At 39.4% G+C, this 60603-nt stretch overlaps 2 protein-coding genes across 2 annotated transcripts; both read right to left on the bottom strand.

Moving 5' to 3' along the window:
• Positions 1-1832: 1832 nt before the first annotated feature.
• On the bottom strand, positions 1833-26038 carry LOC149318535 (inactive pancreatic lipase-related protein 1-like). The gene is made up of 12 exons (XM_089507810.1): positions 25990-26038; positions 22967-23121; positions 22622-22747; positions 20619-20753; positions 18955-19063; positions 16024-16143; positions 15818-15937; positions 12755-12873; positions 10722-10854; positions 9435-9546; positions 4027-4194; positions 1833-1948 (listed from the first exon to the last, which is right to left on the bottom strand). Exons 1-12 carry the CDS (start codon positions 26036-26038, stop codon positions 1885-1887), a joined length of 1410 nt encoding a protein of 469 aa, XP_089363936.1. The 3' UTR covers positions 1833-1884.
• Positions 26039-30720: 4682 nt separating this feature from the next.
• On the bottom strand, positions 30721-57546 carry LOC149318534 (pancreatic lipase-related protein 2-like). The gene is made up of 11 exons (XM_089507809.1): positions 57481-57546; positions 53571-53696; positions 51081-51215; positions 49797-49926; positions 48183-48299; positions 47977-48099; positions 46005-46123; positions 44913-45039; positions 42723-42828; positions 33617-33784; positions 30721-31430 (listed from the first exon to the last, which is right to left on the bottom strand). The coding sequence occupies exons 1-11, from the start codon at positions 57529-57531 to the stop codon at positions 31367-31369; spliced, it is 1266 nt and encodes a 421-aa protein (XP_089363935.1). The 5' UTR covers positions 57532-57546; the 3' UTR covers positions 30721-31366.
• Positions 57547-60603: the final 3057 nt, after the last annotated feature.

Here is a 60603-nt window from a genome sequence, read left to right as displayed (position 1 = left end):
AAAGTTCTGCATGAAACTTTATTTGTGTGTGGCCCTTGCACTCCAGATTTCTTACACCTGTTGTATTTATTTCTATCAGTCATTCAGTCATATTTATCCCTCACCTTTCCTCCAATGAACTCAAGGCAGCATATGTGGCCTACCTTCTCCCTACTTTATCTTCACAACAATGTACTGATATAAACAATGCTGAGAGCAACTGCCCCAGAAAGTGACTGACTAAGGTATAATGCAGATGAAGGGGTGAATTCAAATGTGCATTCTATATGAAATTATTTAATGCTGGTAAATGTGCATATCAAGCTATATTTGAATAAAGACATTGTCCATCTGCTCAACATATTTCCCATGTCCATTTGAAAGCAATTAGTGATGCATAACTCCATATGCCTGATTTGAATTGTAGTAGGGTATAGTCACAATTATTTGTTCCCAGTGAGAAAAATGGGTTTTCTGGCAATTTAAAACCCCCATCAGGAAGGATAGACCAATAAGAATTTTACACTGTGTTTTCCTGGTATTCAAGTGTTGTGTAGGGATTATTATGCAGCAAAAAATATGGTTTTTGTGCAACACCCCCCTGCCCCCAGAAAAAAGCTAGGGTTTGCACAAGAAAACATGTTTTTCTCAGCAGAACAACTTGTGCACAACACTTCATGATGTTTGAATATGGGGAGAATACTACAGAGGAATATTTTTTTTGTCCTACATTAGGGAGAAAACTATCCCTCTCTGAAATAATTGAAGATTTACATCCCTGGATTGTTGTAACTGTACTGCTAGCACAGACTAGCAAGGCAGTGGCTGTTGTTTTGAGAGCTGGTGCTCCATACACAGCTCTCCTAGTTGATAATGATGCCCTCTTCATGTCCATGTAGAAAACTGATGAGATAAATGCCATGGCTGCAAACCTATATGGCTCAGCCTTGTGTAGTAGTTCCACATGCAGACTGATGCTGGGCTCAGCCATAGGCAACCTCCCACAACTTACTGTACAGCATCTGAAGCCCACTTGAAACCCATACATGAGAGAGAAGTATGGAGAAGTCCCCATAGATGTGAAATGTTGAGGTTAGCTGGGGTCTTCTAGAGGTCTCAGTTCTGCTGTAATCACTTCAGATCTGGCAACAATCTTGTCCCCCACCCCCCACAAGGCCTGAAACGGACATGCAACCAGCAGGCCTTCACAGGCTGTATAGTAGGTCCAGAAGGAGTTCTTGACACTGCAGATGGAGGAAGACAATACTAACCTCAACAGAGCCCTCAAAAATACTATGGCCTGTTACAGACAGGCCAAAATAAAGCTGCTTCGAGTCACTTTGGAGGTATGGTATTTCAATGATGCATGAGTCCTAAGAGTCCAAAAGCCACACCAAAGCTGCACTCCAGTCCTTAGGACCAGAGTGTGGCTTTGGTGCGGCTTTTGGACTCTTAGGACGCATGCATCATTGAAATACCATACCTCCAAAGTGACTCGAAGCAGCTTTATTTTGGCCTGTCTGTAACAGGCCAATATATCTGTTTTAAGGGGAACTTAGACATGTCTATGCCGCGAACAGGATACTAGCAATTTCATTTTGTGTACAAGAATTTGTGCTGCTCTAATGAATTTGTTACACACATGTTCCCATGAGATTGGAATGGATCTATACTTACTCATATCCTCCTATATTTTACTGCTACTGAACAATATAGCTAATATGTAAATATCTAAGCCCTTCGTGCTAAATGAATTGCTGCTGTTCTTTTTTCTTTTTTTTCTTTTTTCTTTTTTTTTTACAAATTGCTTGTTCCTTCATAATAACAGATTTGATACTGACCACAGGTGCCAGAAACTCACTTTTTAATTAAGATTTGAATAAAGATCCTTGCCTTTTATGCATATTAGCATGGTGTCAACGTTTGAAGAACATCTTCTCTCACAGTGTCACTGCCACAAAAATTGTACCTGAGAATTTCAAAAGATCACATATATTAGTTTACATGTATTAAAACTATTCCATTCCAATTTAAAGAGGTGTTTAATTTGTGTACTGTATATGGCCAGAAAATAATACATCTTGTAAGCTTAGTTTGACCAGAACCCTCTTGCCACACTATACTAGAAGTTGCATTATCTATTCCAGAGTTGGTTCCTTGCATTGGCAAGGGAAAACAAACAAAATCTGGTGGCTTCAGGCAGCCTATTTCTCCAGGGCCTTGGTACATTTCTCACTCACTGTCTTTTTCGTCGTGCTGCCACTGCCTATGCTGGTATAATTACACTGGTATAGTACACCAACAGGATTCTGGCCTTTTTTCATATTTAGTCTGTGATTTTAATCACTATTTTAAATAATTTGTTGATTAATTTCATTCATCAACTGCCTCCAACAGTATGAAAAAAAATCATTTAAGATGACCTCCCAAAGAAATCTCTTTGCCTGCTATCCTACATACGCCCACTTACTTGGCATGTCTCCTACCGAGCTCAGCAAGACTTGGTGACAAACTGGCATGCCTAGGAGTGCACTAGAATGGATCCAGACTGTCAGTCAAACAGTACACCCACAGAAATCATTGCTTAAATTAGCCATGAGTACATTGTCCCAGTGATCGCAATGGATCCACTGTAAAATGACTCAGTGAGCTTAACCCACAGTCACCCAAAATAAGACATTTCCACATTCTGGCCATTAAATGGAAAGCAACATTTTCCAGGCATTTTTGGCCTGTTCCTCATCCTTTCTAATCCCACACAAACTTCTCCAAAACTGGAAGTGACTGCCTCACTATTGCCAGAACTCCAGAACTGACAGTTGGGGATATTCTGTGAAGATGTCTGAAATTGATCCAGATAAGGCTTGAGTTTATATTAGGTATGGTTATCATGTAGTCCATGGGTCCTTCAGCTTTGAAGGCTGTTTTTGCAGTGCCCAGAATCCCTTAGTCACCTTAAAGTGTATGTGTTTAAAAAATGAAAGAGTCAGACATCTCCAAAAGCCTCCAAAGTCATGCTGCTCTTCTAAAACAAGGCATGCCCCTTCATATTTTGCTATAGCAACAAAGCAAAACAACAGTATATCATTGTGTGTGTGTGTGTGTGTGTGTGTGTGTATGTGTGTATAGTTTCACTTGGAGGAGCTGATGATGGTAGGTTTGAGTTAGTGAAAAATTGACCCAGAATCTCTGAAGCTGCTCAACCCAATTTACAGGACTACTCAAGGTATTTAAAACTTCATTCACAATATTCAACAAAAGACAATGTTCTCATAACCTGGGGTTACTTGGATATCTGTCACCAACAGGATTCCAGCCACTGGCTCCAGTCACTGCTCTTCCATTCTTTGACACGGACATGAAGGTGGGGAAAAATGTAACTAGCTCTGGAAATGGCAATATCTCTTATTTTTTTAAAAAATGGCATGGAGATTATTTGTAAAAGTAAAGAGAATGTTACAAAAAAGGAGAGGAAGAGGAAGAAAAGTGCTGTCCCTCTCTTCCTTGTTCTGATCCTCCCATTATGCTTTACAAGCCCAGCATGGCTTTGGAGAAAACAATTTCTTAACCTGCATATCTCCCCTTCGTTCACTGGGTGGATTGCTCTGCTAATATATTAATGAGGGTTTTAAAAAAGCATTTATATTGCACTGACAACACACTACTAATTAGTATCTTTCCATGAAAAAGCAAAAATGTCTCTCCCCCCCCCCCCCCAACGTAGCGAACCAAAATACCTGAATCTATTTAATAAATAAGTGGTTGGTACTCTCTGTCTCTCTCTTTTTAACAAAAACCAAAATTATACATACACATTCCCATCTTCTCCATCTTGTACTGTAATCTTTGCTGCTCCCAGTTTAGGCAAAGTTGGATTTATGATATTGTTGTTCCAAAGAAACTTAACCTTAGTAACCTTTCCAACATTATGTTCTACATCAATTAGCTTGGTATAACTCTCAGCAGGTTGGAGCTTCCCCCTTGGAAAGAAAGAATATGATATACGTGAAGAGGTTCCCTTTTCTTAATGAAATAAGTTATACATACACATGTCCATGTTCTCCATCTTGCACTAGAATTTTTGCAGCTCCCAGTCTGGGGAAGGTTGGGTTTATGACATCATTGTTCCAAAGGAATTTAACTTTAGTTACTGTTCCTGGATTGATTTCTAAATCAGTAAAAATGGTATGTGTACTGCCTGGCTGGAGCTTCCCCCTTGGAGAAAAATAGACATGTGATAGTCATCAATATTGCATACCCTTCAAATTTTCACAAATGAAAACTAGGACCTGTGCCCCAAGCAACATGAAAGTGTGGTCGAAAGGGTGTTGTCAGGCATCAAGAGGGACAAAGGTATTAATGAAGAACACACAAGCTAGAAGATGTTGTAACCATTTCTTTTTGCCCAGAGCTGAAAAGGGCAGTTTCATTTCGTTTCTTTTTTTAGGTCAGAAATAGAATGAAAAATTTAGTATTTTTGAGAAGATATATATACTGAGTGTTAACATTCTTAAGTTGGGAAAGTGGGAAGTCAATTTCAGTTTGTGTTAGCTGGGGATTTTGGGTTGTGTTGAAGGTTATTATTACTATTATTATTTTCTTTTCTTATGTCCCACCTTTCTCTCAACATAGAGACTCAAAGCAGCTAACAGCAAATTTAAAAACAATACTGTTTAAAACAGTACAACATTAAAATGTATAACTATAATTTTTTTTAAAAATAAACATTTTAAAAAGTTAAAACAGTTTTGAATTAAAATTTAACATGTTAAAAATACAAACCTTAAAATTTAAAATGCACAACATTTAAGTCCCAACCCTTATCAGCTTGAAAAGGCTTCACAGCATAAGAATGTCTTTATCGGGACTTCCAGCCGGCGAATGGAGGCGTGAGGAAGGTTTTTGCGCAGCTCCACTGAAACCTCTCATTTTGAGGCATTTACCCTGGGTTGGCAGTTTACAAATTCTACCACCAAACTCAGTGTCAAACCCCCTTGCCATAGGGGGGTTCGAGGGTTCCTCACAGAGGCTCAATTCCCGCCTCTAGAAGACTCCCCTCTGCAGGGAACCGGAATGCAAACTTCAGAGGGAGTCCGAAAGGAGAAGAGGGAGCCGTGAGAGCCAAGCCGCAAGCGAAAGCCCCTGACTACAAGCCCCTCTGCAAATAGTGCCCCAGGCCCAGATGGTTTCTCTTCATTGTACTACAAAACATTCCAACAAGAATTAATCCAACCCCTGAGAGAATTGAATAACTTACATCAAGATAATTTTCCCCCAACTTGGAAGGAAGCGGTAATCTCAGTGATTCCTAAAGAAGACAGGGATTTAACAGAAGTCAAGAATTTCAGACCTATTTCCCTGTTAAATAATGACTATAAATTATTCGCAAGTATTCTCTCTGAAAGAATGAAAAAAATAATAACGTCACTGATACATAAAGACCAAAGAGGATTTATCCCTAAAAGATACATTAAAGATAATATCAGACATTATTTAGATTTGGATGAATTCCACAAAGTTCATATAGATAAGAAAATGGCAGCTTTCTTTTTTGATATTGAGAAAGCTTTCGATAATGTATCTTGGAAACTGTTATTCTGTGTTATGGAAGAGCTGGGAGTGGGGAATAATTTTTGGAATGGGTGAAAGCTATATATCAGAAACAATATGCTAGAGTAAATATAAATGGCAAGAGAACTGACTTGATAAATATTTGTAAAGGTACAAGACAAGGATGCCCCTTGTCACCCTTACTCTTTGTACTAATCATGGAAGTTTTACTCCAGAATTTAAGGAATAATTCTAATATTAAGAGGATAAAAGTTAAAGGAACCGAACATAAAACAGGGGCCTTTGCCGATGATTTATTAGTAATGCTTAGTGATCCCATCCATGATGCTCGAGAATTAGTAAAAGAATTTAAGAATTTTGAATCTATCTCAGGACTGAAAATATATAAGGATAAAACAGCAATAATAACTAAAAATATATTTGAGAAAAAAGAATTGGAATCAATCACTGGATTTAGTCTAAGCAAAAAAATAAAATGTGTAGGTATTACGATTAGAGATAAGAAATCAGATCTTTTTGTTAACAACTACAACAAATTATGGAATAACATGAAAAAGGACCTAGAGAATTGGGGAAAAAAATGAATCTATCATTGTTGAGTAGGATCGCTGTGCTAAAAATGAATATCTTGCTAAAATCTCTTTTCCTATTTCAGACAATTCCAATTATTAAAAAGAATGGCAAAAAAGGATTTCAAAATTTGTTTGGAAGGTGAGGAAGCCGAGAATAAGAATGATGTACTTTTAAGATGCAAAGGAGAGAGGCGGGCTTGCCATGCAAAATCTCAGGTTGTATTATGAAGAAGCAAGCTTGATTTGGATAAAAGATTGGCTTACTCTAAAAGATGAAGATCTTCTGAATCTGGAAAGCATGAACCTGAGATTTGGCTGGCACGCTTATCTGTTTTATGATAAGATTAAAGCAAATCAAGACTGTAATAATCACTTTGTAAGGTACTCATTAATGAGAGTGAGGAAGAAATATAAAAAGTTGGTCTGTATTAGAATTCCCCTTTGGGTATTTTTAAATATAATCCAAAAAAGGGCACAAATTGGCTTACCTACAAGGATCCAACCCATCTAGAGGGCATGAGCTATAAGATAAGAACTTGTCAGGAACTGATTAAGCAGAACTATGAGATTACATGGTTTTTTTACAGGCAGCTAAGAGAGTGTTTTCTTATGAACAATAAGCAATACGGTATTGGGAATTCTGAATCAGACTTAGAGCAAGAGATAATGTCGAATAAGAAATCTCCATTAGCAAGATTGTATAGTTGTATTTTAAAGGTTGACACGGAGCAAGAGATTATTAAAGAAAATATGATTAGATGGTCCCAGAACTTTGGTTTTGCAATTGAATTAGATCAGTGGGAATATACCTGGAAAAAAAGATTGAATTATACTTGTAGTCAAAACATTAAAGAAAATTACTACAAGATTTTTTTCCGTTGTTATTTAACCCCAGAAAAAAAATAAGCAAAATGTATAATAATTCTAGCAATGTTTGCTAGAAATGTGAGAAAGAACGGGGCTCACTGTACCATATGTGGTGGACATGTGAGAAAGTGAAGCAGTTTTGGAAATTGATTTTTTTTAGATTAACAAAGTTATATCTATATCTCTTAAGCTCTCACCTGAAATCTTTTTATTGAATATAGTAGAACAATCTCTAGAAAAAAAGCATGGTAAAATATTATTTTATATGTTGTCAGCTGCAAGAATAGTATACGCCCAAAGGTGGAAATCAAAAGAAATACCTTCCAATGAAGATTGGATATTCAAATTAAAGGACATAATGGAACTAGATAAACTATCAAGAGGAATTAGGAACAAACCCTAAAATCTGTACAAAGAAGATTGGAATAACTTAATAGTATATCTCCAGAAATGTTGGGGAAATAAGGCAACACTGGGGACAGATATAGATTAATTGGAGTTATTGTGGTTTATCCAAAAAGCTATAACAGTTGTGAACCAGAAATAAGAGAAGTGATACAAACTCCAGCGATGTTTATTTTATTTTATTTAAGGCAATTTTGTATTATTTATCTGACTTAGATGAGGTCTGATGGACTAAATAACGAGCGCACTGAGATTAGTATAAGTTGAACAACAAATATGCATTAACTAACAGATGTTTGAAAGTATATGAGATAGATATAAGAGCTAGTTTGATAGTTTGGAAGTAACAAATGGAGAATGTGAGAAATCTGTTTTTGTTAATATATTTATTATTCGTGATATTGTCATGTATTTTATGTGATATGTGTTATTTGGAGTGATTGATAATTTTTTTTAATTCACATGTTTAAAAACTAATAAAAACAATTAAAAAAATAAGAATGTATTTATCTGCCACTAAAAGGATTGCAGGGATGGAGCCGGCTCATCAGTATAGGCGAACAAGGCAGCCACCTAGGGCGGCAAAATTTAGGAGCAGCTTGGCAGCTTTTTTTGTATACATTACAGTAGTCAAACACTGGTTTAGGACAGGAACAGTTTCCTTGGAGTTAGGTGGAAAGGAGTGATGGAGCTGAGTATCATCAGCACACAGGCGACACCTTACTCCAAAACTGTGGACAACCTCTCCTAGTGGTTTCATGTAGATGTTAAAAACCATAGGAGACAGGACTAAACGCTGAGAGACCCCATAGGCCAATGGCCAAGGAGTCAAACAAGAATCCCCCAGCACCACCTTCTGAGAATGCTCCTCCAAGAAAGAATGGAGCTACGGTAAGTACCTCCAAGCCCCATCCCAGAGAGGTGACTCAGAAAGATACCATGGTTTATGATATCAAAAGCCGCTGAGAGGTCCAGTAGAACCAACAGGGACACACTTTCCTGTTCAGTTTTCCTGCATAGGTCATCCACCAAGGCGACCCAAGCAGTTTCTGTTCCATAGCCAGGCCTGAAACTTGGGCAAGAACTACTCTTGGACATAATAAAGCATCAGATTGTTAGCGAGGTAAAGTTGCTAGTGGGATATTCTGTCTCAGGTGTCAAACTAAATTTGGTAATTCTATGTAATATCACATCTTTTTCTGCTCCAGCTCAGACAGCAAAATGTCTTGGGCTAGCTGTTTCAGCAGTTTTCTCTCCCTTGGTATAGAGCCAACATTTTAAATTCAGTTAGGAGGAAAATGTTTTAGTACAGAAATATTTAAAAAATAATTTAATATATACCTGCTACTAAATCTGCATTACATCTCTAAAACATGTTACAGGCTGGACGAAATGAATAGTTGACTGCAAGGGCAAAAAATAGTACTGCAGGGGGTTGCACAGGATGGCCCTTGAGGTCTCTTCCAACTCTATAATTCTATGAAATAAATGACCACCTTATGAGCCTGCCTGAGTTTTATGCTGTTGGAAGAGGTTTTCTTTTCATGCCACCACCGTTAACAGTTCATCTTATGGGGACAAAGGAGAGAGTCTTCTCAGTGGCTGCTCCTAGCTTTTGAATCTCCCTCCCTCCCTCCTAGCTGGCTCCTTCTCTACTCTGTTTTCATGCGCAAGCAAAGGTTTATTTAAACAGGCCTTCAGCCCTTTAATTGGTTGGAGTAGAAAGATGTATAATGGAGGAGTTTTTCTGAAATATGTAATGTGTTTTAAAATAATTTTTAATCGATTTGTTGTTTAATGCTTTTAATACTTTTATATCACATTGTTTTAGTTTATGCTTCAAGGTGCAAGATTCTTTAGGTCTCATATTAACAGAGGGATAAAAATTAAATAAATTAAAATAAATAATACACAGGAAAGAAAGAAAAAGCCCTGTCAAATCATCTTGAAAAGACTCAGAAATAGAAACTCGAAGAGGTAGAAATGTCAAGCAGTAACTTATATTTAACATTTATAATTTTCCAAAGACACTGAACTTACTGAAAAATCTGGTGCTGCTTTGTATTCCCACCTGTTCCATACAGAGCAATATTTATGTATCCACGGACACTGCTCTTTCCAGATAGTGTAACTGATAATTTGTATCTCCAACCTGTACAACACACATTGAAATGGTTTGGTTTTAGTGAAGCATTTTCCTATTACTGTTTCGAGGTTAATGCACTTTACTTTCACTTAATTGTGTGTTTTGATTTCAGATATTTTTGTTCTGTGAAGGATTTAGACCAGGTGAAGTTTAGCAATGGATTATAATATAACATATTATCAAATACCACCCCTTTGTTTAAAACATGTTGATATTCTTTTCAACGCAGACAGGAATGTGACTGCAGTGTAGATAAATTATCCACAACTTATTCCACACATACCAAAATGGGCTGCTTCTGATCTGTATGTACAGAAACCTGCTGTGTAAACGGACCTTTCATACTGTATATATCTTCACAAAAGTACACCGCACTGCATTGCATTGCATTCAGTGGGGCTTACTCCTAGCCAAATGGGTGCAGGATTGCCATCCATTCCCTTTTAGTCAGCTACACAGAGTGGCTGTAACAATCATTTTGATGTGATTGAGGTATGGGCTGAAGATTTTCTACTCAGTCGTAATGGTTGGAACATCTATAACCCTTTAGGTAACATAGGCCTGTTACAGACAGCCAAAATAAAGCTGCTTTGAGTCACAGTGGAGGTATGGTGTTTCAATGATGCATGAGTCCTAAGAGTCCAGAAGTCTCACCAAAGCCATGCTCCAGCCCTAAGGACTGGAGCGTGGCTTTGGTGTGGCTTCTGGACTCTTAGGATGCATGCATCATTGAAACACCATACCTCCACTGTGACTCGAAGCAGCTTTATTTTGGCTGTCTGTAACAGGCCATAATAAGATATTCAGTCATCTCAAGTGGATAGAATATCCTGTCATAACCCTATCCAAATATCATACCCTATTTTATCCAATAACCCACAATATTATCACATTTCCATCATGAGTATACGAATTCTACATTTCCACCAAATGAGATTTAGACTGCAACATATTCATACCGATTGATGATGCAAGCAATAATATTTTAAAATACTTTTCCTTTATATTGACAAATGCAATAATGCTGGAGTATTGCAGAAAACATGTCTCCTAATTTCATCATTAATATTTATCCCAAACAACTTGTTTCATATATTTCTCTGAGACAGAAGCAGCACAGGTTACATTCCTCTTTTCAGTATACTACAGCAGATAAGTTAAACACATAAAGGGGAACTTACGGGCAAAATCCTTAGCATCTGCAGTATTCAAATAAAGCTTCATAAATCCTGATGAGGAGGTGATTTGGTCTTTATATTGATCTGCATAGTGGCCCATTTTAGGGCATCCACTTGTAGGACATGGGAAGCAGCCCTGATAAAAGCAAACATAGAAAAATGGCTTTCATCATTGCAGGAATTTCTTTCATGATTCATGTAGTACAATAATGAAAGTTAAAGTACACAGTAATATGAAAGGACTTCTCTCTTGCACTTTCATTGTAGAGCCTTTGTTATTTAAACCCTGATTATGCAATGCTCCTCATCTCCAAGAACTAGTTTGGTTGCCCTAGACATCAATGTATCCCCTGCTTCAGTAGTCTATATTATATGACAATAATAATAATAATAATAATAATAATAACTTTATTCTTATACCCCACCTTTCTGCTGCAGCAATCAAGGCAGCTGACATGACTACAATATATTGGAATAATACATACTCTCAATAAATAAATTGACCCCCCCCCTTTAAAACAGGATTAAATACAATACAGTTTAAAAATTCAACCTATTAAAATGACAGCAATTTTCTAGTAGAGGCAGTGGTTACATAAAGTAGGGAGCGTACAGAAATTAAACTGAACTATTCTGGGAAGTCCTGCAGGAAGAGATCTGTCTTGACAGCTTTTTTGAAGCTGTCTAGGCTGGTTATTTGACGCATCTCCTCTGGCAAGGTGTTCCATAGTCTGGGAGCGGCAGCAGAGAACATCCTCTGGGAGGTTGCCATTAGTCTGGTTTTTATGGGTTCTAATAAATTCCTCCCAGAGGACCTGAGGGTGCAGGGCGGATTGTACAGAAGTAGACGATCCCTTATATAGGTTGGACCCAAGCCATGTAGAACTTTAAAGGTAATCATTAACACATATTGCACATGTTCAAAGCTCAAAGCTATGAAAAGTGACATTTTTGGACTGTAATTCCCAGATTCCCAAACAGCATCAGAATTTGGGATACAATGGCCTGTTACAGACTGCCAAAATAAAGCTGCTTCGGGTCTCTTTGGAGGTATGCTGTTTAAATGATGCATGCACCCTAAGAATCCGGAAGCTGCACCAAAGCTGCACTCCAGTGCCTAGGAATGGAGTGTGGCTTTGGAACAACTTCCGGACTCTTAGGACCCATGCATCATTTAAATAGCATACCTCCATAGAGACCCGAAGCAGCTTTATTTTGGCAGTCTGTAGCAGGCCAATGTTTCCAATTTCTTCACAAGTCATAAAGATGAAAATTACACTATACATGTCTTTCTGTTCTTATGGAAAATTATCATGGCATATTATCTCAGTAAGTTTACATCGGAAGAAGTAGACAGTCAGTTTTCAGGAAAAAAAATGCTAATATAATCTGTCTTCAATCCTCACTGGATCTGCCCAGCATTACGCTACCATTGCAGTAACCATAGCTACAAGTTTCCAATTTCAATTTGCACATTTGTATCTTCCCCTTTGTCCCTTAGAATGGGTCAGTTCTTGTGGCTTGCCATAACACAATGGAGCTTCATTGTGCTTATTCTTCCTTTCATATACTCCGTTTAATAATTAAAGTCTGATTTGTAGGAACAATCATTTGCAGTTATATCCTAAATGCCTAACTACAGTTTGCATCTACACCCAAAGTACAACTGGAAACTATTATTTTCCAAACAAGGTGTCCAGTTCTGGGTTGGTAGGCAAATACAAACTTTGCATGCAATGCTGTTTTGGAAAGCAAACAGAAACCATGGTTTGCCATTTCAGCTCTAACTGCAGTTTAAACTGCAATTGCTGCAAATGAGGAAACTATCAATTAAATGGTGCATACAATGGTAGAGGAAATGGGGAAAGAATTTATGTGAACATGAGGACTGATCTCATGAATGACTCACAGTATTTCTTCTTTACATGTGCATAGTGCCAAGGCTACTTAGCCAGCCAAAACACTACTTTCAACTGCTTATTTCTTTAAGAGGCAATATTATGATATGTTATTCTTGGCACAAACAAATAACATACTGTTTCAAATAAGTTGTATGCAGCACAGGGGTAACCTAAAAACCCATCTGGATACAGAATGCTGTCTGAATAATACTTGTAGCTCCTCAGGTGGTTGCAGGCCACAAAGTCCCGGGTTCCTATGGAGAAGAAATTACTTTTATGGATATAGATTGTCTCTTGAAGAACCAAAGGAAAGTTTAGAAAAGTTAATCAAACATAAATTAGACTTTGAGTATGTTTCAAAATTAAAAATTAACAAAAACAAAACAATGATGATTGTTAAGAATATGACCAAATTGTAAAAGGCAAAAGATTTATACAATCTGAAGAAAAACCAGAGTATATATTCAAAGTATATTTGGTCAGGAAGGAAACCAAAAATAAAAATGAAAATATTACAAGATATTAAAGAGAGGGGAGGTCTTGGTTTACCAAATTTAAAATTATATTATAGAGCTTCATGTCTAATGTGGCTAAAAGAGTGGGTTACCTTAAAAAATACAGTGCACCCTTCCTTTATGCGGGGATCTGTTCCGGACCCCCCCCCCCCCCCCCGCGTAAGGGAAAAACATGTAAAGTCAAGCCCCATTAGAAGTAATGGGGCTTATGCCCCTGGCACGCAATGGGGTGTGTGCCCCATCACCTCTTCCTGGCACGCCAAGGCTTCTTCTGGTGCAGGCTTCCAGCATATGCTGGAAGCTACGTAAGCTGCACCAGTGTATAACGTGGGTGCACAGTACCAGTTTATTAAATCTCAAGAGCGAGGAATTGAAATTTGGGTGGCATGCCTATTTATCGTTTAGTAAAGAGGAAGCCAATAAGGATACCAATAATAACTTCATAAGAAGGGCTCTGCTTAATGTACGGAAGATATATAAGAAAATATGTTCTCTACACATATCGACTTGGATATCGCCACATGAAGCTTTCTATAAAAGAGAAAACTTCATGAACGACAATTGGATTAAATTTGGGGATCTAACTAGTTGCCAAAAGGAACAATTTAGGATAATAATGGAAGAAGAACTCATAGAAAATGGGATTGGATGTCAGTGGCTATTATATAGAAAATTGAGGGAGAAGCTGAAAATTGAGATTAAAAATCATGGTTGGGAAGGGGAAATGATGGAATGAGAAAAAGTATTAGTCAATGAGAATCAAAAAGTACTGTCCAAAATGTACAAAGTACTATTAAAATGGGAGACAGACGATTAATTTATTAAAGATTCTATGGCACGTTCCAGACGCGCGCAAAGTACGTACCAGATATGTACTAGGGTTAGGAAAGAGTGTCCCTTCCGGACACCCTAACCCTAGTACGTACCTAGTACGTACAAAATGGCAGTGCCTATTTTACACGGGCACCGCCATTGGGACGTCACAACTGCGCCACCTCGAAATGGAGTGGTGCGGAAGTGACGTGCTGGTGCCGCACGAGGGTGCCTGGGGTTCCCTTTCTGCGGTGCTGGAAGGAGCTCCGAAACAGAGCTCCTTCCAGCTTTGCATCGCTGGGCGCAGGCTTTAGACGGCTGCGCCAGCGATGCAAAGCAGAAAGGGGCCAAGCGGCCCCTTTCTCTTTGTCCCTGCCGCTGTCGGGTGTCTTTGGGGCATGAAGCCCCAAGGACACCCCTTTCTGGGCCACGGGGAAGCGGCCTTTTGCCGCTTCCCTGCGGCCTGGAAAGCAGCAGATTGGGGCCTCAGAGGCTGCCGCTGTGGCAGCTGAGGCCCTGATCCAGCAGGGAAAGGGGCGGGTACAGGCCGCCCCAAAGGGGCTATCTGTAAACCGCCTATGATACAATGGGCTAAGAATATTGGTTATAATATTGAGGTTGAAATATGGGGAAAAGTCTGGGGAAAAAACAATAAAAATCTCCCTAGCACAAAATATAAAGGAAAATGTGTATAAAATGCATTATAGATGGTATCTGACCCCTGAAAAATTATCAGAGATGTATAACAACTAGATGCTAAATGCTGAAAGTGTAGGGAAGAAAAGGGAACACTATTCCATCAATGGTGGACATGTAAAAAGGCCAAAAAATATTGGTTCTCCATACATTAGAAAATTGAAGAAATGTTAGGTTTAAAATTTCAAATGAATCCAAAAAATCTATTTAATAAGTATGATATAGGAGGCATTAAGCCAACAAAAAGCAAGAGTATTATATGATATTAGCAGCCAGAATGGTATATGCATGAAATTGGAAAAAAGAATTTATGTCTACAAATCAAGATTAGCTGGCGAAATTAGTAGAGATGTGTTTTATGAAAGAAGGTAATCAGTGAAATTGGTACAAAGTTGGGAATAGGTTATGGCAGTGATGGCGAACCTATGGCACACGTGCCAGACGTGACACTCAGAGCCCTCTCTGTGGGCACACATGCTGTCACCCTAGCACAGAGTTTGCCAGAGTTTCTTACTAGAAAGCCAGAGGGACGTGGCACTTTGGAATAAATAAGTGTGGTCTGGGTTGCAGTTTGGGCACTTGGTCTGTGAAAGGTTCACCATCACTGGGTTATGGAATATATAAGTCAGAAGTGGGGAAAAATAATGATCTTATATCAAAATAGTTTGAATTTATTGTTTAAGCACTAAGTATCACTAACAGGGAAGTCTTTTTAAATTTTGTTTGAGGGTTTTTTTGGTGCTTTGTTTTTTGTTGTAGTTGTTGATGATGATATTTTGTTTGGTTGCTTTAATAACGGGGGAGGGTAAAGGAAGGATGCATGCACTGTATGACTTATGTAACCTTTGAGCTTGTTTTTTGTTGTGGTTGTTACGGTTTGAGTTTTGTTATATTCTAATAATAAAAATAAAAATATTTTAAAATAGATTCAAACTATTATACTTTTCATTTTTAGAACCCCTCTTCTGCAAATCAAGTACACAGGATCTGCGCATCATAGCTTCCATAGCTTCCAAAGCCTGTAGTAACAGCCATGGAAATAGGTCCTATTGCTTCCAGAGAAAATAAATGGTTTTTGTAGTGACTGGTTCTAACCATTTACATCTTTGGCACAACTGCAATAGCAATACCCATTGAAAATTTTCACTTTCGGCATAAGTTTTGCAACACATACCTTCCCAGATACCATCAATGTCTACTATTTGTGAAAGTGCATTCCTCTTACATCCTGGCATATATTCTCCTCCATTTGGATAAAAATCAAGGTGTCCCACAGCTTGTCTTATTCCAAAGCCTGAAACATTTGTACCAGATAAACATAGGATGAATTTGAAAGATCACATACTTATTATTAGATATTATGTACTATAGTCAACTTACCCATATATGGAATGGTTGGAGCTGAATCTGTATGAATAACATCAACAAATTCAGCATCAGTTCTATCCAGTTTGATCTCATTTGGTGTGCCTTCAAAATAAGGTTGAGCTGGATCTAATCCTGTAAAGACACACTTTTTTAAAATGTATAGCTATAAGGATAGACTGATGAAGACATGTAGACTAACAATACTGAACCACAGTTAACTGAAATAATAGCAAAACATGCATATACTGTCAGTGCTCTTACTGGAGTGCTAGTGGAGTGCACCAGTCTGCCACTGGAGTGTAAAATTTATGCCAGTATAAGAAATTTCTAGCTATGCCAGCACAAATATTTTCAAGGAAATTGAGTAAGGTTACATCAGTACCTCCTTGAATATTGCCCTTTTATTGGCTGCACAATCCAATAATGCACCCCAGCAACTAATCTGGATTGAGGACCAGACCATCAATGGCCTGGTGTTCAATTGCTTTACCCTCCTGGACATCCAAAATACTCGGTGGAGGTCTGTGAAGGCTGCTCCTTTCCCCCTGGCTACACAGCAACAGCTAGAGGGCATATAGCCCCACAGCCATTTGACTAACCATGAAAGTGTGCCCAGGCATCCTCCAGCTTGCACTATTTAGCCATAGGAAAGGGTGTTGCACAGCAAGGTACTGAATGGGTCCTTCACATCTCTCCCAAATATAATGGCTTCTGCATGCATCAGTTCAACCATCCACAGCTTGAAAAAAAATTTTTTTTCAAAAAAGAAAAATTCTAAAAAGCATACTTTAGTTTTACCATTTTAGGTAAGAGACATCATTTTACTTTTTCATATATAATGAGACTTGCACATCTATAGATTTTGATCTCCATGGAGTGAGGTGGGGGCTGGAACCAAATGCCAGTGGATACCAAGCACCTATTGTATTATGACAGATTAAATACCCAAGAGGATTTCTATCAAAGCAGTGTTGCACTTCTACTCAGCAAGGAATCCTGTCAGACACATTGAGGCCAGTGCAGAATCACATGAACACCCATAACTCTGGGGTGAAACAGACTGGCAAAATAAAGTGGCTTCTAGGTAGGGCATTTATATGACATACACCTCCAAAGCAGGTGGAAACTGGAACAAAGCCATGATCTGAGGCTAAAAAATGGAGCAAAAAGAACCCAGGACAGTCCAGCTTGGCCCAGAAAATGCACATCTTTGATCCTGTGTGTTTGTACAATGTTGCACATGCACTATGGGAAGGCAACAGAAAAATTACCCACAGCTTCACACTACACCATGAAGTCTTCCCATAGGTATTTGGCCCACCTTGGGAGCGGACCGTGAAAATAGCGGGGTTTCGACCCACTTTTGCAAAAAAGCAAGTTTGAGACACTTTTTCCTCCCCATCTGCTCTGGCACGCTACCATTTATGCAAGATTCCTCTACTTCTCCCAGACACTTGTCTGTGTTATTCACTGAACTTTGTTGCTTCCCTGAAGCTCACCTTCCCCTGGCTGCATCAACAGAAACTGACAAGAAAGATACATTTTTCAAGCAAGAATATATAGACTATTTATCAGGTTGCCTGTTTTTGTCTCAGTAGAAAGCAATGCTAGGCTGCAACCAGAAAGCAGGATCCTTTTGATTACAGGCATAGGAAGCATCAAAATCTCAATAACAAGATTTGACAGGATTGTATCACAAGATTTGACAGGATGGTATCACAACCACACTTCTTCCCACCTTCTTTATTTTTGTTTTTAAGGTCAGCACAGATCAGATCTGAACGGAAAATATTTCGAAAATACTGGAATGTATTGATTTGTCAGTGACCTTTGTTTTTCTGTTAATAGCAAATAAAAGATAGCAAATATAGAGAAAAGAGAAGCAACCAAGATCTCAGCCTCCCAGTAGTGTGTATATTTAATCCCTAACATATGGGGGTTTCCAATACAAGGACATTAGAAAGGGTACATAGAGATAAGAAATTTTCCACTGTTCCAATGTGAACTGTGCCATCTGTGCAAAGAGAGCCGCTCTGATAGCCTTTAGGACTGAAGGGCGGGGTATAAATACCATAAATAAATAAGAAAAATATTTTCTATTAATGCCATGTGGACAAGAGAAAGCTATGGAGCAAGCTACAAATGAATGTAAGGTAACTCATGGAAATCAGGTACATAGGTGTCCATTAAGTGCTGTTAATAGAACTATGGTCTAAAAGCATAATCTGAAAACCCATATAAACATTATTTATCACATGAAAGTAGACATCATATCAAACATGAAGTCTACAGAAAAATATAGGATAACTCCTATTATCATTTCCAACTAGAATAAACCTGTCAAGTCAACGGGACTTACCTACATGCTGACTCATCTATCAATTCTTAATTCAATGGGTCTACTGAAGTTTTGATTAACTACTAGGACTCATTCAGTTTATAGTGTTTCTATTTGAGCTATTCAGCACCACTTGACCTGTCCCAAGAATTTCATTACCTTTTTTGAAGATTACATGGTAAAGAATTCCTTCTAATCAACAGAACCAAAAGCCACAATCATCACTGCCAGTGCCAGACTATAAATTGGACTGTTCACAGGTGGTATGTTTATCCCTTTAGATAACTGCCAGATCTTGCCCATTCTTAAAATTACAAGGCTGAGTAACATTGCTGGGTTCTCAGATGCAACTCTGTAGATGACTAGGGTATACACAATGCCCTACATCCAGCTGTTAGCTTCAGTGGAACAGATACATGGAATTAAATGATACACTGATTTCAGCTAATGCCTACCCATACCAAAATGTACTACAATCTTCTGTTCATTACACTCTTATTTCAATAGAAGTAGACATTAAATTATCAGTACAGCATGCTAGATAAGATTCAGTTTCATCAGTACTTGATGTAATATCAAATTTGCATTCCATTATGTTCACCTACCAGTTATTCTTTTAATTCCTGGTACTCTTTTCCCCAGCTCAGCAGCAGCATGTGCCCCAAGACTGTGACCAATGAAATGAACCTTGGATGGAGAGTATCCATAATCTTCCTAATGGTAAGAGCAATTATAAAGAAAACAACATATACTGGCAGCTATATTTGTGTTTTACCTTCCATTCAGCTTGCATCTCATTTCATCATGGCCAAACTTGATATAATAAGATTTTGGGTGGGATGTTTTTGCTGCTTAATAAAACCTATGGAATGATTATGTAGGGATTGCTCAGGTAAGTCACTTTGGGTTTGTTACCTTTTCCTTGGATCCTGTTTGTAACTCCCTCCCCATATGTTTAACTATGGATCCGGGCCTGAACAGACAGGCCAAAATAAAGCTGCTTTGGATTACTTTGGAGGTATGCAGTTTAAATGAAGCATGCACCTTAAGAAGCTGGAAGCCACACCAAAGCTATGCTCCAGTCCTAAGGACCGGAGCACCAAAGCTGTGGTGCTGCTTCTGCCCTCTTAAGATGTGTGTGTCATTTAAGCAGCGTACCTCCAAAGTTACCCGGAGCAGCTTTATTTTGGCCTGTCTGTTCAGGCCCATATGACCTTTGCTTTGGAAGACACTACACCCTGAACTTATTATGATGTTTCCTGCATCCTACAAGGGAGTGTGAATATAGCCCTTTAAAAAGATCATAGATGCAGACCATTATCACGGGATATGAAGTTTCCTCTGGTTACTTCTGAACCGGAGACAAGTCCTCCTCCTATCTACCTAAATACAAAGCCTGCCCTTGGGCTGACTCCCTGGCTCCATTCCAACTACTGTTTAAACTGGATCATGATTCAATATGATCTGGTTTAAAACGAGCATGACTCCCCCTTAATCGGAATCACTGAAGTGATTCGGAAAGGGGGGGCCATGCTTTTAGCCCATTTAACCCGCATCAGTTTAGGTCTACTCAGCATCTAGCCTGTCCCTGCTGAATATTGGAGGAGACTTCTAAAGGTCTTGAAAAGCTTTAGAAGGATCCATCCACCTCAAGCACATTGTCTAACAGGTTTACTGTTCCTCTTCATGATTTTCTTTTTTACCCTATTTTGTCTACCTGATTTTCTAGTTATTGAAATTCCACCCTCACCCCCTTTTCTCTCTCTTAAAGTTGGCACTGAGACTTGAGACTTGACTAGGACTTGCAACTCAACTTGATAATTGAAGACAGAGACTTGAAAGTTGGAGTAAAACACTTGAATACATCACTGGTATTTACTTTATATAACTTTGCCCGTAATGAATTGATTTGCCAAATCTATTACTTGCCATGCAAATGTACACTTGAAATCTACCCTAGAGTTTATAGTATGGATTTCATGACTATATTATTTACAATTGAATGTTAAAGATTATACAACTGGCTAAAATAAAGATTGAGTAATGATTTTGTTACAGATATCATATTGTTTTCTTTGATCCAATACATATGACATCAAAATTGCTCTGTCAGCTTTTCCCATAACAGATGATACTTAGACAAAATGATGTTTTCCAGTGGGGTTCCCCCCAAACTTTATCAAATAAGTTATTCTTTCTTATCCTGGAAGCTTTCCAGTAGCTGATAGACTTACAATAACTGTAATGCAGTGACTAGAACCTCCCTTACCACAAGGACATTTATAAAATAAGCCACTTCAGCTCCCACCACACGGATATTGTTTGCTGCTTGGGTGTAGGGACATCGAGAACCACTACTCCAGTCTATGCAGATGCAGTTCACATCTTCGACCATAAACATTCTCTGATACAAACAGAATAAAAACAAAACTTGAGAGAACAGTTTTGGCCACCACGATTCCTAGACCTTCTCTATATATTAAAGTTTACATCTCTTGCATTACAGCTATACATCAGTTGACAAAAATTCTGATAAAGTAGCTCCTTTTTTACAAAGTCATTTTACACTCCCCCCTTTTCCTTTTTATCCTTTGTCTAGTTGGACATGTTTAGCAGCATCAGCATTAGGAGAATGGTGAAGGGGGCCTGGAGAAACACAACATTTGGGTGTTGAGTTGCAGCAGTATGCCTGCAGTAAATAATGCATGCCAAAAAAAAAAAAAAAAGGAAAAAGAAAAGGAAAGGAAAGGAAAAAAATCATCCTTATGCATTTTGGATGAAACTTTCAAGCGATTTCTAGAACATTCAAAATGTTTTTGCTTTCTTCTATACAGCTCACCCAACATAGTTGTTTTATTTCACATATGCATATACAGTCAGCCCTCCTTATCCACAGATTTTTTTTATCCACGGATTTAAGCATCCACTGATTGAAAATATTTTTTAAATCTATAAATTCCAAAAGCAAATCTTGTTTTTGCAATTTTATATAAGATATACCTTTTTACTATGCCATTTTATTCAATGGGTCTTCAACATCCACAGATTTGGGTATCTATGAGGGTCCTGAAACTAAACCCCAGTGGATAGTAAAGGCCCACTGTAGTTAGTTCTGAATAGAAGTTTTCTGAAACATGAATTGCTCTTCTTTTCTGTGGAGTAAGAATCTATCTCTATTCTTTCAGTGTTATTTCTGCCTCTAGTACCATATTTTCTGTTACAGAATTAATGCCCAGGAATATATCAACTTTGATAACTGAAGTGTACTGTAGTTGTATTTGCAAAAGTGTACTTCAGACATTTTCACTAGGACTCATTTCATGCTTTCTTTATGTTACTGATCTTTGGAAATGAGCACTAAACCTTACATATGCATAAGGTCACTACCCATTCACACAGGAGTATGAGCATGCTCAGAAGAAATGCAAGATTTTCAAGAGATAATTTTTTAATCGTTTGGGTGAGATGGGGAAAATGTGAGCCATCCTAAGTCCTCAAAGCCCCTAGGTCCTACATTTAATTTTTTTTGTCCCAGTGGGAAAATCCCCGGTAATCCCCAGACACATATCTTAAAACACTACTGAACCTCACAGCCTCCAGAACTTGCTTAAATTAATTAAAAGTAAGAGTTGAGGAGGGGACAAGAAGTGAAAATGGAACTGCATTTGTGTCACATTTTTGCCTGATTTTTTTGCAGGAATTGAAGAAGTGCAGCCCTTGCTAGGGAAGCAGACATGAAAATTACCTCTTTCTTCTCCTGCAGTTGCCTTGCCTACCTCAGTACTGAGAGAGAGAACACCTAAGAGAGTCATTCCCTAAAACATCCTATTGGGAACTGAGTATGCTTATTGGCCATGGAATGGTCAACGTCTTTGGGGGGAATGAACCAGTAAGCTAATAGAAAGTAATTGAATGTTTTGCAAATAATGTGTGTGTGTATGCATGTGCGTGCGTGTGTGCAAATGGTACAAATAAAGGCTTGTGGATTCTTTAGCAGCAACCTACTGCACCCCTTTAAGCATGTCACGTTTTTAAGAACTAGAGTGTTAAAAGCAGTACAGTGTGACAGATCTAGTTAGACTGAAAGGTATTGGATCCGGTGTCCTTTAAGTCTTTCCGGGAATATAGGTCTGTTTGCCTTGGAAAAATGAGTTCTAAAATCACAATTAAAGGTACGTTCACACACAAAAAACCCACAATAAATTTCGGGGTTACCTTTCTGGATATGAACTGATTTCAGAACGATTTCTTGAATATTACATTATACTGTACCTTGCACATGTCTGAAAGCCAGTTTTCTTCACCATCATCTACAAAACCATGGGTAATAAAACGAGTTGTCTTGTTGGTATCAAAATTCGAATAACCAATAGTCTCTGGATTAACTGCAGTGATTTCCTGCGAAAGGTTTAAAATAAGCTTTATTTCTCTCTGTGCTATTTTTCTGTGCCTTCAAGTCATTTCATAAGATTTGAAACATACTTTGTTTTATTAAACAGTGCCTTATGAATGTGAATATATGCATACTAGTATTTCTTTTCAAATACAAGCACATTTCCCCCCTGCTGTTCAGTATATGGGGAAACCTTGCAATTTACAGCTGGAAAGAAGTCTTACCTGGAAGTTATTAGGGTTCTTTTTAGTATAGAGAAGGAAGCGGGTGTTTATTTTCTCTGGTGTCCAGGGTAATTTTGAAATAGGCCGTTCTATAGTACCAGAATATGGTACATTATCTGTAAAGCAGCCCAGACGGTCATAACAGACTTCTTTACCTAAAAAATGTTGACCAAATAATCAAATGACCAATGTAATGGAAGAGTTAATATGCTGTCCAGTTATATATCTCTGCTCAAGTATGGTCAACACTGAGTCAACATAACAAGACATTATTTAATATTCTGCTTATTCCCTACAATCAAGTCATTTTGGCAGTTTTCCTTTTTTTCAATTATATTTCCTCTAAGATACATGCTTCATGAGACACATACTATTCTTACTTTCAAATGACCAAGCACAAATCGAGGATACTTAGGGAAGAAAAAAAAACATATGCTGTGACAAACAGCTGTCTTTTCAACACTTGGGGGAACACCTCTGCAAAAAAATGTGATGTACATTTGACCCTGGCATCAAAGGAGGCAGTACTTACACTAAATCACTTTTGGATAAATTTATAGTTAGATCAAAACATAGGATGAGGGGGGAATGTCCTGAACTCTTAAAAATAACATAAAGTTGGGTTGACTTACATAGTTTGTGATTGTGACAGCAGTCAGAGCTAGCATAAGACATTTTGCTGCCTGAGGTGAAGAAATGGCACCCTTTTCTATTCCATATACAAAAGCCAACTAGACTGGCAAAGAAAGAGAATCCGCCATCACATCTAGGAGAAGGTGGCTCCTAAGACAACTGCCTCACTCTAATTAATGGCAGATCAGTCCTAGAATCAGTTTGCATCCAATACATGGCTGTTGAATAGTCCAGCTGAAGAAAGGAACCCTTACACTCTTCTACTATTTAGGAGTGAGGCATATTTAATTAGCATTTGCCCACATTACTAATGAGGAAAATAAATTTGGAATTCCAAGATCCATTTGAGATTACATGACTCTCTGCTTTAACAAAACTGGGCTGCCTTTCTTATTCATACAAGGTCTTATAATTGTTTGAGGACAAGAAATTAAAGAAACTTCCTACTTTTCCACACATACTTCCAAGATTGCTTTCTAGGGTGTGTTACAGACCGCCTCTTTGGGGCGGTCTGTAACCGGCCCTTTCCCCGCCGGATCGGGGCCTCAGCTGCCAGAACGTCAGCCTCTGAGGCCCCGATCCACCGCTTTCCAGGCCACAGGGAAGTGGCAAAAGGCCGCTTCCCCGCGGCCTGGAAAGGGGTGTCCTTGGGGCTTCATGCCCCAAGGACACCCAATGGCGGTGGGGAGGAGGAGAAAGGGACCGCTCGGCCCCTTTCTCCCTTGCGTCCCTGGTGCAGCAATCTAAAGGCTGCGCCAGCGATGCAAACCACAGAAGGAGCTCCATTTCAGCGCTCCTTCTCGCGCTGCGGAAAGGGCGCTCTAGGCGCCCTCACGCGGTGTGATGACGTCACAACCGCGCCGCCTCGTTTGGAGGCGGCGTGGTGGTGACATAGTCATGGTGGCCCCCGTGTGGAACGGGCACCGCCATTTTGTACAGACTCGATCCGTACTAGGGTTGGGGTGTCCGGAAGGGACGCCCCTTTCTAACCCTAGTACGGACCCAGTCTGTATTATTACACCTGTGCGGAACGGGCCTATCTGTCCTCAGCTTCAACTTTCACCACTTTCTGTTCTGCTAAAAAGACACTTATGTCTGATAAGGTAATGTAAGGTTTCTAATTTAATCAATGAAAACAAGGACATTACTGGTTGGTGAAATGAGGGATTTCTCTTCATTGAAACCTGAACTTTACATTCCATTGATTATGTGTTCACATGCTCTTTCTTTCTTTCATCCATTTGGGGACACACATTTGGAATGTTCTGGAGAAAATGGCTGTGGTGGAAGGATTAAATATCGACTCTTCCTTTTGAGAACCTAGAAACAGTCAAGGTGAATCAGACCAAAGAGCTATCTAATCCATCATTCTGCTCACATGGTGGCCAGTCAGTTCTCTATGAGAAGTCCACCAGCAGGATGTGATTACAAGTGCACCCTCATCTTTCTCAGCAGTTAATTTATCAACCTCCCTGACAAATATAACCTGTGTTTGATATGGAGGTGAGATATAGACATCCTACCTTGTAGCCACTGATGGCTCTAATGTCCACATATTTTCTTTATTTCATATTGTCCATTCCATTAAAAATGGTCATCAGTGTTCTGTCACATTTATGTAACTAGATGTAAACCACAGACTAGGTTGGCACCTAGTTCTCTCCCAAATTCTTACAAAGTGATTATCCAAAGGTAATTCTTAGAGCACAATCTATTGTTTACTTATTTAATTTATATCCTGTCTATCTCCCAACATGTTGCCTAAGATGGCTTACTACCTGGATCAAACTGTTTAAAAAATTTTTAAAAATATATTTAATAAGAAAATATAATAACTATCAGATTTTTAAAAAAACATTAAATTAAAACAATAAAAACATTTTAGAAATGTAACAATGAGAACAAAAGTATAGCACACAAATATCCACTGAAACACCCAATTGCCCACAGAAAGGGGAATCGACAGGCTTGCAAAAAATTCAAAGGACTAGTAGATTTGTGTAGAGGTTTGTCTGTAGTTGTGTGTATGAATAAATGAGTGGTAAATAGAAGCCATATATGATTAGTCGCAACTTGCTGAGTTTAAGTTGATTGGGAAACATGGAAAACCACAGGAATGAAATTGAATATCCCAGAAAAGGGCATGGCTATTAGCAAGTATACTGAACAGAAGGTCTTCTCCACTGCAACACTTTGTTGCAGATTCCACTGGTTCCACTTTTTAGGGTATTGCTTCAATTCTCCCTCAGGTCATTTGTTTCCTCTGATGTTTCCCTGATGCTCTTTCTTTAACATCTCTTTTTCTACATCTCCCACATCAACATTCTTGTAAATCAATATTACTTTGTGGTACATGCAGTACTATGGTAAAAGGAACAGTTATATCTCACCTGTAGCCACACTGTTCAGTAAAAGTGCAAGACTCCAAAAGGCAAGCATCTGAAACGGATTTTATTTTTAAAAAGAGAGAGAGAGAAATTGATGACTTTCTGAATCCTGGACATCTGTATCAAGTTTATGTGTATTTCAATCTATTAGAACAGCAAGAGCATACAATGAAAATGCTTCGACTGCAGAATTTACTTGATAAAATGGGGCTTACCTCACAGCCTTTGTCCAGTCAAATCTGTCCAGTCAAAGCTAAGCAATCCATCCATGGCCTTTTTATAAACTGGCATATCCTTGAGTGTTATCCTTGAAAGGAAAATGCCAGACAAAGGTCGAAACTGATGTGTGTATGTCAGATTAAGGTTATCATAAATACATAAAACATGGCTAGCATATCATATATAACATGGAAACTGAGTTAGCTGGTAATATTATTGAATTATATGTGACTAAAAGAGAAAAGAAATTGTTTTGCTGGTGGGGGGATAATAACACATGTTTGGAAAATAACACTTGTTTTTGAAATCTTTCTCATCATGTGTAATTTATTTTGTAGGGCAATTACATTCCTGGCATTTTATCCGTTGGAGAATAAATCAAACCTGTTGTTGGCAATCATCAAGATTGTCTATGGAAAATGGGGTTACAAGTGTTTATATGGGTGGGAAAGAAAAACATAGCTTTCTCAAATTCATGGGCCAGTAGCCAATGCTATCATTTATTGTTGCTGTGGTTCTTCTTATTTACCTCCAAGTCACTTTTAAGTTATGGTGACACTAAGGAGAATGTATCATGGGGTTTTCTTGGCAAGTTTCTTCAGAGGAGTTTTGTCATTGCCATCCTCTGAGGCTGAGTGTGTGTGATTTTTCCAGTGTCACCCAGTGGGTTTTTTTTTATGCTCAATTGGTAATTTTAATCCTGGTCTCCATAATCGTAGTCCAATGTTCAACCACACTGGTTCTCTACTACACTACACTGGCTCTCCCATTGAATTCATGGAAATCATTTCTGTGAGTGCAAGCAAGAAGGGGAAATCCCTCTCCTTCTTCCAGCCCTCTAAGTGCCCTAAAACATAAATGCCTACTGCAGAAGGCTGGAAGATGTTATCATTATCATTATCATTATTATTATCATTATTATTAATCGAGGCAGGGAGCAACAACAGATAAACAAATATAACATCACTTAAAAACACATATCAATTAAAAGAACAATCAAGACACATGCATAAAACTGAATCCAGATAAGATGGAGGGGAGCGGATCTCAAAGGGAGTGGAAGACCCACTAGATTGACTGAATCTTTAAACGTAAGCTTGGATAATGCTGGGCTGTATGGATCATAGAATCTGGAATCAAATTTTTGGTTTAGCATTGGCTTTGGATTTTACAGAAATTAAGCTTCTCTACAGAGGCATTACAGAGGTAACAGATATACTTGTGCCCTACTGAAATGTTGGACTATGAATTAAGTCCAGAAGAAGGAATTATTTCTTTATTGAAATACAGTTCACAGAATATTCCAGTTAGCATGACTAGCGGCTATGCTGTCAAGAGATTTTTTAGTCCAAAGAGTAACTTCTCCAATTTCTATTAGAATCAGACGGTACATATATGCCATGTTGTTCTTTAGTGAATTCTATTTCTGTGAATCTGAGCAAGTCCTTCTACATTCATTGGCAATATACCTAGAACTACATCTCACATCAGGCTTTCATCTCAGTCCTTGACTACCTGTGGGAAGAAATGAAAGGACACCACCTATGCATACAGATATGAAACTGCCAATTGTATTGAAGCCAGCTAGCTGTTTTGAGTAAACAGTCCATCTGCTGTTTAACAAGTACAGAAGAACATCAGTAGTCTGAGGTACAGAAACCTGGCCTAGTAATTTATTAATTAGATTCACTTACTGGAGAAGCCTATCGTTCCCTGAATAAAGGACTTTTCATGTATTACATAATGAGCAACGAACTCTAGCCTGGCACTATCACACATCTATGAGTTATAGGTAATCCTGTTCTTCTGTAGAATATAAACATCTTCATATATTTAACTGCAGGGCATGGAAAAGGTTTTCCAAAGTTGTCCAAAAATGCTACACTTACAGATTCTGCAGTGGCTATACAAATCCAGCCAGAATGTACATATCAGATTTGCTCATCAAATTTTCAGATGACACCAAATTAGAAGGAGTAGCTAATACCCCAGAGAACAAGGGCAGAATTCAAAATGATTTTAACAGATTAGAAAGCTGGGCCAATACTAACCAAATGAATTTCAACAGGAAGAAATGTAGGGTATCATACTTGGGCAGTAAAAATGAAATATCCAAATATAGGATGGGTAGTATTTGGCATGAAAATAGTACATGTGAAAGGAATCTATAAGTCTTAGTGGACCACAGGCTGAATATGAGTTGGCAGTGTTATGTGGCAGCTAAAAAAGCCAGTGCAATTCTAGGCTGCATCAGTAAGAGTATAGTGTTTAGATCTAGGGAAGTAATATTGTCACTTTATTCTGCTTTGGTCAGATCTCACCTTGAAAACTGTGTCTAGTTCTGGGCACCACAGTTCAAGAAGTATGTTGACTGGCTGGAGTGTATCCAGAGGAGGGCTACCAAAATGGTGAAAGGTCTGGAAACCATGCCCTATGAGGAGCAGCTTAGCAAGGTATATCTAGCCTGGAGAATATAAGATTATGAGATGACATAGTAGCCATGTTCAAATATTTGATACTTTTGCTCTTATTAAGGATGTATTTGTTTGTTTTCTGCTGCATTGGAGACTAGGACAAGGAGGAATAGTTTCAAGCTATAGGAAAAGAGATCCACCTCAACATTAGGAAGAACTTCCTGATGATAAGAGCTGTTCCACAGTGGGATACACTACCTTAGAGTGTGGTGGAGTCTCCTTTTTTGAAGATTTTTAACTAAAGGCTAGATGGCCATCTCTTGGGAGTGTTTTGTGTTTTCCTGAATGGCAGGGAATTGGACTGGATGGCCTTTGTGGTCTCTTCCAATTGTATGATTCTACAAAGGGATGCTGAAAAGTTCTTGGCCCAACCCACTTCCCAAAATCTGAGAATAATTTTATCACTGCAGCTAGAAAGAGTGTTTTATTTCCAAAAGAAATGCCAGTAGTTTTTTTTTTTAAAACATACCGTGAAAAAACCTGGAATTAAGACAGAATTTTGAATTAGAGGCACCTCAATAAATTTCTTAAGGACACTCAATACACCAAAGAATTTGAGACATACCTTGATTTATCAGAGAAAAAAGTGGTTAAACATAATTTAATATCTCACACCATTTAGACAATGTACTTGGAAGATATAGCACTTAAGTTGAGCAGATAAATCTTTATAGTTTAAAATCTTTTTATAGTTTTACAAAAATGTTTTATTGTTGTTTTGTGTAGATATAGGGACATAGCCAGAAGGTTTTTTGATACTCCCTGCTCTCCACTGACTACTAAATAGCCATAGAGGAGTCCTACGCGGAAGGTAATGAATCTCTATCTCTGCAATGACCAAAAAAGTTCAAAACATAGATGTAATTTTCAGTTACAGCTGTATTTGTCAGAAACAGGATGCCAGTCATATATGTTCTTTCTACCCAGGTAGAAGTGTACTCTTGATCTGTATTCAGGATTTAAGAGGATTCTTGTATGTAGATACGTATCAGGAATGCACTATCCCAAACATTTGTACATATGTACAAACCGTCTGAACGCATGTACAGTGTAACATGTAAACTCTTCTGAGAAAAATATGGAATAGGTGTGAGTTTAGGGAGAACTGGAGTTTCATCCAAATTCTAATAATGATAGAGGCAGTGAGACAGCTTTTTACTGGGAAGTATTTTACTGGGGGGAACAACTTGTTCTTTCTTATTTTACTTTTGCCAAGTTGATCATTCAGAAAACTGTGAGAGTCTTAGCCCTTAAATGCGTACACTCATCCAGGTTTGGAGTCACTGTAGAGCCCTTAAAGAGAAATGGCAGGAAGGACTTAGTAAAGGGTTTAAATTCTGAATGAAGAATATGGGAGAGAAATGTTGTCAGATACCCTATAGCATGATCTCTCAGGGCAAAATAAAGTAATATCAATTTAAACAATTTTAAACAGTAAAAATTAATTTAAACAAACTAAAAGTATATTAAACAACATGACATGTTAAAGCAAGACAGTTTGAGATTTGTAATTTGAGGTTCTGATATACAGGTGGTAAAATAATAAAATGTGCAACATTTTTGCTCCGGTAATGCAATTCCTTTATTGTGGTTTTTGCAGACATTGAAATATCAGTCCAGTGGATCACACAGTGGTCATTAGTACATATCATTTGAGGTAGACCTTGATACAAGTGTGTGTTGCTACTCTCCGAGGCACACAGGATGTAACTCTTCACTTAAACACATGTGGACACATGTGAGAATAAAAGAAATTATTATTGTTTTCTCCTCACTGGGCAAGACTACGAGCATTTTCACAAATGTTTCAAACATTCTTCACATTTTGGGATATTTCTGCACAACTTTCAATTTGTGTTAAAAGTATGGATTTTATGAAAAACATTTTAGGCATTTTTTACAGAATCCAGTCAATATGCAAAATTGGGGAGGATTAGTCTTTTTGTCTAGGCTTGCAAAAGAAACTGACAGTTTGTTATCAAGTATGAGAAATTTCGTTGATCTCTTTATATCTCTAACACACACACACACACACACACACACACACACACACACCTTTCCCTGTTTGGACATGTCTTCAGTCTTCAAGTTTGTTTTTGTACAATGATGGTCCTCAAACAGGTGGGGTGGAATTAAGACCCATAACAAGTCAGATGGTTTGGGAATTGAAACCTGCAGGAAGGAAGAACTAGGCAACTGTTGGAAATTGAAACCACAGAATCTGTATGGAAACCATCCCAGAAGGCAACATGGCATGGCCAACAAGACCACTTCCTTGGATGGATTAGTATGATAGCAAGAATAGACTTCCCTCTCTGCTCTCCCATGTATTATACCTCTATTTGTGTTTATACCTCAAGTCAGGGGATCATCTTTCTCCTTTTGATCCATTTTTCATCTTGACTTATGGAGGCTCCCAGTGGCCCCCAATCGTCCTGACTTTTTTTCATGAGTTTAGACAGCAGGAAAGAAATGAATATTGATAACTGAATACTGATTTTTCATTTTCAAAAAAAATCATCATTGATTCTGTAGAGAACTGAAATGAAAAGAAAACTTCACGGAAGACTTGCCACTTTCTCAAATGTTTGGTGCTTTCAGTGGCCAAGCAAAGATGGCTGGTCTTCTTTATTCTTATATACAAGTGTACATATGTACACCTGAACACACCTGTCTGCTTTAAAGGTTCAGCAGGATGCAAGTGTCTGAGGAACACCATATTTTACTGTCCCATTGCCACAAAGGAAAGACCTGGGGGGAAAAGAGGGAGAGAAAAATCTTTTTGTCAATATGTCTTCCACTTCACAGTTAAGTCTTCTCTTCCTTCCCTAAGACACTTTCTGGATGTTCAAAAGGAGCAAAGGTGTAACTCCAAATCCAGATTGGGACTCAAAGCAGCTTAGCATCATTAAAAAACATTTTTAAAAATCCACAAAATACAAACATTGAAAACAATTAACAATTAAACAAACAGAAAAACAATTAAACAATCAGAAAAAATTAAAACCAGGTTAAAACATATATTAAAAACACATATGCACCTGTACAACAATTAGCAATATCAAGTATATTGTGTAAGATGATGCTTACATCATCATTCATCAAATGTCTGTCAGAATAGAAAAGTCTTTGCCTCATATGAGCTCAAGCTGGCATACATTAATTTCTTCTTCCCCACTTTATCCTCACCATCAGGGGATGGGGAATGAGTAGGTCAGTCTGAGACTTGGGTGCGTTACAGACGGGCCCATGAGGCGCCGTCATTATGCGCGAGGGGCGGCGCTTCCTGATGCGCCTTGCCCCTTGCGCGTAATGACTATGTCAAAATGGCGGCGCTTCATATAGATGGGTGCCGCCATTTTGATGTAGCGGACGCTCTGCATCCACACGTCGCGCAGCAGAAGTGACGCCGCACTCGCGGCGTCTCTTCTGGGCCGCAGGAAGGAGTGCGAAAATCGCGCTCCTTCTCTGCAGCGTCCGGGAACTGTGGCGTTTGGCTGCTGCGGTTCTCGGACACTGCAACCGGCGGCGGCAGCAGACCGCCACTTCTCGGTGGTCTGTAACGGGCCAATGAGACTGGTCTAAGCTCAACCAGTGTCTTTCATGGACACTAGCAACTTGAAACTTGACCTCTCACTCTCAAGGGAGTGTAGTGTCTAACACTATCCATTATATCATGCTAACTCTTCTCTAGTGGAAGTTGTGAGGAAGAGAGAGAGAGAGAGAGAGAGAGAGAGAGAGAGAGAGAATTATCTGAATAGGGAAAACCTTGGCCTTTCAGATGTGGTTGGATTCCAGCACTCATTGTTCCTGAACATTGGCTATGCTGGATGGAACTGATGAGAGTTGGAGTCTATCAGTTTATGGAGGGCCATCTGTTCTTTATTTCTGCTCCTACATATGGTAGGGAGACACTGGAGATTCTTGCTATGATCCAAATGGCTCTCTAGACATGTACATGTTCTTCTTCAGTCTGAAGCTTCTAAACATCCTCCCAAAACAACAACTGAGTATTTCTGATACTTCAGAAGATTATTTTGATATTTCCCTATGTTTCAGAATTGCTTTGGAAGATGGTGGAGGACAGCAGTTATTGGAAGTAGGTCCAGAACAAGAACATCCTCTCACATGAACATATCTTCATCAGATTCATAACCTTTCAAAATGAGAGGTTTATAACTGAAAAGGACTTTTTCAATTGTGGAACCCCATGTTTGGTGCCCTCCCTCAGACTCTCACCTGATGGCTTTTCAGCACTAGGAAAGGTATTTATTTTTTTAATTTTCTAAGACTATTTTTAATTATTTATTGCTGCATTGGTATGGCTGTCTAATAGCATAAGTTTTCTGACCAACTCATTAAAGAAATAATAGAACCATAGGAACCACAGGAGTAATCTAGTCTATGTTCCTGCCATGCAAGAACACACAACTAAAGCATTTCTGAAAGATGCCCCTCCAACTGCCGTTTAAAGACCTCCAGAGAAGAGAATCCATCAGCCTTTGAGGCAATCTATAACACTGTTTATCAGTCTTACAGTTAAAAAATTCTTCCTAATGTTTAGGTGGAACCTTCCTTCCTGTAATTTGAATCCATTGGTTCAGGTTCTAGTCCCTGGAACAGTAGAAAACTGACTACATAAAACAATATTAATAACTAAAAGACAATTAAAATGGAAATTACAACCTGACAGGCCAAGAGTATAAGATATTTATAAGGATACATGAATACAAAGGTGTTAAAATAAGGAATAATGTATCAGGTGAGATGATCTATCACAGTGGTTCCCAAACTTTGGTCCTCCAGACGTTTTGGACTTCAGTTCCCAGAATTCCTGCTTGTTGGCCAAACTGGCTAGGGATTCTGGGTCTTTCTACAGCACCAGATGAAACGTGGCATAAAGAATGATATCAAAATATTTTTAAAAAGCAAATTACTTGCGTCCATCCTCTCCACGGGTTAGAGTCACTCTCTTGGCTCCCAGTCGGTCCCAAAGTACAGTTAAGAACTGTTTATACCAAATAAACTCAACTCTTGTAACATTGTCAGGACTGATTTCTAAATCAGTGATCTTTGAGTAGATTTGTGCTTGGTTAAGGTTTCCACTGTAAATAGGTCAAAGAAGAAAGTTATTAGAGAGCATCCATACAACAACTGTGGTGCTTTAGATATAACAGCTTTGCAGGTAACTAATCTGTGATGTTAATGATACTTTTTATGTATTTGAGGACAGTCACATGTCAAATTGGATCATGGCACACTAAATTTAAGATGGTATTATACAACAACAGCAGCAGTAGCAGCAGCAACAGCAAAAACAATGTTAATAATCACCTTCTAAAAATTGGTATACAGGTATTGTGTTGTATCTAGAGGGAACTTTTATAGAGCTACCTGTAATTTGCTGTCCATTTTATTATTTTAATTGTATGTTGTGCGTGAGCACCTGCAGAGAATGGCTGACATCCTAAATTACAGATGTAGTTACGACTATGTAACTATGTACTGCCTCCTGACCCAACGCCCAAACCAACAGCGTATTGAGCAATGGAATTTTGTTCTGCAAGCGATCAAGATGCAGCAGAATGATATTGTCAGACCCCTGCATTGCAATGAGGAATTGTGATAGGTTTCCCGCTTCTCACTGTCACACTGCACATTGCTAGAAGGGGGGAGGTGAAAAAAAATGCTCCAGTACTCCAATTTTCAGCATATCAGACTACCATTGTTCAGTGAGGCTGCTGGCTCTTAAGGTATGTTTGGAAGGGGCATTTGAATTATTGGAATACTGAATATACCAAATAGTTACAAATGAGCTAGTCTATCTTAAGCATTTATAACTGCTCGACAGAACGCTTGTCAATATTTGAATTAAAGCTGAAACACAGTTTCCACTCCGCATCTCACATTATGTTTGCCTAGTGTTTTGCTCAAGTATGCTTCATTGGAATGCAACTTTATCCTTTAAATCAGGGTTGCACTTGTGGATCCTAGATCACATTTTAATGGCCCTTGAAAAGGAATTTCTTTCCCCAGCAACCCCAGGGAGAATTAAAAAGCCAAACAGGTATCTCAAGGATCCACCTTTATTGAAAGAAATGCCTTTCTGCCCCATACTCTGACAGCTAGGCTACTGTACAGAATGAGAGTTCATGAATCAGTGATTTGTACAGTCTAATGTAGTTGCAAGAAATTTCTCCTCACATGGGGCACCTATTATTTTTTTTAAAGCATCATCATTCGGGGGCACTTTTGCCCCTAAGCCATCCAGAAAGCTCCCCAAACATATGAAAACACATGAAAAGTCTGGGTTACAGCTATTTTGACTAGACCCAGAACTTGCAAATATATCTGCATGCTTCAGATTGAACCCTGATTAAATCTAAGATGGGTTTTCCTCAAATACTGTGTTTTTCTGTTCACAGTATAACTCTGTTTTCATTTTATTAAAAAAAAATCTGTACCAAGCTTTCTAGGTCACTTCATGAATCTCATGAAGCAACTTGGAGTAGCCTGTGATAGTTCATGACACAATAAATGTGTTTGTTGTTAGAACACTGCTGAACATTTTGTCATTTTTGTTCTATAATAAGTCCTCCTTATTGCTTCCATTTGTCTAGGACAAGAAAGCCCAGAAGCAGGATCTGGTAATCCATATTTCTCCCCAATACACACACACAAACAACACAACACACTCCTTCCACTATTCTTTCTTCATGTGACATCAAACATAATAAAATTTTTCAGAAAACTCAAAAGCTTGCTCATTATTTTGTGGCATTTCAGTTGATCTTAAATAATGAGGATCCTGAGAACTTATTCTACCTTACAGACTAACACAGCTACATTTACTTTTTATGTTCTTTTAGAAATAGCATATTTATGCCAAATATGCACTGCTCCAAAAAGGAGGAAGTGCAACACCAAAGAAAAGGATAAATGGGATATGCAACTTAGGATGCCTATAGACTGAGGGACGAAACAGATGGTTCTGAAGGGGCAGCTTGAAGATGGATTGAGGCTGAAGCAACCACATGCCATGGCCCCAATCCATCTTGAATCCCGCCAAAAAAGGAGCAGCAAAGATCTGCTCCTTTTTTGGCCAGGAAAAAGCTGACTTTTCCAGCCCCGCCATGGTCTCATAGAGGCTTCGTGACACTCAGGCAGTGTGCGGCATGTAAACGCTGTACTGCCAGAGCGTCACAAAGGCACCAGTGCCTGGGCCGCTGGAAGGCTTCAAGCAGGATTCCCAGTGTCATTGGAAAGTACAGTGTCTAAATGCTGCACACTGATGACACCCAGAAGTGAGCTTTTGGGGGGCATCTGTTCTGGCCCTCACTGAAAAGTCCCAGATTTTGTCCCTGTTCTTTTCCATTTTATTACAGGTAAATATAAACCAGTCTGGTATAAAAAATGTCTTTGATCCTACTAGGATAAACAAAACGTTCTGGGATAAACAAAACATGTATTGATCTCCAAAATAAAATCAGAAAGAACAAGAACAAGATTTTGGGCCTTCTGGTCTTTTTTTGATGAAGCTCGTTTGTGCGAAGAAGGGCCCTATCGTCTGTGGTGCCCACCATGTGGCAAGCATTGAGATTCACCTGGGTTGGCAAGCATTGAGATTCACCTGCGTCCCAGCATTGGGTATTTCTGCCACTAAGGGAAGACCCATTTGTTTATTCAGTCATTTTTAAATGAATGATTTTAAATATGTTTTCTATTTTTATTATGTTATCTATTTTAGCTATGGGTTTTATTGTTTTTTTAAATCATAATGTGTCCTCAGATTATTATTTTTTTAAAAAAAGAGCTGTATAGACATGCTCTGTAATAAATAAATGCATAGATGTGCATAAAATTTGCACCGTATCTTGAAAAAACTATATATATATTTTCACAGTTGCTCTCTCCCTAACCAGGAACCTATTAGCTTTCTGGAACAAAGAAGCAATGTTTGACCATATTTTTTAAACCAAAAACAAGCCTTCCATGAAACAAACAGGTTCCAAGTACAACACAGCATGTCCAACACCTACTTCAAGGTAAATTATCTTATTATGTTGATCTTGATTTTGCAGGTGCCAGACAGATGCTGTCTAGTATTACCAACTGAAACTGATTGTGTATAAATGTAATAAATACATTAATGAGTGAATGAATTTTACATGCTGCCTTTTCTCCAGTGAGCTCAAGGTGGCAAGCATGGCTCTTATCCTTCTTTCTTTATTTTCACAGAAACCCTGTGAGGCAAGTCATCATCATAAACCTTATTGTATATAGCTAACAGCTTTTACAATGTATAGAATAAGACATGAACAAAATTAAAAATAAATTATTTAAAGTCTACAACCATTTTTACAGATCTGTGTAAAACCAATGAATAAAAAGTATTAAATTTATGTTTATGCTACAATATAATGAAATGAGCACATAGTTTCTTAGCTGCCAATGCAAACTGGGCTACTGAATAAGTGACAAATAGCCATGTATTACTTAACAATTCTACTAACCCTTTTTTAGGTGTGTGTTCTGTATATAATTGAGTGACACAAATCTATGTCGAGGGGCACACTAAAGAGGGCAGAACAACAAGAAATGAATCATGTCATTGATCTGATTACAACCGAATACATATTTTCTTTCTGTAACTGGAATACCTCAAAATCTTCCTCCAAGACATGCAGATGGCACCTGCTCAAATCTGAGTTCTGTGAAAAGGCCAGACTTTCAAAACATGGCTTTCCATGACTGACTTTTATCTGTGAGTATCAAATGGAGGACAGTACCCCAACTATGGCTAGCATCATGATCTTGGCTAGCATCACGATAAAAAATCCAGTTTTTAAGGTTGGAAGGACTAAGTCTTGGGTATTTCTCTGTGTTAAGGTTGTAAATTTTTAACTTGTCTGGGCACATTTGTGCCCCATGTCTAAACCTTGCCATTTTGTCCAGCCAATAAAGTTTGATTCTCAGGTCCATTTAATCTGCACCACAATCTTAAGAAAGACAGATATGTTCTAGCTGCAGTTATGGATAGACCCAACTCAGCCCTAAGCTGAGCTGCTGGAACCCAGGCTGACAAGACTGGTCAAGCCTACTGACCAATACCCCTTCCTTTTGGTCCACGTGGGAACTAATGATACTGCAAGACACAGCATTCAGAACATCAAAAGGGATTACGAGGCACTTGGTAGGAAGCTGAAAGGAATGGATGTACAGGTTGTCATCTCGTCTCTTCTGCCAGTTGAAGGGTATGGTCCAGGAAGGGAGAGGAAAATAGCAGATGTGAACAACTGGCTTCGCAGATGGTGCCGCCGAGAAGGATTTGGATTCTTCGATCATGGGCTGCGGTTCCATGAGGAGGGACTTCTTGCAACAGACGGGTTGCATCTCACGCCAGTTGGAAGAAATGTTTTTGCCAACAGTCTCAAGAACTTGATCAGGAGAGCTTTAAACTGAGTTCCGAGGGGAAGGGAGACAATATTAAGGAAGGCGAAAGGGATGGCGAAAATAGTCAAACTGACATAGAGGAAACAAGGCAAACAGTGCAAGGACCCAGCAGTGGGAGGCAAAAAAAACTTGCACAGGCAGCAAGTAAAAGGGAACCATGGTCTGCGATGTCTCTACACTAATGCACAGAGCATGGGAAATAAGCAAGATGAACTCGAACTCCTAGTACAACAAAGCAAATATGATATAATAGGCATCACTGAAACCTGGTGGGATGAGTCTCATGATTGGAATGTGGAAATAGAGGGGTATAACCTTATTAAGAGAAATAGGCCAAACAGGAAAGGAGGAGGAATAGCACTATATGTCAGAGATATTTACACCAGTGAAGAGATCCTGGACATCAATCATGGAAGCCAGGTGGAGAGCATCTGGATAAGAATCAAAGGGGAGGGAAACAACAAGGGTGTTACGGTGGGAGTCTACTACAGACCCCCAAGTCAGACTGAGGAATTGGATGATATCTTTCTAGAACAGATGACCACACAGTCAGAAAAGAGAGATGTAGTAGTGATGGGCGACTTCAACTATCCTGATATTTGCTGGAAGTCAAACTCAGCAAAATCCTCAAGGTCTAGCAAATTCCTCACTTGCCTGGAAGACAATTTCATGGTCCAAAAGGTGGAAGAGGCAACAAGGGGGTCAGCTATTTTAGATCTGATCCTAACCAACAAGGATGACTTGGTTAATGGGGTGCAAGTGGTGGGATCCTTAGGTGGAAGCGACCATGTTCTCCTGGAGTTTGTTATACAATGGAGAGGAGAAGCCAGGCAGAGTCAGACACGCATCCTAGACTTTAGGAGAGCGGATTTCAGTAAACTTAGAGAAGTACTGAGGGCGATTCCATGGTCAGAAATACTAAAAGATAAAGGAGTTCAGGACGGATGGGACTTTCTCAAAAGGGAGATACTGAAGGCACAATTTCAAACAGTTCCAGTGAGAAAGAAAAACGGGAGGTGTCTCAAGAAACCAGGATGGATGACTAAGGAACTTTCAACCGAGCTAAGTTTGAAACGGAACATGTATAAGAAATGGAAAAAGGGGGAAATCACGAAAAAGGAATTCAAAGAAATAGCAGGCATGTGTAGGGGTAAAGTCAGAAAAGCTAAAGCGCAGAATGAACTCAGGCTTGCTAGAGAGGTTAAGAACAATAAAAAGGGCTTTTTTGGATATGTCCGCAGCAAGAGGAAGAAGAAGGAAACGGTAGGGCCACTGCGTGGAGAAGATGGCAAAATGCTAACAGGAGATAGAGAAAAGGCAGAATTACTCAACACCTTCTTTGCCTCAGTCTTCTCAGAAAAGGCAAAGGGTGCTCAACCTGAGGATAATGGAGCAGAGGACAGAATAGGGGAATTTCAGCACAGAATAAGTAAAGAGATAGTAGAGGAACACCTTGTTAATCTAAATGAATTTAAGTCTCCGGGACCAGATGAACTCCATCCAAGGGTATTAAAAGAACTGGCAAAAGTAATATCGGAGCCATTGGCAATCATATTTGAAAACTCCTGGAGAACAGGAGAGATCCCAGCAGACTGGAGGAGGGCAAACGTTGTCCCCATCTTCAAAAAGGGGAAAAAAGAGGATCCCAACAATTATCGTCCAGTTAGTCTGACATCAGTTCTAGGAAAGATTCTGGAGCAGATCATTAAACAGAGAGTCTGTGAACATCTAGAAGGCAATGCCATAATCACAAAAAGTCAACATGGGTTTCAGAGAAACAAGTCATGCCAGACAAATCTAATCTCTTTCTTTGACAAAATTACCAGCTTGGTAGATGACGGGAATGCTGTGGATATAGTATATCTTGATTTCAGTAAGGCCTTTGACAAGGTTTCCCATGACATTCTTGCAAACAAGCTTGTAAAATGTGGGCTAGACAAAGGAACTGTTAAATGGATCTGTAATTGGTTGACCGGCCGAACCCAAAGGGTGCTCAACAATGGCTCCTTTTCATCCTGGAGAGAAGTGACCAGTGGGGTCCCACAGGGCTCTGTCCTGGGCCCAGTGCTATTCAACATCTTTATCAATGACCTGGATGACAGAATTGGGAGCATACTTATCAAATTTGCAGATGACACCAAATTAGGGGGAATAGCCAATACCCCAGAGGACAGGATCAAGATTCAAAATGACCTGAATAGACTAGAAAGCTGGGCCAAAGCTAACAAAATGAAATTCAACACAGAGAAATGTAAGGTATTGCACTTAGGGCGGAAAAATAAAATGCACAGATATAGGATGGGTAACACCTGGCTGAATGAAACTACGTGTGAAAGGGATCTAGGAGTCCAAGTAGACCACAAGTTGAACATGAGTGAACAGTGTGATGCGGCAGCTAAAAAGGCCAATGCTATTTTAGGCTGCATCAATAGAAATATAGTGTCTAGATCAAGAGAAGTAATAGTGCCACTGTATTCTGCTTTGGTCAGGCCCCACCTAGAATATTGTGTCCAGTTCTGGGCGCCACAATTCAAAAAGGACATTGAGAAACTGGAGCGTGTCCAAAGGAGGGCGACAAAAATGGTGAAGGGTCTGGAGACCATGCCCTATGAGGAACGACTTAGGGAGCTGGGGATGTTTAGCCTGGAGAAAAGAAGGTTAAGAGGTGATATGATAGCCCTGTTTAAATATTTGAAAGGATGTCATATTGAGGAGGGAGCAAGCTTGTTTTCTGCTGCTCCAGAGAACAGGACCCGGAACAATGGATGCAAGCTACAGGAAAAGAGATTCCACCTGAACATTAGGAGGAACTTCCTGACAGTAAGGGCTGTTCGGCAGTGGAATGCACTTCCTCGGAAGGTGATAGAGTCTCCTTCCTTGGAGGTCTTTAAACAGAGGCTGGATGGCCATCTGTCAGGGATGCTTTGAATTGGATTTCCTGCATGGCAGGGGGTTGGACTGGATGGCCCTAGTGGTCTCTTCCAACTCTACGATTCTATGATTCTATGATTCTATGATTAACCCCTGAGGGAAATCCCAAAATTTGTTGCATGAATTTATTTTGCAAAATTTCCAAATCAGACTTGCCATTTTCTCCTCAGATTTCTTCTCCATGCACCATTTGAGCAATAATTTTAGTTATGGAAACCTTTAAGAAATGATTTATTAACTTCACCTCTCAAAAGTAGAAAAATATTTTAAGTTGCCCAATAGAATTGGCACTTGAGATTTTGGTGGCTTCTAAAAGTTATTTACAACTAGACATTCATGTCAAGGGACTACCTTTACCTTTTTAAAAGTTATTTCCAAGAATGTTTCTCATCAAAGTGCAGCCCCAGGTATTTGATTGAATGCACCTGTTTTAAATGATGTCCATCAAGTGTCTAAATGCACTTAGGGATTCTCATTCCATAAACTTTGATCTTAGTTTTAGAATAGTTGACAACCTCTAATTTACAGAGCCACCCAAATTTGGCTAATATTCTTTTGAGGCCAGTTTTGTTCAAAGATACCATAACCAAATCATCAGCATTAAAGTTACTTACAGCTGGAGGGAAAAATGTTGGGGAGGCCATTTCTGGAACCAGATCATTAATATAACAAATAAATAAATAAGAAAGGAAGATGCCAGAATATAGTCCTGTTTCACTCCCTAGTTGATAAGAACAAGTTGTGTTAAAGCATCATTTCAACTCATTTTGACCTGCAGGAAATTTTCTTAGGGCCAAAACAGATGGCCCTGAAGATGGATTGGGATGACAGCAAACACATGCCATGTCCCCAATCCACGTTGAAGCCATCCAAAAAAGGAGTGGCAAACATCCCCTCCTTTATCGCCTAGCAAAAAGCTGGCTTTTCCTGCCCCGCTGCAGCCTTAGGTTACTCCAGTGGTGTGCGATGTATAAATGCTGTGCTGCTGGAATGCCTGAAAGCTGCCTATGTATAAACAGTGAGGACTGCTTCAGGACATGCGGTGTCAAAACGCCATATTCTGAAGCCACCCGTCTGTTTCAGCCCTAAGTGTAACTAAGGCGCAGTACAGACCGCCCCTTTGGGCGGCCTGCCCCCACCCCTTTCCCCAGAGGATTGGGGCCAGGACAGCCATGCCACTTCCCCATGGTCTGGAAAAGGGGTGTCCTTGGGGCTTCATGCTCCTGGACACCCTGGGAGCCACAGCTATGGGAGAAAGGGGCCACTTGGCCCCTTTCTCCCTGGCGTTGTTCCTGCAGCCGTTTGGTGGCTGCAGGAACGAGGCACGGACCGTGCAATTTTCCCAAATGCAGGAAACTCCACTGCAACTTTTCACATATGACTCAGAAATCATGGGAACAGTCTCTCTTAAATACTATCTACTCATGAAACTGACATATCTGAAATTATTTAAGTTTAGTTATTTTAATTAACACATCTTGCAGCATATAAACGTTTGCCTTGGGAAATATTTGAACCCTATATATATATATATATATATATATATATATATATATATATATATATAAAAGGGCAATGACTTACTAGACTATGAATATAGTTATGTCTAAAATTATCAAATCTCAAAAACCTGTGATTTCACTGAAGCATAAAATGTACCTCTCAATTTGGTATTCCTTTGTGTCTCCATCTTTGTTGTGAAAAATTATATTGATTTCTCCCTTTGCATTTCCAGATAGATTTACAGATATATTATATCTCCAACCTGTGTAATAAAGGTATAGTGATTCCAAATGTCAGATAAAATAAGAAATCAATGAACAGCAAACCAAGACACACCACACACACACTTTTTGTGTTCCTACCTCAATTTTAAAAATCTACTTTTCAATTTCTAGGTACAACAGTTTGGAAATACTACAAAAATTCAGATTTTCATTATCCCAATCTGTAAGAGATTATATTTGTATAGACTTATAGAAATGAAAAGGACACTATCTACTCCCAAACTTTCTCTTTATTTTCTATTTGAAAAATGAATAGACCATGCCTTCATTTAAAATATGATTTCAAGGCATAATTATGAGCACAAAAACAGTATAGAAGCTACATGTGGATACAGACAAATCTGAGAAGCATAACAATTATTTCAACCATCGTAACAAAAATTAAAATTGAAATTCAACATTTGACACGCTTAGGCCAATAAACAAAAGAATGTAATATTAGTGGCAGGAACATAGGAAAAGACAGTAAATCAAGACACCAATGGAGATGGGGAACCCGTCTCTTTTGTAGATGTTAATGGTGTCTATTTTCTAAATGGGATACACAGATTATCTCTAAGAATCTTGATTCATGGGCAGAGTGATTACTTTTTTAAATGTTCTAAATAATAATAATAATAATAATAATAATAATAATAATAATAAATTTATTTATATACCGCCTTTCCAAAAAGATCAAAGCGGTTTACAAATTTACAATTACAAAATTACAAACACATACAATGCATAAAAGATTTACACAAGCAAATGAATAAAATACCTAAACAGTACATAATGTATATAAACTAAAACTCCATCCCTCATCCCTTAACTAAAATACAATCATCTCTTTGTGTCTACATTCCCTACAAATGAACAAAATTTCAACGAACCAATTGTCCAGCCAAGCAATCTCATTTAATTCTGTACATTTCATTGAAAAATAAAGTCAAGGTATATTCTCTAGTATGTGGGATCACGACTGCATCATAAAGGCATGTGCATAGTACTTGTGTATATATGATTAGACAGGGATGAGACAAAAGGTTGCATAATTACTGTTTTGCCATGTTTAATCATTTACAAACCCAAAATTTCACACACAAAACAAACTGCACATGAACTTTACCATGTGCCTCTTACAACCCCAAACATGGCGCTTGGGATTTGTACAAGGCCTCCTAGGGTAAGACAACATAGCATTCCTCCTGTACTATGAACTTTGTTCTTCACACTGTATATAGTTAATCAGTGGGAATAATCTAAGATATACTGATGGTTGCTTTAAAAGTGAATTGGAGAAATTCGTGATGGATGGGTTTTGTCAATAACTACAAAGTTTTCTATCCAGTGGAGGTATATTCAGTTCAGTATAAATCTCTGTATTTCATTTGTTTGGGAACATGAATAAGAGGCTGCAGTTGCTTTCATGCCCTGCCTGTGGCTTTCCCATAAGGTTAATGGTTGGCTATTCTCTAAAGAAAATGGTGGACTAGATAGGGGGTTTTTTTGTGCAATAGAGCAGGGCCTCTCCCCTTCCTCCTCCTTCACCTCCATCTCTTCCAACTCCTCCACCTGACACTGTGAGCCTGTTAACAACTTGTATGGCTGTATGGGTATCCACATCTCCTGGTTCCACATAAAAAAGATGGGAAAGTTACAGCTCCATGTACACCATGTAGTGTGCAAAAGTATGGACTGTATGGGCTGCTGAAAAGAGTCTTCTGATTCCACTTCATAATCAGGGACAGCCAGTAGATTCTGTGTCAAAGATACAGAGAGGCTGCTCTGAGTTTTACTTTGGGTAAAACTATTTTGTAGCACCTTTGAGACTAACTGAAAGAATGAAATTGTCAGCTTCTACAAGATCTCTCTACATACTGACTCTACAGACTAACACAGCTATATCTTTTTCTTTTGGGTGCTGTCCAAGCTACAGAATCCATATATATATATATAGCTCCTTCTAAGTCTGGAATAAAACCCACAGAGGAGTCATTGCACCCTGATATGAAAGCCATCTATGACCCCTGATTCCACCCCCATGCAGCTCTATCAAACGTATTTTAATTTTTGCACTCACTGGTAAATGGCTCCTTAGGTCCTGTTTTTAAATAATATTTTGTATTATTCTTCATTTTACCACGGAACCGATCTGCATAATGGCCCATCATTGGGCAACCACCCTTGGGGCACGGAAAGCAGTTTCCCTAGGGAGTAAAATGATGCATTGATGAAAAAAGCATGAGTTTCTTTCCATTCTAACATTGGTTAGGGCATAAGTTGCAAAACCCTTTGCTGGGCATTTATGAAGATGACACATAATTATTTCTCTTCTGTTTGTTATCCCCCAGTAAGTAATTATGCTTAGTACCTGGGAGGTGCTGCAGTTTCAGCCTTCTTGATCATCACTTTCTGCCCTGAAAACTCTTGCTCCTAATCCTTGGTGTAGGCAGGTTATGGGTTTCTGTCAAACTACAAAATTCTAGCACTTTGGTGACATTTTTACTCCCAAGGCTCCACCCTATGAATCTTGGAATGTGTAGTTTGGTGTGGTAAAGTGGGAGGCAGATTGAAGGAGAAGAGTACAAACAGTAAAACAAATGCAACACTTGGTTGAATGGGATGAAGATGGAGGGGTAGCCTGATCTAACACCTCACTGCTGATCTCATGGCTGGATATTTTCAGAAATAAAAGATAAATAAAATATTTACTTTCTCCAGTGTTTGTGTATGTGTACATTTACAATTCTTTCACTTACTCACTGGAGTAGCAAAAAGGGAAAAAAAAGAGAGGATTGGATGGAAAAGCATCCAGAATGCATGGTGGCTATTAGATTGACAGGCAGACCATAATGGCTTTGGACCAGTGGGAAGGGGAAAACAGCAAGTTCACCAAGGAAAAATGTGTGGCCAATTGTGCCAATGTCATTTCAAAGTGATCTGAATGTGTGGACTTAATGGGGTCACTATGAGATTCCTGTGGATCAGAAGAATGTACAGTGGAAGGCAATTTTTCCTCAGTGTAGATAACCCCCCCCCCCCAAGTCCCTTGTTTTACAACAGTGAAGCAAATGGATACAAAACTACATTCCGATTAGGGCACATATTTTAAGCACACAGATTAAACACTAAGATGTCAGAATTTAACCAAACCAGAGTGGCACATGCTTACTTCTTCAAAGGATTCATATGATTCACATGGATAACCCAGGAAGCCCTTTGGATAGAGAATGCTGTACCGGTAATACTCATGGCTTCGGGAATGATGGCAGTTTCCAACACTACGAATCTCTGCCAGAAGAAAATGGTGAACCTCAGTGACAGGCCTTACAACTATGTCAAATGTCATTTCATAACACGATAGAGACTTCCTCTTTCAGTTCAGGGTGAAGACAGCTTCAACAATGAAGTCTGATGGAAGCTCTTTGTCTTTCCTTTTGTGGATTTGTGCAACCCCTGTACAAACTGATGACAGCAAACTTCAAGCCCCCTTATGAGTTCTTTCTTTTTAAACTAGTCCTAAAATGGTTAGTGTGATGGAATCACTGGGCATACCTGGTTTCCTGACAACCAATCATGGTTTGGGGTGACAGTGAGGGAGGGGTTGCATGGGAAGAAGTAGATATGAAGGGCAGGAGTGAGTGACTGTGAATTCAGTCAAGGGGGAGTTTAAGAGATTTGAAAGAAGTTGAAGGGAACTGAGTTGAGAGAAGGATACTGAGTGGGAGAGAAAGTGTATAGGAGATTGTAAAGAGGAAAGTGTGAAATGCCTGCAACTGTTATATTAATGTAATCATACCACATTTGAACTATTCTACCTGAGCTACATTCTTGCTAAATGTTATTCAATAAATGTTTATTTGTTATAACAAAAACCATATAAGCACATATAAACACACTATCAAAGTTATAAAACTTGTAAGAGGAAGACTCTTGGGACCCTAGACCTAATACATTTAGGGAAAGTGTATTTTAGGTGGGTGCTGGGCAGGTGTCATTGATGCAGGGCCTTCTATAAGAGAAGAGGTAAAAGGTAATCTCAAGGCATAGAAAGGAGGTTGCATCACAGCTAGTCTTTCAAATAGATGGTTGTTCTCTTTTAATTAGCCACTCTGCTTCTGAGCAAACATACATAGGATTGTGCATGAACAGAAGGAAAGAGGGAATATCTTTCAATTGCTGGTGACTGTGGCTGCATCTGCACTGCAGACATAATGCTGATTGACCCTGTTTTAACTGCCATGACTCAATGCTATAGAATCCTGGAATTTTTAGTTTTGTGAGACATTTAGCCTTTTCCATCAGAAAGCTCTGGTGCCACAACAAACTACAAATTCCATAGCATTTAACTGCCACTATGGCAGTTAAAGCAGGGTCAAACTGCATTATTTTTGCAGTGCAGATGTAGCCAGTAACTCAGAAGGCATGATCTAAAGTCAATCAACCATGCTACAGATCCCAGTCTGCATTCTCCATGATGGCTCTAATGAACCTGGAGTGGTGAATGTGCTGCAGGTTTTAGACAGAAGAATTGAAGATTCTAAACTTATTTTGAGGATTTCTAGTTTAGACTTGGATAATGTCTTTCATATTTGGGCTAAAATCTAGAGTGGGACATTGGAACCACCAGTCACCTCTGTGAGTTACTGGATGTATAGCTCAAAGCTGTAATTTGAAGAATTCTCATTAGGATTGTAAAGAATGGAAGGCATATTGCCCTCTAACAAGTCACATTTTGGGGTGGGGGAGGAGGGGAAGATGTTTTGTTTTTGTGGGAAGGAGAGGAGTTTGAAGTAAGGAGAGGACAGAGTCAAGAAATTATGCCAATTGATAACTGGGGAAGGTTAAAGGATTTCTAGCTCTAATTGCATTCAACTCCAGTTCAGTTTATTATCAATTTGTTTTTAAACACTCTGTCTGTTCAATTCTACAGTTGACCCTGGGTAACTGACTTGAAACTCACACTGAAGGACTTTAGGCACCTATCTCTCATGCCTATCCTTAAACAATCATATTTCTCAGAACTTCAAAAAGTTACATTTTTTGGCTATAACTTTACAATTAGCCCTAGCTCAAAACAAGTAAAAATTTCAAATAGATGCAGTCATTGCATATGAATACTAGAGATGGTGCAGGTGGTTTACCTTTAACAAAGCCTTCAAGATCAAGTTCTATCAGTGGGGTGATTACATCATTGCATCCCTCCATAATAGTTCCTCCATTGGGGTAAAAGTCAAGGTCACCAGTGGCATTAAGCATCCCAAGTCCTGAAATAGATTCATTGGGCATGGCATAAGCAGGGCATTTCTTTACACTTGTATTACATAGTTAACATGTGCTTGAACATTACCTATAGTGGGAAACTGCCCAGCATTGGTATGGATGACATCCACAAATTTAGCATCAGAAGGATCCAACCTGACCATTTCTGGGAAACCTTCAAAACCAATCCCAGCTGGGTCCAAGCCTAAATAGATATAAAATAATCTAGTTAAAATGAGATATTGCTTCCAATAATTGAAAATCCAGGGGCCTTGCCAGTGTGATCATTGGTAATATTTGAAATGCCCTTGAATAGAATGTATTCATAAAAGACAGTGCTAAAAATGTGAGGACAACTGTGCTTCTTGGATGTTGTTGGAATGTAACTTCCATGATCCCTAAGCACTGGCTATGCTTCATAGGGTTGACGGAAGCTGCAACATCCGGAATTCCAGTTACCTATCCCTGCTATAGTTCTAGAGATATATAGAACTTTTAAAAATAAACTCCATTGTTCAGCAGGTATGAAATCACCCAAACATACTGATACTTACCAATACATGGTAAGAACTCTTCCTGGTTACATATTGAATGAACAGTGGCGGAGAGGCTCTGAGCTTGATGCTTAACCATGAGGTAGATGAAACATTACATGTGACTCATGCTTAATGCTGATGTTGATGGCCACTATACTATAACTGAGGAAATCATGGAGAGGAAGGAAGGAAGGATTGGGGTTTAAAGGGGAAGGATGTGGACACATATGCGCTTCAGGCTCATACACCATATGCTCCGATCCTTTCCTTTTGCACACAGATCCTTCCTTCCTCTCCATGATTTCCTTAATCATAGTGTAGCAGCCATCAACATCATGTGAGCGTGATTCACATGAACAAAAACTGGCTATGCAAGCAAGGTTGGTTTTCAAACCATGATTATGAGACATTCCTGGTTTCTGACAATACAGATATAATGTTAGTGTGGTTGTTGTTTGCATTACAATTGTTTCTGATTTACGACAACCCTAAGGCAAACCTATCAAGAGTTTTCTTGGCAAGATTTGTTCAAAGTAGGTCTGCAATTTCCTTCCCCTATACCTCATTGTTTTAAAAATATATGCAATGGGTAACACTGCATGAAAAAATGGAGGGGAATGGAATGTACCATGCATCAGAGTTAAATAATAGGTATGATTGTGATATCTGCACCAGGCTTTTGCATAAGCACAGAAAACTTAAGGGTAAAAATAAAGCTGTTCCTATTGCATTTGGGGCAGCCCGATTGTCATTCCAGTAATGTTTGCACTGAAAATCATGATAAGGCAAAGCTACATCCCCCTCCTGGTCCCTGTCTCACTGAACTTTCTTCTCTTGTGCCATTCTCTAGCAGGGCTACACTGGGGGTGGAGGAGGGGGGGAGGAGTGAAGGAGATAATATTTTTTCTCTTTTTCAGTCAAGCATGCTGACATGAATTAACACCAGGTATTGAAAGCATAATGGATAGCCTGTGTAACTGTGCCTTCTCTGTAAGACCTTCAGCATTGCCAGTATCCCTCACTGTTGCTGAAAGACTAATTGGAGCAATGTTGTCTTATTAGAAAGAGTTACCTTTAATCTGGGCTGGTAGTTCCACACTTTCCACCCCAATCAAGATTTGCTGTCGCTACAAAAGACTACATTCTGGTTTCCTTGGACAACATACCAGTTATTCTGCCGATGCCTGCAAAATTTTGGATAATGCCTCGAAGTCGTCTTCCTGCTTCTCCAGCAGTATGGGCACCAAGACTATGACCAATGAGGTGGACGTTGGAAGGGCAGTATAGATACATTTTCTAGTCATTCAAGAACAAGGGAAGAAACTATATAGGTGTAAATTATTTCCAAAAAGGATATCATTCCTAAAGCTTGCAACATAAACAGACAATTTTGTACATGAATGCATTTGACTATGAATTTAAGAGTGGACACATGTTGACAGTGACTGCATTGATTGCAGTTATCTGCAGTTTCTCAGCATGGATAACTACATCAGTAGCTGTTTGTCTGATAAATCTTGGGCCAAAGGTTTAAGCAAATTGACTTTCATTTTTGTAGTATATCAGATGTACCAAAACTGTACTTTGAACGGGGACTGATTTTTGTCTGTTCTGTTTCTCATGTACATCTCTACATCAACTTATGCATTTGCTCTCCTCAGACTGCCCTTCTCAAATGCGATTGTATATGTGAATAGTGGAATAATTTAAGGCTTACCAATTCTTAAATAAATTGACATTCTATATGTATTACAAGGCCTTTATATTCTATGAATATTGGTGTAAAATAAAATGTTGATAAGATGTTTGGAACTGGAAGTGTAACTTGTTGAGAGTGCAATAAAAATGAGGTGTAAATGAACCACAGTGCACATAAATGCAAACTATAAAAGGCTATGGATGGAATGAAATCTAGCATCTTTCTTACAGAATTTTGTGGTTATGTGCCTTCAGGTCCAACTTATGGTGAACCTATGATGGTGCTGTCCTGGCAAGATCTATTCTGAAGAGGTTTCCCATTGTCTTTATCTAAGTGAAAATGCTCAGGTTCATCCTATGTGTTTCTATGCAGAGCAGGGATTTGAATCCTGGTTTCCTGAAATCCTAGTCCAGCACTCAAACCACTCTACCATACTGGCTCCTTTTAGCAAATTATTATCCATTAATTACATATTTAGACTGACTGGTTCCATATGAGAGTGCTAAAATGTGATACAAAGGATTGATATAAAGATATTTATCTGGGAGTTTATCTGAGTAATCCTGGCTTTCTGACTTCTTTGTGTTTGCTTTTTCTTAAATGTAAAATGCTTATATGTATTTTTTTTCATTTCTCCCCATTTATTATGCATACTATAAATAAATATTTTAAAACATCTCAGTTTATTTCAGTAGCATATAGCATCAAGCTATGACATATAATGAGCAACTTAACTTAAAATCATTCTTACCTTTAAAGAGTTGAGAAAATAAGCTATAACAGCCCCTAGAACCCGAATGTTGCTTGCAGCTGTGAAATAGGTGCATTTGGCACCTTCTTCCCAATCCACAGCAATGCAGTTTATGTTTTCGACATCCACTAGCAGCTATAGTGCATTAAAAACACACACACACACATTAGAAGTTAATCATATAATCAGAAATATCTGAGCTTCTTTCAGTCCTTGCTAATTTGGAAGGTCCTGGCGGGATACAGACGGGCAAAAAGGGGTGTATTCATGACGTCATGAAGGTAGAGCCTTCAGACAGGCCTTACCTGAATGCCGCCATGAACACGCCCCCCGCACGCCCAAAGCGGGAAGAGGCGGCATTAAAAAGGTGCTGCTTTTTTCCGCTTCTTTTTGATTTGCGGCGTACGTGCGCAGCTCCGTATGTAAGCAGCTGCACCGGTACGTCAGAATTGCTACGCCGCAAATATAAGTTGCCCATTTAAAAGCTCCGTGTCAGCTGCGTCGCATAATGGGTTGGGGTCTGGGACATGCGTGGTTTGCAGTCAAGCTTTAATTGCAACGTCCGCTGCCATGCAGCTGTGGAAGCTGCGGCACAGCTGCGGCGCATTTTAAGACTCGTAACCCTAACCCTAGAGCCACTTGTGCGCATGCGTTGCTAGAATCGCGGGAAGTTGTAAGTTTTGCCGGCGGATGTTTTGGTTGTAGAAAGTGATAAGGGAAAGTTTGGAATTTAAAGTGACCCCCTACACACATTCCTGCGCCATTTTCACCTGGGAACGGGCACAGTTCGGCTGCTCCTGGCACAGCTGTGCGGCGGCTCCCCTTTGCCACCAGGCAGGATGGCACAGCCATCCACCAGCACCCCGAAAAAAGGCAGGGGGACGTCTTGGTCTCATACTGAGACGGCTGACCTCATAGCTATATGGTCCCAGCCAAACATTTTGCAGAAACTGGAGCAGTCCTACCTGAATGCTGACACATATCGAGAAGTGGAAGAAGCCATGAGAGCTGCTGCACTGGTACACCAGAATTGCTACGCCGCTAATTTAAGTTGCCCATTTAAAAGCTCCGTGTCTGCTGCGTCGCATAATGAGTTGGGGTCTTGGAACATGCGCAGTTTGCAGTCAGGCTTTAATTGCAGCGTCCGCTGCCATGCAGGTGTGGAAGCTGCAGCACAGCTGCAGCGCATTTTAAGACTCCTAACCCTAACCCTAACCCTAACCCTAACCCTAACGCAACATGTACGCATGCGCTGCTTGGAAAGTTTGGACTTTAAAGTGCACCCCTACACACATTCCTGTGCCATTTTCACCTAACAATAAAAAACCCCTAAAACTGTAAATATTTACATATGTACAAGGGAGGTGATGGGGGACGGCAGGGGGACAGCGGTGGCAGCGGCGACAGCTGTGGCTGCGCATTGCGGATTCAGCAGGAGCGCGGGGACCAAAGGAGAGGAGGCATCTATGATGCTGGTGACACTGGCAAAGTGCAAGCGGGCAAGGATGCCAACACCAGCTGATCACCAGCTGGCAGGAGACCACTATTGTTCTTGGGCAGAGCGGGGGGGAAGTTTTAAAGGGGCTTGGGCACTTTAAATGTGCCCATAGGCTTTCTGCCGCCGCTGCTTAGCGCTGCAGCTGTGCAGCTGCGCATCCGCCAGCCGGCAAAGGAAAAAAAAAAGCCGCGGTTTGGGCCGCCCGTGCGGAAGCTGCCCCTTTCTTTGCGGCGTCCTCCGAGGCGGTGGTATAGAAGCTACGGGTCCGAAACGGACCCAGGTGAGGCGTCTTCACTGCCCCCCGTGTGGAAGCCCCAACACCTGAAGCACGCCCCCGGGGCGGGCGGTCTGGAGGCTCCGTATTCAGCAGAATACACTTCCAAGACGTCTTCTCCTGCCCGTCTGTATCCCGCCCCTATAATGCTATATAGTCCAAACTCCTGCCCAAAGTTAGGGTCAGTCTCCCACCAAGGTAGGCTAGGCTGCCTCCCTCCTCACTGTTTCTACCTGAAGGAAGAAAATAAAATTTAGGTGGCAAGTGGCTGCTTGGAAAGGAGGCTTTTAATTTGGGCAAGTGATACATTTTTACTTCTTACTTGATTTGTTTTAACATTGCTTTTGACCCTTTTGGTTTTACTTAATCTGCTTTGGCATACATTTTTACCAGCCTTATTCATTTTATTTTCAACCTTAAGTCCGATATTTCTGGGTGGAAATCCAATAAATAAACTCAAACAACCAGTAACAGTGTCCCACAAAACTGTATCTCAATCGGTTCTTACAAAACAATACAGCTAAATATTTTTCATTTGCTTCCCACCTTCTAGGACTTGCACCAGAACTTGGAAAAGTTCTTTTTAAAGAAGTCAAAAGTGGTGACATTGTTGATAGGAATGAGGGTAGTGGTTCCAATAATTGTTATCCACAAAAGTAACTTTTCTAAGCTCTGTCTGTACACAAAAAGGGACATTTGAAAAATATAAATTTCATACCAAACACATCTCCACAACCCAGCCATATTTTCCAGTGCTGGTATATCCATGGATAACAAAGCGGGTTTTCCTCAATGGAGAAAAGTAAGAATTTTTGATTGTGGATGTATCATTGTAGTATACTTTCTGTTGGAAATTTAAAAACAACCATAAAATAAGATCTCTGGTGTTTCAATGAACTTCAGCATTAAGAATATTTTTTCAAGTATTCCTTGTTTATCTACTAGCATCCTCAAAAAAGTTCTGTAGCTGGATTTCCACATATTTTTTAAAATTATGAAGAGGCTCTCATACCCTGGACAACAGATTTCAAAAAATAGGCAACTGATTAAAGCTCTTAGAAACAGAAACCCTTAGATGTTAGATATTAATTAATTAATTAATTAATTAATTTCAATATCTATTTCCCACCCTACATCTGAGGATCTCAGGGTGATGTACAACAAAACTGGTTTAAGAGAATAAAGAACAAGAATTTTAAAAGACTAAAAATATATTAAATCTTTTATTGCTTAATGCCAGACAATTTAGAACCAGTTAAAACAAATTAAAACAGTGCTGAACATAGCACATGTGCAAGGATAAAAATCAACTAGGCCTCAAAGGTTTTAATAAAAACCTTCTGACATGACATCAGAATGACATGAACAGAGGCACCAAACAGGCCTCAGAAATAGCAATAACAAGTACATTTCTATACTGCTTATCAGTGCACTTAAGCACTCCCTAAGCAGTTTACAATGTGTAAGCTGATTGTCCCCAACAAGCTGGGTACTCATTTTAGCAACCTCGGAAGGATGACAGGCTGAGTCAACCCTAATACTACCCGATGCCAGAAAAAAAATTATTTGTGGCATGCGGCCCCGAAAAGTTTAGCCATCGCTGTATTAGAGCTTTAAATGTTTTAACCAGCATATTGAATTCAGATTGGAAGTGTATTGGCAGACAGTGCAATTCCTTTGAAACTGATGTTACATAGTTTCTGTATGGTGTTCCAGTCAGCGGTCTAGCTGCTGAATTTTTTTATCAGTTGACATTTCTGATTGTCTTACAAGGGCAGCCCAATGATAGGCATTGATCTACACCTTTTTAATATATCCAAATGATAATCTCTGACCTGCATCTTGATATCAAAAAGTGCATCTTGACCTGAGCAGCTATATGGCCCTAGCATGTGATCTCCCACTGAAACAAAGGGAAGCCATGGGTTTTGATATGTAAACGAATTTCCTTTCCCAGCTTTGATGAGATCATGCAAGGAGCTGCTAAGTGCTATCAGGAAAGATGCTATCAAATGTCTTAAGGAAATGTCTCTCTTTGTGATTGAGGGAGAACCATTTGAATCAAAGGAATGGCATTTGCATAGCCATTTGGGTCCCTACTCTGGCAGAAACATTTGGGTTAGATCAAAACATTTGGTTAAGATGTGAAATACACTTCAAACAGTTTCCTTTGATTGCCCTTTGTCTAGAAACCCTTAAAGGGCCTCCTAAATTTAGGAATGTGCTGCGGCCAGCCATTCACTGCTGGTAGCCACTCTCACTGCTGACAGGAAAACAGCTATGTCAGTTTGAAGTCAGAGTCTCTCTCTGACTTGTCTGCTAAACCAGACCTGCAAACCCACACACAAACTGGACAAGCCAAGATAGAACCTCTACGTCAGGTGAGTATTTCCATTTGAAAGCCTAATATCTATCCCACATTTACTGCATTATTTCCTGAGTCTTGTATGAATGTATGAGCGTATGTGCCTGCATGTTTGAATCCCTGTTTCCAATAAAAGAGACATTAATTGTACTTAGAGCTTCTGCCTCATTTCAGGATTTCTAGTTCCTGGTATACAGATCGAAGGGGCGATCCCATCTGAGGTGTAGTAACAGGCCTCCTCTCGTGACCTTGAGCTAATTAAATTCCCCATTGATAATTTGGTCACTGTTCACTGTTACACCAATGTAGAGGGCGTTGTATAGTCTGATCAGGAAGTTATCTGTGTATGGATTACTATGGTCAAATTATCCATGTCTAGGAAAGTTCATGACTGGTAGACCACTAAAAGCTGGCCTTGAGTATTCCAACCTGGGTCCCAAATTACAAAGATTTACAAAGAGTACTGCAAGAGTACTGCCTAGTTAAGCACCTGCTCCTTCAGGAAGAGTGCAACCCCATCCAAGAAAGGTACCTTACCCAATTCCCAAACCCAAGAACCACCACTCCACAGGGCCTCCATCTTATCAAGATTCAGTTTCAGTTTATGGTCCTACTCCAACCCACTACAGCATCCAGCCACTGCTCTAGTACTTACACAGCCCCAACTGACTCCAGTGATATGGAGAAGTAGAGCTGAGTGTCATCACCATAGTCATAGCACCCATCCCAAAAACTCCTAATGACCTCTCCTAATGGCTTCAAGCATATGTTGAACACCATAGAAGACAACATGGATCCCTACTGAACAGCAAATGGCTATGGAGCTGAAGAGGACTCCCCCAATGCCATTGTATGGGACCAACCTCACAGACAGGAGCAGAATTGCCATAACACAGTGCCTCCTACTCTGTTCCAATGGAGCTGTTCCTATAGGATTTGTTGTTGTGTGCCTTCAAGTCTTGTCTGGCTTATGGCAATCCTAAGGCAAACCTATTGTGGGGTTGTCTGAGGCTGAAAGTGTCTGACTCATTAAGGTCACCCCATGGCTGAGTGGGGAATTGAACCCTGATCTTCAGAGTCCTAGTTCTGATCAATAATATCAAAAGCCACTAAGTAATCTAGAAGTTTAATAGAGTAGCATTCCCCCTGTCTTTCTCCCAGAGTAAGTTCCAGGAAAGACAAGGTTGTCTCAAAACTAGCTTATATCTAGTGATGTGCATCTCCATCTTTCAGAGCTTGGAAAAGTTGCTTGACTGCTGTCGGAGGGATTCTGGAAGTTTTAGTCCAGAAAGTAACTTTTCCAAACTGTGCCTACTTTACAAATATATGCCTCTGAAGACCTAAACTGGCTCAAGTGATTAAGATACTGACTCCCTATGGTCGGATACGACTTGACAACCTTGTCAGTGGGGAATACCTTTATCTTTAGATGCCATTTTTAATATGCAAAGAACTATCAAAGCTCTCTCATTCATATATACAGTGACCCTATGAGATCACTGCAGAAACTGCGATTGTTTGATTGTATAGGATGAAATCTAACAATTGCTTTATTGAATAACTGAGAATCTGAAATGCAACTATTGGGAGGGATACAGATGGGTGGCTCCATGCCACCCATCTTTGCACCTCATTGGTGCCATGCCAGCTGCACGGCATGACACCGACGCGCTCCCTAAAAAGAAGCTGCTAAGAGTGGCTTCTTTTTAGAGGCATCATAATCCTGTGATGCCATGCCATGATGCCTCTTCTGGCTAGAGCCATTCGGGTGCGTGGATGCCCATGCATCACAATGTTGTGCCCCATGTGGACAGGGCCACAGCAAGATGGCTTATGGGTGCCGATTGAAGGGCTGGACATGTATGGACGCCCAAGACTACAGAACCCTAATATCAACCCCAGGCCAGCGAAAAGCACCGGTCTGTACCAGGCCATCCTTAGCAAGTTTGAACCTTTTAGGTAATTGAAATGAAGGTTTTCCATTTTCTAAGTCCACTGATTTATATTAGTTAGGGACAAAAGTTGGCAAAGACAGCAGGTTTAGAGCAATGTTAATCATTCTTCAGAGCACCTGTTATGACTTCAGATTGTACACAATCAGCAATATTAAGTGTTTAAATATAAATTACTCTGTCAGAAACTTACTACATGAAAATAATCTCTTGCTCTTTCCTCTGATGAGATGGGAAGAATCAGATATGAAAACAGGAATATATAGGTACTACCAACAGTTCTTAAAGTGATAATAAAGAAGAGATCTCACTTGTGACACATTTCCTGTCTCTCTGGTGAAAAGAGAAAAAGAGATATTCATAGTTTCAGGTGACTCAGGTAAGCCAAACAGTTGTCTCCCAGGTATTCCTGACCAAGGGGGTTTATCCGAGAAGCAGCCAAGGTTTTCATAGCAGACTTCATTGGCTAGAAGGTACACAAGGCAAACTGTTAATTGCATTTCAACCAGTGAGTATTATTTCAAGCTACAATCATACGTGAAAAATGTAAGTTTTCATTTACAATGTTCCCAGAAGCCTTTCTCTGTTTGGATGGGTGCTCACAGATCATTCTGTGCACAGCTCAAATCAGAGTGAAATCAGCTCTTCTTATCCACAAATTCCATCATCTACAGCTTGAAAATATTTTCCCCAAAATAAATTCCAAAAAGTAAATTTTGATTTTGCTCTTTTTTATATACAGGACACCATTTTACTATGCCATTGTATATAATGGGACTTGAGCATCCACAGTTTTGGCATACACAGAGGGTCCTGGAACCAAATTCCAGTAGATACCAAGGGCCCACATGGGTCACTTTTACTAGTGAATGTCCACTGTATTTTATAGCATAATCATTTAAGTACTGCATCTACTAAGACATAAATTCCATTGAGTTCAGTGGTGCTCACTCTCAAATATGTGGGTACAGTACTGCACATGTGCACATGCTAGTTCTATGAAGATATCTAAATGTGTAGGGTTGGGAAAGTGGGTCCAGTAGCTTCAGAAGCCAAATTCTACATGTTGTGGATAGGCAGATGATACCATACTGCCACAGAAAACAACAAAGACTCAGAACAATTACTAAGGAAAGTCAAGCAAGAAAGTGCTAAAACAAGCTAACTGTTGACCATTAAGAAAACAAAAATAATAGCTACAGAGGAATTACATAAATTCAATGTAGACAATGATGAAATTGAAATAGTTAAAGATTTCCAATGCCTTGTAATAATCATTGATCTAAATGGCTTGGGCCCGAGTTACTTGTGGGAATGCCTCTCCCTACACAATCTGCCCCACACTCTCAGAATATCTGGGAAGAATTTATTGGAAATACAAACAACTAGACTCACCATGACTTCCAAAGAACTTTCACTGCCGCAGCCCCTAAACTGTGGAACGGCCTGCCGGAAGAGATCCATCTCATTACTACCTTGAATGCTTTCAAGAAGGCACTCAAGACAGAGCTCTTCCGGCAGGCCTATCCATCTGAACTTGTTTAGGATATTCACCATCAATCCTCGAGGATGATTCTCTGTAAAAACCGCTGCGGAACGACAAGCCATCTCTAAGTGACATCATTACCACTGACATGATGTATTTATCAAACTGTTTTACTGAACTGTTTTATTGAACTGTTGTATTTTATTGATTGTATTGAATGTTTTACTGAGTTTTAACCCCGCCTTGATCCGTGGGGAGAGGCGGGGCAATATAAATAAAATTATTATTATTATTATTATTATTATTATTTATTAAACCCAACCCATTTTGATTATATCTTTTCCCACACAAACTAGACAAAGAAAATTTGCCACATGGCATGTCTATAGGTATTCCAATAGTTATAGGGAAAGTCTGAAACATCAAAATGTCAAATCAAAATGGAGTAAAGAATCCTTGAATACTTAAGAACATTGCAGAGAAAGATGGCAGCCCCAAACTGAAGTCTAGAAGAATATTTGTGGTTAAAAATAAAAATGATAAATTATTCCATTCACCAAAGCTAGAAGGTGACAAAACATTTCCAGAGAAGGCTGGATCACTAGCATTAAAAAGAAATATGTGTGAATACAAATGCATTAATGACTTCTAATATATATATTATATGATTATGGAATTGCACTAGTTGTACTTAATTGCTTATTAGCTTACTGTACTTACTAGCTATACTTATATGTTGATTAAAAATGAAGGTATGCTCTGGAATTACAAAGTATAAAACATTTCCTCACCTTCCACTGTGCCAAGGAGGAGAAAGACAGCAATCCAAATTACGTTAATCTATAATAAATTTAAATATACATGGTAAGTATAATTAATCAACATTAGTGCTTTGTTTTGCTTATTTGAGTTGCCTAAAGGATGCATCTTAAGTTAGTTGCCTTTTGGTCCCTTTGAAATCAATAGAACCATGGTTAGGTGTATCCGTCATTTCATTGGGGCTGGAGCATAAGCGTGTCCCACATTAGGCACTGTTTGTCTTCTCCAGAAATGGTTCTAATAGCATCCACCTTAATGCCAATTTAAATACTTTTATAGCCATATCCTATATGTGTCTATTCCAAACTAAGGCGCGTTACAGACCGCCCAAAAGCGGGCGGTCTGGCGCCAGCTCCATTCGCTGCGCCGAGAAGCCGCAACGGCCAGACTGCCGCGCCACGTCTGGATGCTGTGCGCGTCCTAGGGAGAGGGGCAGTTAGGAAGGTGAGAACCTTCCTAACCCTAGCACGCCCCTTCCTAACCCTAGGACGCATGGAGCGCGTACTAAATGGCGGTGTGTAACCCGCCTAAGTCTCTACTATCTGGCTTACTAATATAAAATCAATTTATTAGGAGGAACTTCTTGACAGTAAGAGCTGTTCGACAGTGGAACACACTCCCCCAGAGTGTAGTGGAGTCTCATTCCTTAGAGGTCTTTAAACAGAGGCTGAATGGCCATCTGTCGGGGATGCTTTGATTGAGATTTTCTGCATGGCAGGGGGTTGGACTGGATGACCCTTGTGGTCTCTTCCAACTCTATGATTCTATAATTCTGTGATTCCAGGTAACTGCACATAAAACTGAAGACCCACCAATTGATGTGATATTGCTGGTGGAAAGACTGAGGAGATATTAAGGTTATACAGGTGCCTTAAACCATTTATTTATCTATCTATTTATTTTATGTATACCCCAGCTTTATCCCAGAATATACACCCCAGCTTTCTCCCTTACAATGAATGGGTTTCCAGTTTTAAAGGTTCCAACTCCCCATAGTAAGTCCTGCTCAGCCATAGAACCCACTGGGTAACCTTGGGAAAGTCACATGCTCTCAGCTTCAGTGGAAGGCAATGGCAAACCTTACCTGAACAAATCTTGGCAAGAAAATCTCATGATAGGTTCACCTTAG

Source organism: Sceloporus occidentalis, unplaced genomic scaffold (genome assembly GCF_023333645.1).
Source record: "Sceloporus occidentalis isolate IW3139 unplaced genomic scaffold, rSceOcc1.0.p SCAF_2, whole genome shotgun sequence".
Taxonomy (NCBI): domain Eukaryota; kingdom Metazoa; phylum Chordata; class Lepidosauria; order Squamata; family Phrynosomatidae; genus Sceloporus; species Sceloporus occidentalis.
The sequence above is the reverse complement of the archived record's forward strand: the minus strand, read 5'-3'. Positions and strand labels throughout refer to the sequence as shown.

What these genes read in the sequence shown, in the direction of transcription:
- LOC149318534 (XM_089507809.1), bottom strand. Translation starts at nt 57,531, where the DNA reads ATGAATATCTCTTTTTCTCTTTTCACCAGAGAGACAGGAAATGTGTCA. An exon ending in CATATGAATCCTTTGAAGAA is followed by an intron (nt 45,040 to 46,004) that starts GTAAGCATGTGC and finishes TTTACTCCCTAG; the next exon opens with GGAAACTGCTTTCCGTGCCC. An exon ending in ACCTAAGGAGCCATTTACCA is followed by an intron (nt 42,829 to 44,912) that starts GTGAGTGCAAAA and finishes TTTATTACACAG; the next exon opens with GTTGGAGATATAATATATCT.
- LOC149318535 (XM_089507810.1), bottom strand. Translation starts at nt 26,038, where the DNA reads ATGCTTGCCTTTTGGAGTCTTGCACTTTTACTGAACAGTGTGGCTACA. An exon ending in GGCTTTCAGACATGTGCAAG is followed by an intron (nt 20,754 to 22,621) that starts GTACAGTATAAT and finishes TGTTTGTATCAG; the next exon opens with AGAATGTTTATGGTCGAAGA. An exon ending in AGGAATTAAAAGAATAACTG is followed by an intron (nt 16,144 to 18,954) that starts GTAGGTGAACAT and finishes GTGTCTTTACAG; the next exon opens with GATTAGATCCAGCTCAACCT.